Source organism: Etheostoma spectabile, unplaced genomic scaffold (assembly GCF_008692095.1).
Source record: "Etheostoma spectabile isolate EspeVRDwgs_2016 unplaced genomic scaffold, UIUC_Espe_1.0 scaffold00569390, whole genome shotgun sequence".
In the NCBI taxonomy this organism is placed as follows: Eukaryota; Metazoa; Chordata; class Actinopteri; order Perciformes; family Percidae; genus Etheostoma; species Etheostoma spectabile.
Genome location: NW_022605103.1, coordinates 320,131 through 392,219, shown reverse-complemented (window position 1 = coordinate 392,219; position 72,089 = coordinate 320,131). Strand labels below are relative to the sequence as shown.

The 72,089-nt window shown below is 39.0% G+C and overlaps 1 protein-coding gene across 1 annotated transcript; it reads right to left on the bottom strand.

Moving 5' to 3' along the window:
- Positions 1 to 35,847: 35,847 nt before the first annotated feature.
- meis2b (Meis homeobox 2b) lies at positions 35,848 to 70,694 on the bottom strand. The gene is made up of 12 exons (XM_032510285.1): positions 70,209 to 70,694; positions 69,540 to 69,772; positions 68,992 to 69,133; positions 68,815 to 68,865; positions 68,517 to 68,567; positions 68,228 to 68,374; positions 64,349 to 64,463; positions 44,352 to 44,491; positions 39,365 to 39,441; positions 36,999 to 37,057; positions 36,596 to 36,685; positions 35,848 to 35,929 (listed from the first exon to the last, which is right to left on the bottom strand). The coding sequence occupies exons 1-12, from the start codon at positions 70,218 to 70,220 to the stop codon at positions 35,871 to 35,873; spliced, it is 1,176 nt and encodes a 391-aa protein (XP_032366176.1). The 5' UTR covers positions 70,221 to 70,694; the 3' UTR covers positions 35,848 to 35,870.
- Between the last annotated feature and the right edge of the window lie 1,395 nt (positions 70,695 to 72,089).

Here is a 72,089-nt window from a genome sequence, read left to right as displayed (position 1 = left end):
AAATTGTTAACCACATTTAATGCTGGGTGTACAGAAACAAACCACAGTCAAAGTAAACTGTTTTTCATAGTTTCAGTTTGGTAACAAGCAGGGTAAAAATAAAACTTTATAATCTAGGGTGACCATATTTTGATTTCCAAAAAAGAAGACATTTGGCCTGGCCTCGAAACAGAAATTCAGACAGGCTTCTCAGCGGTTAATGAACATGCTTTGTTATGCCTCAAGGGTATATAAATAACTTATGTAATACAATAAAATATGTAACAAAATAATAGCTCTTTTCAAATAAATAAATATGAAATAATGTTCTAATTATGACTCTTGTGTCAGCTTCAAAATCCAGCTTCAACTAAATATCTCTTAAAACCCTTTTAATGTAAAAAAGATAAGGTTTGTCAGTTTCCACGTGCTTTGAGATCTCCAGCTCCTTTATCAGACACTGAAACAAAAATGCTAGCTTTGCACATGGTGCATTCCGCCTCCCCAACTCCACTTTCCCTACTTCGAAAGTTTTTTTTGCAGTTCAACTGTGAAGCTGCACATACGCTTCGGCTCCGCTGTCTGATCCGCTCCCTGTATGTGCTCCGCTGTCTCCTCCATAGACCGTCGCAGAGCCACACACAAGGCAGCCTCTCGGGAATTACGTCACGCCACAAAGTACCGTAGTGTTGTGTGCAAAGCACCAGTCAATTTAAGTACATGCCCAATGGTCCCATAAATCCCATGTCCCATGTCCAGTTAAAAGAATACGTTTGGTCACCCTATTATAATCACAATGTAATAACTCGAACGTTAGCCTGCCATTAGATGGCCCCTGAATCGCTTCACCTTTTTTTTATTTTATTTTTTATATGATTTACCATTAGTTGGCAGATTAGCTAATGCTATAGCTACGAATTTACCTTCACATTTTGATTTGATAGCAAATCTTCAGCTTTACGTTCCCAGCTGAGGTTTCTGTTTCATTTAAGCCAAAAAATAAGACGTCCAGACGCTAATTACAAGATGCTTCAGAATGACCCGTGATCAATTGCAGATGAAGCAATCTTTTACATAAGTCATGGCGACATATGTGTGCTTACTGTGTAGCCTGTATACACCACTTCCAAATGAAGTAGAGGATTATGCTGCTTGCACAAGAAAAATCGTGCAAGCCCCAGTACCAGAGTATGACAATCACCATTGTCGTACTGTGGGTGATTCTTTAACTATGGTACTTTTCTTGTCCCTGGATGAAATAATAAAAACTCAAAAATACACTTTATTGTCACACTTACTTTGCCCTAGAGGGAACTTGTGTCATAAATGTATCATTGCAATCATTCTTTTTTATTACATAATATGAAGCTTTTGATGCATATTCACTTAATTCAAAATTAAATATTTAAATAATGCAGATTTCAAGAACAAATTATAAAATACTGTCTATTTCAATTATACATATTATATATTGCAATATATATTCACATTTTCCTATATTTTTCCATACGTTTCTTCTCCCCTGGGTTCACCATCATTTCCACCACACTGTCCAAAATAGAATTGTGGGATCATTGTTTTAGGGTGGTATAGGTTAGTAACCATAGCAACAGAAACTCCACAGTGGAACACATGGCTGGATGAAATGGTTACCTGTACAGGGGGTAATGAAAAGAAGAAAAATCAAGGTAAATATGAGTTTGATGGTTGTCATTTTCAAACAGCTCATAGATGTAAAAAGAACTGGATACATTTAAATTAATAATGTGTAATTTGTGTATATTTCATGCCAACTGTAAAACAAATATTAGCAAGCTAACATAGAATGAGATTTTGTGAGAGAAAGGAATGCCATTTCCACCACGTTGTTCAATGTGGTGGTAAAGGGCGGCTGTGGCTCAGTGGTAGAGCGGTTGCCTGCCAATCGGAAGGTTGGTGGTTCGATCCCCGCCCCTGCAGTCATTGTCGAAGTGTCCTTGGGCAAGACACTGAACCCTAGTTGCCCCCGGTGCTGCGCATCGGAGTGTGTATGTGTGTGAATGTTTATCTGATGAGCAGGTGGCAGCCCCGGCCACAGTGTATGAATGTGTGTGAATGGTGAATGTTCCTTGTAGATGTAAAAGCGCTTTGAGCAGTTGTTAAGACTGGAAAAGCGCTATATAAATACAGCACATTTACATTTTAAAGACAAGACAGGTTGTGATGGAAATGACATTGTTTGTGCTAAACAGCAAATTATTTGAGCTATAATACTAAAACTTTAATGTTAAAAAAACAATTAATGTAGTAACGAAGTATTTAATTTATTCTTACAATATTGTAGATAATACAATAACTAGATAGATTTTTATTGATCCCAAAAAATTGGGGAAATTCCAGTGTTGCAGCAGCAAAATATCAGACTATAATAGAATATACATGAAATAAAAGGATAGAATATAAGAATAATTTAAAATAAACACATTGGGAATAAAAATGTACAAATATTTAACTATCATTGATACAGCTGTAGATTAACCTATTGTGCAAGGTGCACTTAGTGCTGTTGTGATGTCTGTGAGTCTTATCTACCACTCAGTGATGAAGTGTTAAAGTTGTATTGCCTGTGGTAGGATTGATTTCTTGTAGCTGCCCGTGATCAGTGACCTCATATCCACTAAAGCTTAAAAAGTGTCTGTGTTTGCAGCCAACACTGTTAGACTTTGCTGTAATTTCTACAGTTACTTACCACAAATGGCCCAGTAAAATACCATAATTTTCTTTTCCGGTTAATTACTGTAATAAACATTGCATTATGGGTATTGACATTTCATTTACAGTGCTTTACTGTATATTTTGAATTTGCGGTACACTGTTAAACTCTACTGTATTTCTACAGTTACTTACCACAAAATGCCCAGTAAAATATCGTAATTTTCTTTTCCGGTTCATTACTGTAATATGCATTGCATTATGGGTAGTAACATTTGATTTACAGTGATTTACTGTATTTTTTGAATATGCGGTAGTCTGTTGTAAAACAACAGCAGTAGTGATACTGTAGTTAAATAAGACAGACTTCAATAAAATATTTAGTTAATGTTAAAGAAGCATAGAAATTAAATGGAAAAATAAAATATCTATACAATTAAATTATTTCATTTTATAAAGATATTTTACATTTATATTTACATTTATTATGCTTTTAGCTGCGAAGGTAATTTAAATTTTGTGATATGACCTCACGACTTCAAAAGAATAGCGGGTAGATACTTCAAAGGTGTTGAAAGAAGTAGCGGCTCGAGACATCAAAGGAGTACCGCTTTGGTCCGTGCGCACTTGAGTCCGGTCACACACTCTACTCAGAGAGAGCTGGAGCAGCTTAAGGTAAGATCAATCTTTGCTAATTCTGTGACATTAAAATCTCTGCTGATAGCCTTCGCAAGCGGCGATGTTAGCTTACCGACCTGTGTCATAGCTGGGCTAGAGCAAGCTGTTAACTAGCTTCCCCCCGAAGGAAAACCAGACGCGCTCCAACCTAACATTTTCCCATGGTGAGGATTAGCTAGCTCTAATTACGACGTTCGGTAAAGCTAACACTACTCGTTTTACATTCGCTGTTCGGCACATCTTTTTTATTTGTCACACCATTGTCTGAAATACAATGTAACCCATATTCTGGGAGTTTAAGGTCGGTTCTGCTAGCTTATGAGCTTGCTGTTGCCGTATTTTGGCTAACATTACCTCCGGTTAATGCTAACGTTAAACTCCCAATTCTGTTGGTTGGTTTGTCAGTGTTTTAGAATGATTAAGCACAACTTATTACAGCTATATAGTTTTTTTAGCTAAAAAAAGACGTGTGGTAAATTTAATTCATCGTTAACCACATTAAGCTCTAGTTTTGGTGGCAAATTCAGTGCCTCCAGCATTTATGGAGAGTAGTTTTTTGCCTTAGCTTCAGGGTTTGGCCACTTAAAACCATCGTGATGTCCAGCAAAGATTTGCCTCAGTGCCTTACTTTGCAGTAGTATTATTGCTTTCTACCATGGTTTATGGTGGAAAAGAAAAGTATGTATTTTCCAAGCCCCTTGAACTGAAATTTGACAGATTGTTAAGCAAATTATTTAAGGACTCTTTATAATGACATAGTGATGAACTTTTAATACATCACATAACATTCTGTGTTATTCTAACAATATAAGAGTTACCTACATTATACTGGTTACCTGCATACTAATGCATGCATTTTTTTATCTTGTTGTAATTGTATTTATAACCCCATGCATGCACTTTAAAAATAATTTTTCATCATTTCAAATGTAGAACAACAACCAGTGACTGGAACAACTGAGAGAGATGGGAGGAAGAAGAAAGCTGGAAGAAGGCTTGACCCCATGACCCACAGGAGCACATGATCCCTTTCAACAATCTATCCTCATACAACAAAAGTATGTACAGGTATACGTTTTGCAACCTGTGTACTCAAGAATTAGAAATATTCTGTAGACATGTGAAAAAACATCACTAACGGCAAACTATAGGTTTTCTTGTGGAAATGAGCAATGTCCCACTTCCTTTAAACAGGAACCACAAACACATACGTGTGTGTGTGTGTGTGTGTGTGTGTGAATAAAGGGCTGTATTTAAAGATGACTGCTCTTGATTATGAAAATCTTAAACCTGTTTTTCTTTTAAGATTCTTCTTAAGGATCAATCCAGATGAGGGCACCAAGTGCACTGCTACTGTGGGTACAAGCTACAAGACGGGAAGAGTCGTCCAAAGAAAGGTGACGAGCATCAGCTCCAGAGTCACCACCTTCCTCCAACGGCTCACCGAATTTGAGTGGATGACATCAAACTAGGTAAGCATTTTCTTGTGTGATGTAAAATAGTTAACATCAGAAAAATGATTACACAGTACGATGAAGTGGTGCGGCTACGTACCCTTCCTGCTCCAACAATGACACAACTAAATCATCTTGTATTTACCACTTGTGTAAGCAGAGGTCACAGTTATGCAGCAAAAGCTACAAAGTGTTGTTTTAATTTTAGTTAAAGTTTTCTTATGTTTTTTTTGTATAAGTGACTGATAAGAATAACAATCTTTGAAGTTGGTCCAGTACTGAGCGAGAACACTGTGACCTGCAGCTTTCAAACCGGGTTCTAATGTAATCATATAGGGCAAATGTGCGTCGTCAATTTCGTCCACTAAAAGTTCTGTTTTTGCCACTGATGGTGTCAACATATTATTTTAAGTTTCTGACACCCTTTGGAAAGAATCCTAACAGAGATTAACCTTTTACTTAAAGAGGAAGATCCTTAGTTAGATCAGTTTTGTGAAACGGCTCCAAAATCATCATCACCAAACCCATCGACAGACAGCAAAAGAAAGTAGAAAGAACCTTTGAATTATCTGGGGACTTCACTACTGGTGACTTATTTTGTATACTGTCATATTCTGTTTATGCACAAGTTTTAAGTTTGTTAACAGTTTAGATGAGAAAAACTCATGATCATTTCTCTGCTTCTCATACAGTCCAGTATGGACCACCTCACCAGAGCATCTCTGGATTGGAGGCTCCATCTTGGCCTCTCTGTCCGCCTTCCAGAAGATGTGGATCAGCAAGCAACAGTACTATGGGTCCGGCCTCCACAAATCCTTCTAAGCAGACTGTTCCTCCTTCCAAAGCCCAACAACTTCAGCTTTGTGGTAACAACCACACCACATTTTGTATACATTTGCAAATACAGGTTATTTAGTTTTCTTCGGGATTTAAAATGTTCAATTCGTTTTGAGAGTCAATTCAAATGGTAACTACATTGTTCAGACTTGTATTCGCCTCTGAATGCTGCCCAGTGTTTTGGCGTATATTTAGACATCGTTTTAGTATCACTTGTATGTCAACTTTCTGTTCTTTTGCACTTTCAGAGTAAAAAAATATCTTGTTCCTGATGTTTTTACCTGAAAATAAAAATGTATTACTTTTGTACATGGGCTAAAGTCAATTATTTGGAATTTATTAAATTCAATAGAATTTATGTAAAATATTTAAAATTGTTTGTACAGCCAATGCCAAATAGTGTAAAACATTGTGAACCACAATTACAATAAAACTATAATACAGCAAGACAATTTCAGTATTATTTAGCAAATTGTAATTATAATATGATTACTGTAAGGGTATTATACAGTAAAACTAAGTTACAGTAAGGGTACTTTTTCTACTGTAAAACTAAGGTACAGTAAAGGTATTATATTACTGTAAAACTAAGGTACAGTAAGGGTATTTTTACTACTGTAAAACTAAGGTACAGTAAGAGTATTATACTGTAAAACTAAGTTACAGTAAGGGTATTCTAATACTGTAAAACTAAGTTACAGTAAGGGTATTATACTGTAAAAAACATTTACGGTTATGATACTGTAATCGGGTAGTTACAGTAACTTACTGGCAACATGTTGCCAGTAACTTACTGTAATCGGGGAGTTACAGTAACTTACTGGTAACGTGTTGCCAGTAAGTTACTGTAAGGGTTTTTATACTGTAAAAAGCAATTACAGTTATGATACTGTAATCGCGTAGTTACAGTAACTTACTGGCAACACGTTGCCAGTAAGTTACCGCAAAAATACAATAAAAAGTCTAACAGTGAAGAACTGTTAGGGGCTAGTTCTGACCCAGAATGCAGAGATCTCACACAGTAAAGCAGTATTTAAAGGTTTTAATAAACAAAGTGTACTTAGAGAAACAATGTAGGTTGTGTTAGGGCACGGGAACTTGTGGCTGGTACGAGTTCTGAAGTGAGCCAACAGGGGAAGATCCAAGTAGTTACATGACTTGAGGCAGACAGGCAGGCATGAGTACACAGCAGGTTTCCCAGAGGTGAAGGATTTGGTTGGATGGTGAGACTGGAAGCATGTAAGCACAGCGGAGGAAGCAGCAGGTCTATGGGGTGACAGGACAAAGACATAAGGCAAGCATGAGCACAAAAACACATGGACAAAACTAGAGTGCAACTAAAACTCAGATCCAAGTTACCACATGAGTAGTGGATAACAAACTAGCGCTGAAGAGGTGATCAGCCCGGGTTGAAGTATTGCTGGATTGAATCTGGTAGATGAGCTGCAGCTGTGAAGAATGGCTGTGCAGGGATGAATCGGCCACGCCTCTTGACCTACATTCCTCTGAACACACCTCCAGCTCTCCAGGTAGAAAAACACAGACACCATATAGACAAACAGGGAAAAAACACCCAACTCAGGGAGGAGAGAGAGCTAACCATAACAATAACGGTCGGTAAACAGTAATGTTGCTGGCTCCAATGCTGCTGCCCCAGCAGATGGCAGTGGAGAACATAGTGCTGGCGACAACAGACTGGTTGAACATCTCCAACATTCTGCTGAACACGTTGAAGGATCTCAGTATTATTAGGAAATAGAAGCTGCTCATCCCCTTCTTGTGCTTTTGATTTTCCAATTCAGATTTTTGTTGTTGACACCCAGGTATCTGTACTCCCCAACCATGTCCACATCTCCTCCCAGGATGCAAAGAGGCTGCGGAGCCGTTGCCTTCCTCCTGAAGTTAATTACCATCTCTCTGGTCTCTCTCTCATATTTAGCAGCAGGTGATTCTTACCAGTCCACTCCACAAAGTCATCCACCAGCGCTCTGTACTCTCCATCCTGTCCATCCCTTGTACACCCAAAAACTACAGAGTCATCAGAAAACTTCTGTAGGTCACATTACTCTGAGTTGTACTGGAAGTCTGTGGTGCATAAGGTGAACAGAAAAGAAGACAGCACAGTCCCCTGTGGGGCCCCGTAGTACTCATCACCACATCAGACAGAACACGATCCAGACGGACAAATTGTGGTCTGTCTGTCAGTAACCAAGGAGACTGTGGACGCACTGACATCCACCATCTGCAGCTTCTCACCTAGTAGCAGTAGCTGGATGGTGATTAATGCACTGGAGAAATGAAAAAAATATAAGAATATTATTCTCATAGATAAGTAAGTTTTACATGATGTATTAGCTCTTTCTTTAAGATGGCAAGCAATACCACAGCAAAGAGGTCACGATAATACAGAGAAAGAATATAATTAGATCCATTTAAATATGCAGAAGGAACAGAAGGACAGAGAAAGACACCTGAATAAAAAGTAACAAGTTGTTGTGACAGAAATGCCAAAAAGAGAACAACGAAAACATTAGCAGACAGTGGCAAATTTCTCTACAAAGCAGACGAAGGAAATTGAAAGTGGTCTCAGCAGTGAATAGTTTCATGGCACGTACAACACCACCACAATCACCAGACAAAATGAGTGTTAATGCAGAAGACATCCCTTAAAAAACCTTAGCTGTGTGAGTCTACACCAAAGACAACTCCATTGAGGCAAAGAGGGAAAAAAGGTTGCAAAGGTGTACAGAGATCTTAATGACATTAAAGAAAAGCTTGAGAAATACAAAAAAAGAAGTAAGTGACTTAGGTGTGTTGTCCTCAGTTAGAGGGAAGCCCGAATCTCTCCCTGTTTCTCCCTCAATAGGTTCCGTGCGGGTGTAAATGCTGCTTGCAGTAAACCACGGTCTTCGATAGATCCCGAAATATTCGGCTTCAGTCTTCTCCGTATGGCAGATTCCTATTCCCTGTAGCTTTCTGTGGGGATTCTTTGTGTCTGTGGCAATAGTTTAGCCTCACTATAACATGTCTTGGCGGGCCATCATCATCCTGGCGCTTCCTCAGAGCTCTCGGCCTATTACCGGGGTTTCGGCCAAATACAGCACTACTTTAAGCAGCTGTGCCACAAAGTCTTTAGTAGTTTTCCCTCTTTCATTTCCCTCAAGCACCCCGGCACTTCAGAGATTCTGTCTCTTCGATCGTCCCTCCAAATCCACACCTTTATGAGACAGTTGCTGTACTTGCTCTACTCTTTGTAACGTGAGGGTTCGATATGTGGTGGTGGATGACTCTTGATGGGAGTAAACAGCGAGATGGATATGGATAACTTTCTCAGTCGCGTACTTTTACTGAACAACTGAATAACATTCACACTTTCTTGTTTTCCCGTCTTCCACATGACTAAACTAACCAATCAGAAGAAAGGCCTTAAACTGAGGTAAATGTGAGGAAATCAAAGAGGTAGATTCAACAGAATATTCTAACTATTAAATATTTAAACATGTAAATATGTAACTAATAATTTTGTAACATAAATATGTAAATGATTAACTGACTAAACATTGTAAATACATTTCTAGTAAATAAACTCAAATATAAAATACATTAAATTCTGAGCCTTACAACTTTACAAATATAAATTAACTCCACTTCTAAACCTTACATTTCCTCCCCCTCCCACAAAATGAAACTTCCCCGTTTCCCATCAAAGACATAGGAAAACAAGAAACTGTAAACAATAAAGTGACTGTCACTTCAGAACATAGTCCTCAAGGAATCTGGGAGGCCTAACTGAACGTTTCCCAAAGCGGAGCGAAGAACCAGCAACTTGAGGAGTGGCAGAGGGGACAGCGTCAGCCCGGGGTACAGGGCCAAAGGGGGGGGGGCAGACCCAGACTGAGACAGGGGGGAGTGGGATTGGGGCTGTGGCGGGGGTTGTGAATGGCCAGTAGGAGGGGTTAATGAGGGAATACTGTACTCTAATATTTCAAAGGGGCCTTTCCAGTGAGGAGCAAGTTTCTGTTTTGTTGTAGTGGGATCATTTAACCAGACAAGGTTTCCAGGAGCATAGGAAGTGTGCTCAACATTCTTGTCATACTGTCGTTTCTGCTGATTGTGGGCATGATCTCTGTTCCATGCAGCAGAACTGAAAGCAAACTGAAGTTTCTTCATCAATTGGGCAACATATTCAGCAGAAGAAAACGTAGTAGATGAAGATGGTGTATTGTTAGGTAACAGCATGTTGGCAGGCATCCTGGCTTCATGACCATGTGTGAGGAAGAATAGTGTGAAACCTGTTGTAGAGTGTGGGTTGGTATTGTAAGCCAAAGCAACTTGGCTGAGGCAGTTGTCCCAGTCACCAGGATGTTGAAGAAGTGTCTTGGCTAACTGATCAATAAGTGTCCTGTTAAATCTCTCAATTATACCATCACTCTGAGGATTATATGGGCTTGAACGTGTTTTCTGCACACCCAGCAGTTCACACAGATGTTTCACCAGGTCAGACTCAAACTGACGTCCCTGATCAGTGTGAAGGATCTCCGGGACACCATGTTCACAGATGAAGTGTTCAAACAGACATTTTGCAACTGTTGGAGCGCTAATCTGGAATGGTAGAGGTTGACATACTTGGAGAAATAATCTTGGACAACAAGCACATACCTGTTTCCACAACTTGTGATGGGGAGCTCAAGTATGTCAGCCGCAACCTTTTGGAATGGCTCAGTAGCAACAATTGTTCTCATTGGCGCTCTCTGATGAGGTGAGGGACTCCGTCTTGCGTCACATAGGGTACATTGCTTGCACCACATCTTGTATGTCACGTGACATAAAGGGCCAATAGCACAGTTGCTGAGCACGTTTTAGGACTTTGTCAGCAGATAAATGACCAGTTACTGGATTTCCATGCAGCATCTGCAGAACAGTGTCTTTCAAACCATGAGGGACAATCATTTGATGGAGCACTGATTTTGTGGATGGGTTGAAAACTGTACGGCAGAGTACACCATTATGAAAGGTCAGTCTGTGGAACTCGTGCCAAAGTGCCATCTCAGCAAGTGTGCATTTTTTCATGCGCCAGTATGGTGGTTTCTGTCCTTTAACTTTCCAGCTGATGACCTCTGACAGTATGGAGTCTTGCTGTTGTTCCTGTTTGAAGTCATCTTCAGGGAGCTGAAACACAAATGTGGCGGAGACAGACTCTGAAACACACTGCGAGGAGGCTGGAGGAGGCTTTGGTCCAGTCAGGTTACAGCAAACCGGCTGAGTATCAGTACTGCAGAGACTGTGATGTACAGAACTGACAGGACTAGACAGGCTTATAGGGCTTTGACTAGAATGTCTCTTTTCAGGGCTTGTATCACCAGGAGCACTGGAGAAGGTGCTCTGCTCGGTTGGTCGGATGTCAGCAGCGCGACGTGACATTGCATCTGCATTGAGGTGACTGTGGCCATCCTTGTGAATTACAGTCCATTCAAAAGGATCAAGTTCAAGCGTGCACAACAACCAGTTTGGTCATTATCAATAGGTATTTTCCTGAGACCCAGGAGACCTTTGTGGTCAGTGACGATAACAAAGGGCTGTTTGTAAAGGTAGTGGCGGAACTGTCGCACGGCCCAGACAATGGCCCAGAGTTCTCTGTCATACGTTGACCATTTTCTTTCTGCTTTTGTAAGGACATGACTGGAATCAGCAATCACTTTTTCTTGATTCCCTTGTCTCTGAGCAAGCCCAGCACCAATAGCAGAGCCTGAAGTATCTGTATAGAAGGAGAATGGCACAGTGAAGTTAGGGAATGCAACAACTGGAGGGTTTGTGATTGCGTGTTTTAGGTAAGTGAATGCATCCTGACATTGAAAGGTCCATTGAAAAAGTGCATTCTTCTCTGTGAGTGCGTGTAGGGGGACGCTGTGATGTGCAAAGCTCCTGATGAACTTGCGGTAATATGAACAAAGTCCAAGAAATGCTCTTACTTCTGAAGCTGACTGTGGAACAGGCCAGTCTTGAACACTTTTCACATTTCGTGGGTCGGGCTGAATGCGGTCTTTGGATACAACATGGCCCAGAAACTGTACCTGATCTCTGGCAAAACAGCATTTTGAGGGATTCAGCTTCAGGCCACTCGACTGGAATCTGGAGAGAATTTCTTCCAGGTGCTGGAGATGTTCACTGAAAGAGCGGCTGTAGATGAGGACATCATCCAAATACACTAGGCAGGTTTTCCATGGGAGGCCTCGAAGCACCATTTCCATCAAGCGCTGGCATGTGGCTGGAGCATTGGTGGGACCCATTGGAATCACTTTAAAGAGGTACAGGCCACCACCTGTTGTGAATGCTGTCTTTTCACGATCTCCCTCATCCAGCTCAACTTGCCAATAGCCATGTTGCAGGTCCATTGGGGAAAACCAGGCAGAGCCCGACAAAGCATCCAGTGCGTCGTCAATTTTTGGAAGTGGGTGGGAATCCTTGATTGTCACTGCATTGAGTATTCTGTAGTCCAGGCAGAAACGCCATGTGCTATTTTTCCTGCGCACCGAAACAACTGGCGCAGCCCAGGGACTGTAGCTTTCTTCAATGACATCTGCTTCTAACAGGCTTTCAACTTGAGTCTGTATTTCAGCTCTCTGTTCTGGGGTCACCCTGTAGGCTCTCTGTTTAATTGGTGTTGCATCACCAGTGCGGATTTGATGCCTGATGATGTTCGTGCGACCTCTGTCCTCTGAGTGTTTACTGAATACTGCTGAGTATTTCTGAAGTAGTGATCTCAGAGATTGAACTTGGGAAGGTGACAGGTCGTTGTCATTTATCGGGACAGGTGGAGCCAAATCATGTACGAGGGAGACTGCACAACATGACTCTTCACCTGATACGATGTCAACAGATGAAGCCGAATGAAATTCACCCAGGTGTTGACCTGAATGCAGCTCAATATCATCTCTGAAGGGATTTAAGAACACAGAAGAAAACAGTCGTGCCATTTTGAACCTCACTGAGAGAATGTGCCACGATGATGTCACATTATGTGTTGGGCATGAGAACACCATAGTAGTCAGTTTGCATGGGAGAAGCAGGTGTGGCTGCTGACACACAGGCTGTAATGAGGGTTTCACTAATAGCTGGAACCTTAGTGGGCGCTAGCACAGACACATAACAGCAGGTGGCCACTTGTTGGAGGAAAACCTTTCAGGTTTGGAGTCCACACGCTGAGCCAGGTTACTGTGTTTTTCACGTAACAGGTGTCCTTCACTTTGTTAGCTATTGACAGTAAGAGTCAGCAGCTCAACTGCATGCAGAAGCTTGTCATCAGTAGGTTTAGAACAAACCATAGCTACCTGCTCCAAAGATTGAGTGTGTGGAGACCCTACAGTCGTTTGTTGGAGCGCTGCATGTGCTCTCTCACAGCGGCTGGCAATACGCAGGGCTCCCTCAAGATCCTCAGCACCCATCTCATGGACTTTTGACTGAAGATGTGGGTCCAAGCCAGCAACAAAGCGGCAAAATTTAGTGTTTAGTGTAGCGCTAGTGCATTGCTGTCAAAGCTCGATCCATTCAGAAAGACCTGGCAGACACTGGAGTTGTGGTACACCATTTCACTATAAAGAGATACTTGTGGTCGTGGTCTAAATGGAAGCGTCATCAGAAGAAAACCTCTTCTACGTCCTCAACACAAAAAACAGCATTTGAAGTTTGCAAATGAACATATAGACAAGCCTGATGCATTGTGGAAACAAGTTCTGTGGACCGATGAGGTTAAAATAGAACGTTTTGGCTGGAATGAGCAAAGGTACGTTTGGAGAAGAAAGGGCAAGATTTAATGAAAAGAACCTATGTCTAACTGTTGAACCTGGGGGGAATCAATCATGCATTGGGGTTGAATTGCAGCCAGTGGCACAGGGAACATTTTCCGAGTAGAAGAAAAATTGATTCAATAAAATTTCAGAAATATTTTGGAAGCTAACTTGGTGCCATCTGTGAAAAAGCTAAAGTTAAAGAGAGGATGGCTTCTTCAAATGGATAATGATCCTAAACACACCTCAAAATCCACGGTGGATTATATCAAGAGGTGTAAACTGAAGTTTTTGCCATGGCCTTCACAATCTCCTGACCTCAACAGGAAAAAAATGTATGGATAGACCTTAAAAGAGAAGTGCGTGACAGACAGCCCAGAAATCTCAAAGAACTGGAAGACTTTTGTAAGAATGAGTGAAGATCCCTTAAACAAGAATTAAAAGGCTATAAGGTTTTACCAGCTGTGATACTTGCCAAAGGGGGCAGTACAAGGTGTTAACTCTGCATTTTTTGTTTTCTGTTATTTTGAAAGTGTAAATGATGGAAATAAAATCTAACGTTTTGTGCGTAGATATTATACGAATGTCTAATCTGTCATTTGATGCCTTTTGGAGATTTTTCCATCTTTTCTTGGCTTCTTTATGCACATTAATACAAATTTTTACCTGGGGTGCCCAAACTTTTGAGCCCCACTGTATGTTTCAGTGTCTAATAAAGGTGCTGAAGAGCTCACATGGACACCAAACAACCTTATCTTATTACATTGAAAAGGTTTTAAGAGATATTTAGTTGAAGCTGGATTTTGAAGCTGACACATTTCATATTTATTTATTTGAAAAGAGCTATTATTTTGTTACAGGTTGTTACATATTTGATGCTAGTTATTTTGATGCCATTGAGGCATAATGCCTATTCTGTAACCCTGAGAAGCCTGTCTGAATTTGTGTTTTGAGGCCAGGCCGAGTGTCCTCTTTTTTGGAAATCAAAATATGGTCACCTTACTTTAAATACAACTAAACAAGCGTTGATGACTTCTTCTTCTGTTAAACAGATTATATGCTGTACCGCAAGTCCACACTGACTCAAAAACTTGCGTACACGTGTTTGGACCAGACGTTATCGCAGCCTATGCTCACGTTCACAAATTGATAAATGCCGTGCTTTGCGTAGGAATCGGCATACGACCATCTTACGCCTGTTTTAGGTTGCACGCACGTTTCATAAATGAAGGCCAATGTTTCTACGTCCAAATCAAAAAAAAAAGTCATGGTTTAAGAACCTTTTGAGTGGAATAACGTTGCTAGCTTTTCGGAACCGGCAGACGGGTCTTCCTGCTTGGCCGTTTCATTACCTCTAGTGTTTAGCACGCCTACCCGAGTGTTGTCAGCAACAGCCCCATTGCCCCCCACCTTGTCTGCATCTTTGGCCAGACCTTCAGTTTTGCCCATTCTAACAGACAAGCTAATGTTAGCTTGATAGTAGCACAATGCAAGTTGTTTTGTTTGATTGATTTACACCCAAGCTTGGATGTTTAGGCCAGAGCTTGCTCACTATGTCCATGGATTCATAATAAAACAACATTTTGCGCCGTTATTATTGTCCAATAAATAATTTAAGACCCTTGTAAATGAAATGTAATTCCTTTTAAACAAAATATTATACTTTGTAAACAGAATTTAGGAATTTTAAGGCCTTATTTTGACTGGCAGGGACTTAGTAGTCTTGGGGTAGGGGAGACAATTAGACACAGGTGACACAAATTAGGTGGGCAGGTGATCACACAGGCAGGAAGGCAGACAAAGATGGGAAGACAATTGTATGTAACAGAGATAGACGGACAGTGAGTTTTAAAAAATAAAACAGGAAGTGTAAACTGAATGTAAATAAAACAAAACATGACCTAATCATGGGAGCTGGATTTGACATACCCATAGAGTACTTCATCCTTTTACAAAACCCATCATGTGAATGGATGCATTCAGTAGCGTAAAATGCTTCCACCAGTAGCTGCTGCAGTAGAGGGCCAATCACATGTTGCATTTAATCCAAGAACGCTTGCAGTGATTTACTGCACACAAAACCACATAAATCATGAATCATAAAGCCATTTTTCTTTCTAGATCTTGGTACAAAGGTATTGTTTGACTTCAGTTCTAAAAGTAATAGATACTATCAGGTTACTATCTTAAAATGGTCTAAATGCCATGGTCTAAAGTCATCTGTCCAAAGGATTACGGTGGAAAATTAGCCAACTGGCTAACACACTGGCACATTTAATTTAATTAATATGTGTTGTCTGTATATGCCTAATGTGCATTGTGCACATTTTAGCAAGCTGACAATACCATTTTGTTCAAAACAACACAGTGTCAACACACAGAAACAACATAAATAAAGACAGCTTTGTATTTGATTATCCTTACTTTTTAAATTTTTGATGGAGTAAGATTTACTCAGTTTACTCCTGTTTACAGTATTCTGCTAAGCTAGGCTTAACGTGTCTAGGACATCTCACTTACTAAACCTGAGAATGAGATTGATCATGTTATCTAAATCTCTTTAACCATACTTCTGCCAGAAACGTCTTTTAACATGTTGTTAACAGATATGTAACAACACTTTCAATATTGTTTACACCCAAAGAACCTACAGCAACAGTCATGCACACATTTTTAGCACTAGTTGGAATTATTCGGAATGAAAGAGGAAAAGCTCTGCTCCCCGACCTGCACTAAACAGGACTGCATGTAACATTTCCATTGTCTGTGTTTTCTATGTGCTATGTGTTCTAAATGTGAACCCTGGGTTGTTGTTTTTTTCCCAGTCCAATCTAATGAGCATCATCTCTGTCTAGGCATGCTGGCTGAGGCTCTTAAATCTCCTTTGTGTGACTGGACAGGTGTCTAACTGAATGATGAATGACCCTGTTTTTCCCCACATAATTGGTTCCTCGCTGTTTGGCCTTAGACTGGCTACATGTCTGCTGGGCAGCCACCTCCATGTGTCAATCACCAACCTGCTGCTGCCTGGCTGGACCACTGATAGCAATGCTAATGCAGAGTCCTCGGACCCAATTGGCTGAACCTTTACTGGCCCAAGCTAATCCATTATAGCTGTAACAGGTATAATCTCCCCCAAAATACTAGGTTTCCAGTGTGCTAAATGTTATTTGACTGTTCCTGTCACGTTGGTGCTGAGGTGATGGATGAGCTTGGCCCCGACCTCCTCATTCATCACCTGCTGACTCGAGTTTGTGTGCTGTTTCAATAATTTAATGATTTCTGTGATATTTGATTAGTTTCATTAATGTCTTGTCCTCCCAACTTCATATTCCTGCTGGAACTTTAAAATCGTTTTTTAGTGAAAGTCTATTCTTTCCTCATCTATACAAATATAAGACTCATACATTGTGGAAAAATGTGTGCTAAAATATCACTGGCCACTCACAGTGAGATGAGATGATGTCATGGCTTTGATGAGAGAGCTTGATCCATCAGGAGACAAAGATTTGTAAGAGTTTACAGCTCTCGTGGACCAAACCATGTTGATTGTTATGACAGATTAAAACCACATGGTTTGGCCATTAGTGGCTGTATAGATGGCTATTCCCACAAAGTACTGTGGTTGGTGTGTGGAGCAAGCAGCAATTATCCTGGGGTCATTGCTCAACACTATCTGCATTGTGTCTCAGAATGTTGTATCATACCAATGCAGCTTCGCACAGACTGTGGTACAGAAAATGGCACTATGGTGGCAATCAAGTGTGCCTTAAGATCAAAGCACACTGATGGTTTTGCTGGGGCTGCCCGTCATATGTATGGCTCCTCAACCACAAACCAACGGATTAAAAGCTGGTGGTCATACTTCCGAAAACATTTTAAAGTTTTTTTTACACCTCTGGTATATATGTTAATGGAATTTAAGTAGTTTTGATTACTTCTGAAAATAATTGCGTGTCACTGGACTCAACAAAAACAAAATGTACAATTCTGTAAATCATAACTGCATGCCACAAACACTTTTCATGCGTATATCACAAAAGTACAACTTTTGACTTTTTATTTTTTATTTTTTAGAAAGGTATGTTATAATTGTTTTTGATAACTGAGAACATCTGTGATATTTCTGTAGGCAGTATTAATTGTCATATCAACAAAGTCTTATGGAACTTGCTGTCAACTACATACCGTAAGAATAACCAAATAGAGAAGCATGAATTTAAAGCATATGCACTGTAGTCTTTAATATTCTCTTTAAACAGTACAATTTTATAGCCTTAATTAATAATGAATCAATATGACCTATGTAGCTTTAATAGCTTTTGCATAACACTTAGTACCTTGTGTGAAAATACCATAACATCAAATCTTTATTAATTAACCATCACCAAAGTTTATGTTGTGTTTTAATACCTTTATTTCATTCTGGAATAATCAGACATGGAGGAGTTAAAGACCCAGAATTTAAAGTCCAAAATTTGATCTCTGTTGGTTAACATGAAATGTCTGTGTAAATAACCATTAGCCAAATGAGCATGCCATCACTTAGAGAGGTGGTAATAAATAAACTCTACAGGTGATCTCAATAAATACCATTACGTTATCTTATTTTTGTTTTCATTTTATTTATTTTTTTACGGCCATCCCACAACAGTCAATATACTGAAAACATACAAAAATAATATTGTTGCTTTTACTTCCAAAAACAAAAATTTAAAAATTAACAGACAAGAAAACACTGAGTGCATTGATTTCCTTTCCACTGGTGACATCAGAATCATCCATTAAAATTCAGATAGATCTTACAATTTGGTCTCAAATGTTTTGCACGGCCTTTCGCTATACGTTTTGTTGGTAAATATAAAATATTTATAAAATGTTCGAGTCACACACATCTCATCTTCATTTCAGAAACACGGAAAAGAATCTGACCCGTTCTCGCTACCAATTGCTCAGTGGCTGCACATGGTACTGCTGGGATTGTAATGAAAGTAATGAAAATTGAAAATTTGAATAGGGGGCCCCGGCTTTCAATCAATGTCTTCCAGTGATGCGGCCCCCTGATAACTGAGTTACGCGTCTGAATCACTCAATTCTCATTGGCTACCTTCCAATGTGGCAGGTAGATTGACAGTGTTACCCGCCAATTGCAAAATTCACCCGCATTTGGCAGGTTTGCGGGTGTTAATTTCAGGCCTTGAATGTCTGTGTTCAGGTCTCAATTCTGGATTGACCTCATGAATGACCTGAGGGAGAGACATCTCTTCATTGGCAGTCGGGAGCACACATGCCTTGTCCGGTTTGTGTTCCTAGGTGTGCTACAGAGGGACCTTGATGAATGCATAGATAAGTGGAACATGCATGCCATCAGACCTGTTAACCAGTCTTGCTGTCCATCTAGTAAACCAGATGTCAACAACCTTCACAGGTTGTTGTTTTTTCTTCAATCCAAACTTATTCTTCCTTTTTAATCACATTTTCTTCTAGTTACCGTCAGAAAAGCCATTTGCACGTTGAGTAGCTTTTGGTCCAAATAGTGTTCCCTATAAATGAAGATTCTGTCATTATCTTTTCACCTCATGTCAGACATTACTCTAATAATCTACTATTTTTGGTGTGACAAAAAGTTAATTTATCAACAAACTTTTGTTACAAAATTTGCACAAGTACAATAATAGAGCATGTTGATACTCCTAACACTTCCCACAAGTAGATCATACAGGATGAACACAACTTCCTACTTAAAACCACAACATACATTGCCCAGAATTACAGCCTGCTGGTTGACTGAAAACATAAATGCAAAACTGACCATTGGCTCTATATATATTGAACCTGCTGCAAGATGTTTTTATTATCTTTGCTGAGAGTTCTGATACAATATCTGCAGCAGTCAAATCCTCTGTGCTGCAAAATATGTGGTTTACTATTATTTAAAAATAACAAAGCCACAAAGAACATTTGAGAAAATACTAGGTAGTATTAATTCCTACCGTTGTTCTGCAGTGTGCTCCATGTGTTCTTCTGGCTTAGACTTGCTGTCAATAACAATTGATGCATACACAATTGTGTAGTTTCTGCAGTGAGGGGACGGTTATGTAAATACTTTCAAAAACATAATATACAGTTCAAATTCATATATACCAAAGGATGTCAATCATCTTTCTTTCTTTGAAAAACATTAAGTAAATAACAGACAATGCCACCACGTTTGGCATATTCCTGCACAGTTTGTAAACATTTGACAAAGATGCAAGAAAAAAATATTACATATCCCAAAAAGCGGGAGTGTTTATTTGTCTTCACAGAGGGTGTTAGTTTTTCCCATTGTGATTCAGGATGTACAAATAAACAAATAAAAGAGGCGCCAAAAATTCCAATGCTGGTATAGCTTTAATTTCAGACATAGCATTACTTATTGTCTTGATTCAAGAACCAGTATCACAAAAATGGTCCATAGTCATAATGTTTCCCCAACCACATATTTTAACTTCAATTTCCAGCAATCTATCAATCAACTCTGTAAAGGTTACAACTGTCAACCCAGCTTACCTATAGAAGTTGTCTGACCTTGGAATGATTTAACCTCTTCCTGGACTGGTTTGTCTTCCATACTAGTTCTTTAAGAAATTACAACTAAAGCAACTAAAACAGTACACATCACATGTAGGTTGGCTTGGTGAATGAAAATATTTACAGGCATTTCATGATTTCATTTTCAGACCATAACTACATAAATTTACATTTTCAAGTCTTACCTGATCATCTACTGGTTTTGGGTGTGTGAAAATACCAAGAAAACAAATTAATTAAACTGCTGTACTGTGGATACATTGTGATTGTGCAACAAAATATTAAGGTGTAATGTTCTATTATACCCATGCAAAATGTTATCCATTCTTGGAGTGCTCACTTCATCTGGACCATCCCACATCGGCATACAATTGTCTTTATATAGCACATTTAAAACAACCTCAGTTGGCCAAAATGCTATACAAATAGGTTTCAACATAAACAAATCAGCACAAAATCAGAACAAACAAATACAATAATAAATGAAATGGATGTGTCTATGCTCAGCTAAACGCCGACGAGAACGGTAGGTCTTGACCGAAGCTATAAAAGATTAAATGGAAGGTGGGCAGTGTGTATATTTAGAGGTAGTGCGTCCCATAGATTAGGTAAGGCTACTGCAAAAGCTCGGCCACCTCTATTTTTTTTAGCTTTGATCAGGGAACATCCAGGATGACATTGGCTGATCTCTGAGATTTTGAAGGCTGGTGAACATGAAGCAGTTCAGATAAAAAATCCGGGGCAAAACCATTTAAAGCCTAAAAAACAAATAAAAGAATCTCAAAAGCAATCCTAAAGCAGACAGGCAGCCAGTAAATAGAGTAGTAATAGAGTTATACGATCATGTTTCTTTGTACCAGTGAGAAGACGAGCAGCTGCATTCTGGACTAACACACAAATGACAGATTGGATTAAATGAAAAGATTACCAATTCACTTGATTAAAAGAGAAATGCCATGATATATGCAAACTGACCAAGGTGTCAGAAAGTGGACTGTGTCCATACAACAAATTAACATGGACCACACTGTCATCTTCACTTGAAGGCTGTCCACTGTAACCTATAAAAAACAGTTATTGTTATTGCATTGGAAATACAAGCCAGTTTGAAAGAAAAGAAGCTCTTCCTGATATTTAAATCTGCCACTAGTCACACCAGACCATTTGATGACATAATTCAAACAAGGGAGTGTAAAAAATCCTGGCTGGAATTTATCTTGTACAGAACATCAGAGGTAGATGAAAAAACAGTGATATTTAAATCAAGTGAAGCTTTAAATAAGGTGGAAAATATGTCAGAAGCACTTACAGCTGTTTGCATATGTACATTGTTATTCTATGGTAAGCCTTTCCAATTGCCTCATTGTATTTCTGCACTGTGAAAGGGGTGTCTGTTCCCGGGATGTTTCCAACTTCCTGAGCACCATGCAGGCTACAACAAAACATGTGCACCATCTTCCATATCCCGGTTTAAATCTTTCTGCTTCTTTACAGCAGCCGCCAACAGCTGATAAGATTACCATTGAGGTTGAATATCAAAGGGAAGTGACTTCCCTCTAACAGGTTTAAGGGAATCACCTGTCATCCTCATAACTCCAACATAAATCTGCAGAAAGAGAAGGAAATGGAAAATGTCACTAGATGTGAGCAATATATTTAATTATAATAAAAACAATGTTAAAAATACCATACCTTTACTATTTTCTTTTTCTGTTCCTTCTGACGTGTCTTTGAAAAGAATGTCTTTCTCTCCCTCTCTTTTATTGCCCTAAATTTCATAAAGGACTCTACATCTCTGCTTCCTGCTACAGAAAATGTTAATTACTTTTATTATTAAGTTCACAAGGAGCCTCATTATTAATCTTTCCTGCAAAGCATTTTAGAACACATTTAAAATGCTAGTTATTGAAGTAGACAAGCCACATTGTGCAGAGGTGTACAGTATTTCAATAAAAGAACCAAGTCATCAAACTACTAATTTGTCCAACAACAAATCTATTTACCAGCACTAGGCTGTGCATTAGCATGCACATCTCCTCTGGGACTTTGTTTGCTACATCTTATAGAAATCTGATGTTTTTGCCAAACACAACTAAACCCCAGTACATCTGTGGGGGGAAAAAACAAGGTCAATAGATTGAGTGGCTGGGTTAGCTCAGTAGGCAGAGCAGGTGTACACGTGGAGGTTTGCCCCTCAATGCAGCAGCCGCCGGCCTGCCACCCCTTTGCTGCATGTCATTCCCCCCTCTCTCTCCCCTTTCGTGTCTTCATCTATCCTATAGAAAATAAAGGCCTAAACTTCCCCCCAAAAAAATCTTTAAAGACAAGAGTTTGAAAGGCCGGTGAGGTTATGTCAGAAAGAGTGAATATTTTGTTTATAAAAAAAAAATTGTGTGTGTTTAGTGTCTGCTGAACCTTCTGAACCTTTCATCTGCTCTCCCTCTCTCTTGTTCCGTGGGTTCAATATCAAGCTGTTCCACTTTGCGCTCCCCCTAGAGGCCTGGAAAACTTCCCTTGTGTAATCTGGAGGCAGCGGGTTTTTTAAGTTGCAATTGTTAGGTTGTGGGCAGATGTAGGTTGCGCATGCGTCGCTTTGCGACAAGTAGCCTACAAGATGCTAAGAGACTTCTGCAATGTCAATACAGTAAAAATGGACCTACTTAACAAAGTTTGTTCACTGTTGGTTACAAGTTAGCAATTCAAAACAACAAAGGCCGTCGCTTGAATGGCGTTTTGAGCTAACGTTAGCAATCAAACAATCATAGATAAATAACACGGTTTTGAAATGATTTCAATCTTCTGTTATTGTTTGTAATGAGAAAAGTTTATGATTTTATGGATTTCACAAATTCAGTATGACCCGTTATGCCGTCTGAGCATGCCCGATTTGCATCTGCACTTGACTCACATCGGGCAGTGACAGTAGTCAACAAGGCATCATGTGCCTGTCTGCCCTAATGCCATAATGTCCACACTTGATGTTCATGCTGCACTACAATAGCATTTGTATTATTTATTGCTTTCGAAAAATAATCTTTTTGACTTAATCTTGACTTTAGTTCTACTTAACGTTTTTATGTGTCACTGTAGCTATTACTTTGTTACTTTACACACTTATTGACTCACTCTTTTCTTACTCTGGTTTTACCTTGAATTTGACTGTGAACAATTGCAACTAAACAATTTAAAAGAGGGGATTGATAACGTTTTATGATTCAGATGATAAACAAACAAGATTTAAGCAGTGTCAAATGCAAGACCAAAATTGGTTTCAATAGACAATGTACAGTAAATTTAAGATGGCTTAATCACACAGCTACATTATTTTATTTGGATTTACTATACATAACCAAAATACGTTTAAATGTCTCTGAAACTCAAACACATTCACCAGGAGGTTTAACATTGTTCTGTACTTGCTTATTGTTATGTGGTACATGATGCACTGCACTTAAACAAATACAATATAACGTTAAACTTTAGTAAATAGTTTATTTATTTAATGCTTACATTCTCAATGCTTGGCTAATTACACTATTTGTTTTATTACAGATTACAATGTATTGTCCTTTTTTTCAACCTACATGCTAAAACAGCATTCTGCAGTTCAGTGCAGGCAAGAACATCACATTTTTGCATGAGGCTGCTAAGCCTGGTACAAGTGAAGGCAACGTTTCAAAGATAATATAATTTTTAATTAGTCTTAGATTATCCACATTCTTTACTCTATGAGTGAACAAAGACTGCAACTAACAAATGTTTTCATTATCAATTAATGTGTGAATTATTGCCTGGATGAATGGATTAGTAGTTTGTTTTCTAAAATGTGGATCAGTGTTTCCCAAAGCCAAAGAAGACGTCCTCAAATGTCTTGTTATGTCCACAACTCAAAGATATTCAGCTTACTATCACAGAGGAGAGATGAAACTAGAAAATATTCCAATAAACAATTTTTACTTTTTTTATATAAAAATTGTAATTATTATATATTTTATTAGATTAGTCAATTATCAAAATAGTTTGTGATTGTTAATTATTGACAACTAATCGATTACTCTTTGCAGTCAGGATTAGCAGGATTAGCAGTGATCCATGCATTGTGCTAATGATATTATTTGATTGAATTCAGTTTGAAGCAGGAACTGGAAGCACAGGAAAAAGTGCACTGGCTACATTTCAGAATTTTCGTAGTTTAAAAGAGATCATGTTTCAAAAAGAAAAAAGAACCAATGAAAAACAGCAATGTTAAGGTAACTTTTGTTTTGCTGGTAGTCCATTCTGTCATTTGTTAATGAACCTACTTCTGTGTTTCTTCTTTTCAGAGTTCAGTAGGTGTTATCCGCATAAAGGATTGAGTGCCGAAAGGAATGACATTACCCCTTGAAGTCACGGGGCAGAAGTTGATTTTAGTTGAACATGCTTTTATATTTGGATTTGCTGTGTGTTTAGTATTTGCTGTGTTATCTTTTATTGCATGCTTTTATTTTGAACCATCCTGTGTTTTTAAAATGTTGTTTTTACTTCCGCCTTAGGACATGTGTTAAGGGTTTGCACCTGGGGACCAAAAAAGGGAATTAACTGTCTTTTTATATGAAAGTGACACCATGGAACATACAAGAGAGGACTTAGTCGGCTCAAGAACAAAGCGGATAGAAAAGGACTTTTTTGGTGCAACAACAGGAACTGAGTGAATCGAGAGGACTTGGGCACAACAACTAGAACGGAGTGAGCAAAGAGACGGACACCCCTGCTTGGAAGAGACCTGGAGGACGCACCAAGATAAATGAAGACACCGACCGCTAGCGGCTAAAATTCCCGCATAAGTTGCTTTTCAGACCGGTGTTGTCCTAATAAGTAGCTTGTGGTATACTTAGCTGTGGTGGGGTTTAGGGTCAGTCAAAAGACGTTTGACTGACCCTAAATTCCCATCTACAGGCTCTGCCCGAGGAGAAGAGCAGGCGAGACAAAGCTGGTCCCCGGCGGAGATCCATGGACTGATGTTAACTTCTATTCTGCTGCCCTGTGTTCGATTGATTTTTAATTGGTTGTACTTTGCTTTTTACTGTTTTTAAGGAGGACCTTTTTAGTGTTTTATCCTCCCTTAAAATAAACCCTGTTGTCCCTCAAATCGTTGTAGCCTACTCACTCTTTTAATTCACCACTGATTTTACTGCTCTCCCCCGATATAAGAACCTTCGCCTTTCACCTTTTTACAGGTTTATCTTTTTAGCTTCTCTTCATCTTTTTACCTTTTTATTCTTTTAATCTTAATTTTAACTTGTAGTTTTTAAGAGGTCCTAGGCCTCAGTTTTTAACCTACGTGATGCGATTGGCTCATTTTACCCTATTTTATTTTAAGCCTCGACGGCTCACACAACCAGGGTTGGCAATTTCCCAAAGCAGCCTTCTCTCTGAAACTCTACGAGGATGCAGTTGGGAAGGTTTCCTTAACAATTGTAAGTAATTTTGATATTAATACGTTAATTGGCCCATTGTTCAGAAACATTCAAATATTCCTGTCTAATCTTGTACTTCAAGATTAGGCTTGCTTAGGCTTACATCCTTATTGGAGTGTGTGTGTTAGCAATAGGAAAAAACTTTAATAACCATTTTCCTTGACGACGTTCGGTATCTACTTCAGTGCCTATGCTTTGCTGTGATGCAGAGTATCTCCAATATGGCAACTTCCCGTCTGATGACGTGTTGTAAAAACCCTCTATAATGAACAGTTCCAGAGTTGTTGTGGATGGTGTTTATTATATTTGCTTTCTACTTTTAGAAAGTCAAAGTGACAAACCTGGAGGACAAATCGCAACAGTTAGCAAGGAACCATGTTTCACTTATTTCTCAAACATTTCCTCCTGCTCATCCGCCGGCTCCATTTGTCAACAACCATAGACATTAAAATGTCAACAAAACGCTAACTTCTGTTGTCACTCACTTCCGTTGCTTATGTATTTGTGTTGTAGCTTTTGTGTTTGTGTTGTGGCTTTTGTATTTGTGTTGTAGCTTTTGTATTTGTGTTGTGGCGGTTGTATTTGTGTTTTAGCTTTTTGTGTGTGTTGTGGTTTATGTATTTGGGTTGTCGCTTTTGTATTTGTGTTGTGGCTTTTGTATTTGTGTTTTAGCTTCTGTATTTGTGTTGAATTGTCTCAGCCACCGTACTAACCACCAACCATGAGTCACAAAAATGAACATTCTGATTACAGTTTTTTTTTTCAATTGCTAACAAGCATTTACCTTTATTTAACATACTTTTTCTTTTCAGAACTCTTAACAATAAAACTACCTCACACATTAGCCAAATAGTACATTTTCCTGCTCAAAACCACATTTTGTTCATTAAATACCAACTCTACATATCAAAATGCAAAATGGAAACTAATCCTATCAAAACGAGACAAATGATTAAAATTCAAATAATTTGGTCAAAAGACTAGAATGCCTCCCCCCCCCCCCCCCCCCACGAGGAACACATAGCACAATGACTTTCTGAAAACTAATAGTTGATGACATACACTACATAAACAACAATTCTTTTTCACTTAATTTCACGTCAGTTTTTCACGTCATTTAGGGAAAACTGAATCTATATTGTTTGGAACAATGTAGTTAAAGAAAGCCTCAGGTTTTAATGTCCTAGCTGGAGATACTGTAATTACTGCCAAGGAATCAATCAGTTACCTTTGATGTACGTATGTTAGATTGCCATTTACCTGGAGTAGATCATGCCCAAAAGGTAATAACCATAGTAAATTAGAGAGTCTGCTTCATGGCCAGAATATCAAAGTTTTTGGATGAAAAAACAAAGCTTATGCATGTGGCTCATGGTACAACTGTGTCATAGGGAACCTGAAACATAGGCTTCAGACGTCTCAAAATAAATTAATAAGGCTTATTTAGACCTCCCCATAAGAACTCATCTAGAATATTCCCACTTTGAAAGGGTGGGATGGTTGAAGGTTGAGGATCAAGTGTCTCAGATGCAGCTGGATATGGTACATAAAATTGTTTACGGAGATGTTCCCAATATTTTTGAAATTATTTTACAGTAATAGAATAAATTAAGTTCACAGGTACTCCACTAGGGGTAGCTCAACCAATTTTGTACCCACCAGATCTAGACTAATCTGGGCAAACAGTCTTTTCTTTATGCTGGAACTACCCTTTGGAACCGGTTACCTGGTAGGCTACGCTCAAGACAGTCAGAAGAATAAGCTTAGGGAATAGGTTTTAAACAGGGTTTGAAAGTATGGCTAAGGTGCCAATCATAGTTATTACCTATTTGTATTTATTTTTTGTATAACTTGGATGAATTTGTTTAATGTATGATGAATGATTGATGCATGATCTGCTGCCATTTGTCCTCTTTGCCCTATAGGGACCACAATGGAAATAAGTCTTTGGGCAATATTGTGTCATTCCTGAATATTTATGTATTTCAATGTATGACTCAAAGTTCTGTTTCATATTTTATATTTAAGGGGTCAAATAAAAGCAAGCAATCCCTAAAACAGACATCATTGACTTGGAATAAATTTGATTTGTTACCTGTCGCTGGGGGAGAACTTCGGTGTAGTAAAGCTTAACTTTATGTAGAATTGATGGTAGCTCCCTACCCTTTGTGAAGGAAGCACCACCTCATGGTAAAATGGTGTGGTTACAGTGTAAAATGTAGATGGCTTCATCTGTAAGTGATTGATCTTTTGATCCAATAGTATCACAATCATTTTTTTTAATATTCTGGTCATCTGTGTCTGTGTGGCCCTCCCATGTGTGTACAGAATATATGCAATAGTGATTCTGCTGTTAGCTATCTATTCACATCCTCTTTAATATTTCTATAATATATTTTTTCAGAGGTTCTCATTGACTTCTAGTAGCCTTCAGTTTTTTTTACAATATTCCTACTGTAGTTTTCAGAATATAAAATGGTGCAATATTTATCTATTTTTCCAGGGGTTTATCATTCTGCAGCAACTTGGCTCTTTTTGAATGCTCAGAGGACTGTTTAATCCTTCCTTTTCACATTCAAACAGCTTTATTGATGGGCATGGTTCTGGCAAAAAAAATAATTATTAAGGCCTAAAAAACATCAAATCCACCATGTTACAGAAATTGGCTACATAGACCTTTTTCAGTAAAACTGTGGACTATATTAAAAATATCAGCATAAATGGAACGAATCCTCAAGCCCCCTTTTGCAATATCTGGACCCAATTTGATTATACTTGAAATTATGCACTGTTTTCATTATGCCAGTCTTTGTTTGGTTTTTGTATGCATACTATTGGACATTTATGGGTTGTGGTTTTCTAGACCGGGCGTTAAGCGCAATTGGGCAAACTGTGTGTGTGTGTGTGTGTGTGTGTGTGTGTGTACAAGTGCGCAGGGGAGTATGCTTCTTTGTTTTTTTTATATTTTGGGTGTTGAGTTTTCTACTTTTTTGTGATTGTCAAAAAAAGTCAATAAAAACAATAATATAAAATGCTATTTTCCTCTTCTCGTTGTGTTAGGAGGCAATTCTGTGTGAAAAGCAGAGTTTGTGCATCATGTGATGCAGCTTTCTGCGGGAGCTATGACCCATATTTCAAATGGATAGGCGCTTGTTTCCGGCAGCCTTCAAAACGCATTTATATTAAGCACAGTCGGCAGGGCTGAATGAATTAGGCCTGTTAACGGCGCTCATATGCGCTGCAAGAGAAGATACAGAGAACATTTCAATTTGTATCTGTCGTAATGCTTTTCTTCATATGAGCGACGCAAGATTATAGCCTACAATTTTGGTATTCGTTTCTTATATATCTGTTTCTTATATTTTTTACTCAGGGAATATGGGTAGGAGAAAACTATTTTTATTTTTTATTTTTATTTATAGATTTTACAAGCTAAAGAGCCAGAGTGAAATAGGAGTTGCAACGCAAAGAGGCACGGTACACACCCAGGCCCGCATGTCCGACTTAGCTGGCCCCTAAACATTATGTGCTTTTATCAAGAAGTCTATTAAAAGCAACAAGTAATTAAAAAAGGGATAGTAAAACTCACTTTTTAGATTTAACAAAATATGACCAGTAGGCTATAATAATAATAATAATAATAATAATAATAATAATAATAATAATAATGATAATAATGATAACAAAACAAAGCCCTAAAATAATATAGGCCTAAACAATTGATTTGACAGTGTATAAAGCGAAATCCTGTGGATTGTATGGAGGGATGAAACGCTTTATAATTTCAGTTTCGATTGTTGAAGATTAAAAATAATTTAATCAATATTTATAAAGGCGCATTACGGTCATCTCCCTCTCTAACAGTCTGTCTGAGGATCGTTACAGGCTGACAGTGACAAATGAAAAGGTGCTGCGATGTCTTCGACATTTACATAAATTCTAGGTGTTGAATTTTTATTTTCCCCTGTGATGCAAATGTAGATAAGATAGGCCTAACTTGGAACCGACAGTAAAAAAAACATCAGTGTTTCATTGACAACGAAGGTTGTTTTTTTTCTTCTAGGAAACAATGTTTTTCATTTTACATTTATCTACATATTGTTGTCTTCCTGTTAGAGACATATTCACAAATATGCATCCAACCATCCCAGCAGTAGCCGTATAGACTATCTATAGAAACAACAGCATGAAGAAAAAGCTGCCCGCCGCTGCAGCCTCCGACTTCTATACATTTTCTTAAACTTTGCAGCCAGGCCATCCATCATTCCTGTCACCATCAATCGAATAACGCGAGACAACTGCAATCCCGTCTCATATCGAACCAGTGTTTGCTACGTGACCTGCACCACCAGCTAATGTTGTTGCTTAAACCATTTTCTCCAACGCCTACACTGACCTTTCTCGATCGGATTTTAAAGTGAGCACGCAGGAAAATAGCATAACGGAAATAATCAGGATGGCACATCTGCACTTCACATTAAATCACATTGCTCAATCCTTTTTCTTTATCTTCCTCATTTAAGTTTCTTTATTTGATTTGAGTGCAGACCTACCAGTGTTTTGGTGCTAACAACTATTCAAAACATTGTAAAAAAAATAAAAAAATAAAAAAAAGGGTTTCAGTTCCAATTTATAAGAACATAAGTAAAGGAAAGAGATGCAGTGCATTGAAAACAGAAACAAAAATGTGCAGTTTTTCTTTTTTTCCTTTTTTAAAGTTTGATTAAAGTTGGGATTTTTAAAAAAGGTACAAGCTCACTCCTCTAGTGATCACAAGCACAAACATAAATAGAAACATCCAAATAAAGAGCACACATATAGTACAACAATTAAAGTCCTCATATTAAAAAACAATTTCACAGTGTTTTTTTTGTTTTGTTTTCCTGTAAAGAGAGGTTGTGTGTGTGTGTGTGTGTTTTTTGTACAATTTTATTTGCGAGGGTAAAGCTTTACTTGTAAATGGGAAAAAGGTAAAAAGTTGTCTTTCCCATGTTGTAGAAAAATAAATACATAATTTAAACAAAACGGACGAGATGTGTAAAACTGCTTCTCTTCACTATGAAGCCCTTCATCCTTATATTTTCCATGCAGCCATAAAACTCCCAAGTCTCTGTTCCATTTATTGTTAAAGTTTTGAGTGGCATGGTGCTTCCATGCAATCCTCTACACGTGCACACCTTGCAGGTTCGGGCAAAGTGAGATGGGAGTGGGAGTTCTCAAGTGGATATATGATCAGGTGGGTTTGACGTGGTGGCAGCTAAGGTTGCTCCACAGCCAGATGGAAGAAGATCCCTGAGCTCACCATGGAGGCCTAGACACATGCAGGACAATAATAGGACACATTAGTCTATAACTACAGGACAGAAAACAGAGGGTTAGGACACACCAATCCAGACATTTAGCAGATTCATTACAAATTCATTCATAGGACATGTATCACCCCCGTAAAAATGCCCCACATGAAAATAATTAACAGCCCCTTATGCACTTTCTGTCCAATAAAAGCACAAGGTACATATCTTCGCATGATCTGTGAGCCTTCTCCTGTTGGTCAGTTCTGGAACGGTATTGCATCCAAAATTTCCGCCTTGTTTAACGTCACTGTGCCTGTTACTGTCAATGTCTTGATTCAGCCTTTCAGCACTCTGGGACTCTGAAACGTGCTATATTTATTGGACTTACAGCTGCAAAGAAAATGATTGCAACTTGTTGGAACCACCTCACAACCTGTCTATCTGCATGTGGACCCTTTCCTACTTGGATTTAGTGTATATTAAAAGACTCTGGACACTTGGTGGAACATCGCTGACTCTGTGAGGACTCTTTTTAGCGGTCATTGTTTTTATGTTTTTTAAATTTAAGATTTTCTTTTGGGCCTTTATTTTTGAAAGGGGAGAGAGGAGAATTACATGTAGCAAAGGGCTGCTGATCGGAGTTGAACTCATAGCCGCTGTGTCAAAATGGACAACAGCTCTACCAACTGAGCTATATCGGCACCACGTTGTGGTTATCTTTAGCCAATAAAAGGTGACTGTCAGCCGGGTACAGAGTTCCGCGAGAGCACAGGCTTTTTATACCTGAATCATAGCAGCATCCAGCAACTCCGCTGCGCTGTGGAGTAATGTCTAGCGAGACTAGCCTATAGCTAACATTGTGGGACATGGGGTTTAGCGTTCGCAACCTGGCCACCCCAGTGAACTTCACTGCTGGGGAGGAAGGGCCCAGGGGGGCTAGAATGACAATTGTGATTTCTATTGGATCAAAGTAATGTCACTTGGTTGGCTGTTCTGCCAATTTCCCCAGCCCTTGTCACATGACCAATTAATGTTGCTATGATGACAATCCAAAATTCTGATACCATGGAACCAGCACTGGACTGGCAGACTGAGCCTAGAGATATATGTATTGTAGTTAGATATACAATTTGTTTAAAATGAAAACAAGTGGAATGAATGAGTAATGTGATATTTTATTTGATGTTTTATTTAGCAGAATTACATGGTGTTGTTCTATCCTATCCAATATTTCCAATATTTCTTAACAGATTTCTATGCTGTATTCTGCTAAATTAACCACCATTATTGATTATTGGTCTCCTTATTGGTCCCCAGTGTGGCACCCCACTTTAAAAATTCTTGAATGCCCCTGGAGGGGCCGGAGAAATTACTCTCCAGTATTTGAATTGGACAGCAGTAGCTATTTTAAATGCTAGCTGTCAGTACATATTGGACCTTTAACCACGTATTTAAAACCGTGACCATGTCACAATGTGCTGGAAAATACATTTCCCTCAAACCAAAATTGAGATTTTTGTATGGGAATATCATTTTCATTGGAAAGGGTTATCATTTGTGGATGGACTTTGCTCAGTTGTCAAGGAGATACTTTAGTCAATTGTCACCATCTGACTGGCTGAAAGAGTGGAACATGTTATGTAATAATTCCTTCATCTGGTAATCATGGGATGCAGTTGAGAGTTAGCAGTATATAATAAAGCAAATGGTAGAGTAAGCAGAGAGGAGAGTAAAATAGTGCAAATTCAGTCATGTATTCCTGATGGTTAAATGTTATGGCTTGGGCTTAATCGTGCATGGAAAACCCTCATATTATTTAAAAAATGGCTTTCTTTCTTCCTGCCGTCCTAGGGAGATTTACTGCCGAATTCAGCATACGCTAATCACAATTCAGCATACGCTGCCACAGATCAAATTAGGGTAAGCAAAAACATCAGGCTCTACTAAGCTATTACTGTAAGTAATTAATGATCATTAAATAAGAAATAATTAGAATAAATACTCTCCAAAATCTATCAGCTGCATTTATTCAGGTTGAGAGCGTGATCTCTCTATGCAGATCTAAATGTATTTATTTATTTAGTTTTAATATGAAGCATCAAAATCTGCTCTTTGAACTTTATTAACAAAGCCAGGGGGATGTTCAGAACGGGAAGAGGGGGCTTTGTTGGTGAACATTGGCCCCAGTAAAAAAATTGAAGCAAATGCAGCGCCTATTTACATATAAAGAGCTCTATTAATCAAGGTAAGTGTCATTATAGCGTGGCTCATTGAGCAGTGGAGAGTGGGTGTTAAATAAAAATCTCTGTGCTCGGGTGCCTCTGGCGAGCTATACATCTTGATTTGAGAACTGTCAGCAGTGGTGGGGAGCTGATAGAGGCTTGAGGAGGAGGTAGGGGAGGGGTAATAGTACCTCGATTCTTAATCAGATTGCCAGGGGAGAAGAGATGGAGGAAAAGAAAAATGGATAGAGCGGGTAGAAAAGAGGGTAGAGCAATACAGAGGAAAAGAGGAAGTGGTAAGAAGATTGATTGATGGAGAGGAGTGTGTTTTCCACACAGTGTTTTTTATTTTATTAGGGTCCGAGCATGAAGGTGCGAGGAACCTATTGTTTTTGTATGGATTCCTATTTCCTGAGTCCTTTGTCGCATTTTTGAGGGGTTAGCAATGCACGAAAACTCACAAACATTTTGTTATGTCGTTATGTAGTGATTGGGCTCGGGTGTCCAAAACAAGCTCCATGATTCAGAAAAAATGAGAAGTTAATATTCCAAATTTGACGGAACATAGGTCTCATCTTGAAATCCATGCAGCATTTTTTTTAAATTTGTCCACCTGACAGTAAGTTGGCCATCTTTGTTTTCGTTGCGAAATTTTCCATTTTACGAACAGGTGATTTAAGACTTCATAGCGCCCCCTAATGTGTAAAAGGCCTTAATTTGGACATCATGATCATCATATCTTGACAACATTTATTCTGATTGCCACAAAACTCAACACATTTGTTCCTCATAAGCCATTTAGCATATGTGCCAATGTTGGAGTCAATCGGCCATTAGATGGCACTGTTTAAACTTTTTAAAATTAATTAGCCATTAACCTTTTTCTAACAACTCCTAGAGCATTAATCTGATCTGGATGAAATGTTGAACGTAAACTCGGTCAACCCTAATGACAAAAATTTATCAAATTAATTTTGATAGTTAAAAAAATCTCCAAGTTATAAAGTTACTTTGTGAAGGTGGCAGTCAAACAGGAAGAGTTGCAATTCTAGGCGACAGTTATTCTGAATAAGAGGAAACTGGGCTCCGCTGAGGCCGTGGGCAACATTTGAAGTAAATTGCCCTGGCGTCCCGCCGGTACACCAAAGTGATGGGAGGGACAAGGGCCCGTTCAACATTGCTTGCAGCTTTAATGAATTTTTTTCATTCTATAGGCTAAGATGCACATAGGCTGTTATCTAGGGTTGTCATGACATCAAATTCTTGCTACACAATTACAAATAATTGATGATGACAATATCATTGAAATATCTGTGTACAAAAATAATAAAGTAAATAGTCCTATTCATCTTTGTTTTTTTCTTTGCCATTTTATAATAACAATAATAATAATAGATTTTATTTGTAATGCACTTTACATTTGAAGCAAGTCTCAAAGTGCTACAGTTATCATACAGTAAAAGCAAGGTAAAAACATCAATATAAAATAAAAACAGAGAGTGCAACGACAGCGAGTTAGTTTAAACTAACTCGAAGATTTCTTCTAAAAGGAATGTTTTTAGTCCTTTTTTAAAAGTCTCAATAGTTTGAGGTGCCCTCACATGGTCAGGGAGGGCATTCCAGATCTGACGAGCGGCAGAACAGAAAGCCCAATCACCAATGGTTCTGAGCTTAGTCTTGGGGAGAAAGAGGTGGTTTGAGTTGGTCGAACGGGGCTTCAGGTTGTAGTAGAAGGGGTGAGTAGTTCTTTCAGATAGGGGGGAGGGGTATTTCCATAGATGCACTGGTAGCTGAGAAGGGAGACCTTAAATTCAATCTCGGCGAAAACGGGAAGCCAGTGAAGTGAAGGGAGAATGGGTGTGATGTGGTCGTATTTTCGCATTCTCATCAGGATCCTTCTAGCACTATTCTGAACATACTGCAGTCTCTGCAGGCTTTTGTTTGGGATCCCGATGAGAAGTGCGTTACAGTTAGCCTTTATTCAATAGGACAGCTTAGACATGAAAGGGGAGAAGGAGGAGGAATGACATGCAGCAAAGGGTCGCAGAACTGAGTTTTTGTCTCTCTTGACTATTTATTTAAAATTGTTAAAAACACCACTGTCATAGACACCTGGTTGGCTCACCTGGTAGAACAGGCGCCCATCTACACAGGCCCAGTCTTAGATGCAACGGCTCAGGGTTTGGGTCCTACCTGTGGCCATTTGCTGCATGTCTTCCCCCTATCTCTCTCCCCCTTTTCCTGTCTAAAGTGGTCCTGTCTATTAAAGGCTTAAATGCCCAAAATATTATCACTGTCATGAAAAATGTCTGTTGGGAAGACAATAAATCCATTAAAACACAAAAGAAAAACTCAGTGATTGCTTAACCAGGTTAACTGATGAGATCTGATCAGATCAGGGTGAGATCCCTACAAACAAAGTTCATACAATTGCCATAAGCACCTCTGATTCCATCTCCATCTGATTCAGAAAGCAAATCATTCTAGGCCTTTTTTTTTTATTCCCGATGGAAATAAGGTCAAAACCATTAAGACTAAACCGAAGTTCTAATAAACCGGAGTTATCCTTTAAGAATTAAATGCAAAGAAGTTTACAGGCTATGTTGCCTTAAAATAAATTCCCGGACGACAAAAGCAAACATTGATATTGTGAATAGATAACTATGACTATATGTATTTCATTAACATAAAAGTCCCTCCAGCAAACATCAGGCCGCAATTAAATTTTCCAGTCTAGATTGGATTGGTGAAGAATGGGAAGAATAGATTAGAACTATGAGTGAAAGGAACAGGGGAGAAAATGGGGGAATGAAGAAATAGTTTTTTGCAACAAATGAAGACATACACCGACTGGACTACTTACTTTACCAGTGTTTTTCAGGCTTGCTTCAGTGAAGTGGATTTACATGTAGTGCCAATTCCCATCCATGCCCATGTTCATGCCCATGCTACCCATTGGCCCTGGAATGAGGAGTAACAACAAAACCAATTAAAACTGCAAGCACTCAGACTCAGAGGGAATTCTCTGCTGAGTTCAATGACCCCTCACACAAGACTCTACCTTAAATGGTTCAAATGTTATGAAAGGGGCCTTTCCCCCAAGACTATAGACCATGACACATTAGCCAAAGCATAACTTAGTAATCACACCAACATGCTTCTTAAAACAACAAACCTTTCATGGCTACATTTTACTATTACTACCTTCCTATTGCATATAATATTTGTTTCTTCTTTAATAATATAATATAATATTGAACTGAAGATGAACTCAGCTAATAAGGTTATTTTTTCCTCGTGAGAAATGATCTGAATGTTGTCAACTTGTTAAATGCTTTATAAACCATTTAATTTATGTCTTGTTGTACTTGCTGGATTTGCACCAAACAATGATCAACCTTTGAAATGACCAATCACAAACTGTTGCCTTATGCTGATGCTGTACAGAAACAGACATACATAACAATATATAAATCCTTCATGGCACATTACTGTTTGAAAAAAAGTGCTTAAAAGAGCGCTTTAGCTTTCCTCTCTTTTAATTGTTCAAAACAGCTGACCACAACCAGAAAATTATTATACAGATTTTGCCATTGATGGTTCAATAAAGAATGGGAGATGGCTCACCTCCAGGCCGGAGACCCATGTGCTGCTGCCCATCAAGAACAAATCCTCCCATTGGCTGGCCATCCGGACTGTAAGCTGTTCCCTGACTCACTGTGAGAGCAGAAGCAAGATTGTCAAAGTGAGCAACCCAAATTTTACAATTGTTTTGCAATTAACCCAAACGTGCGGCACACAAAGCCACCTCAACATTCTTCACGTCATTCATGCAAGACTCAAAAAACCTTAGGACTGGCTCCTCTGACATATAATCTTTCTCACTTTTCATTGCGTCTTTAGCTGCAACAAGTGATATTAGGCAGATACGGTATAAGGCAGTACAGTTTGCATTTAGTTTCATCTGATCATTCAATAGGAAGAAAGGAACTATTGAATCCACTGAACACTAAATGAACTGCAGTTTTACCTGCTCTGTTGGACTGGTCAATCATAGGCTGGACTATTCTTCTCCTTGCATTGATAAACCTGGAAAAAAGAGCAATATCATATATTATTTGATAAACCAGCGAAAGAGTGAATGAAAAAACAAATTTAGCTTCCACACCTGTTAAAATCAATATTATTTTTAATAGTTAGCATTCCTGACCTTGGAATATGTGATAAAATATAAACTCAAGGGTTAATTTTTTTTTTTTCGGTCTGTTGACAGTATTCTGCAGCCATTTTAGTTCACTAAAGAATGTGAAATAATCTTAGTAAGCTTTTTCCTGCCTTTTAAGATTTTGAAGTCTGTTGTGCAGATATACATATTTTTTTGTCCCAATGACCTGTCCTCTGACCTGGTCTACTTGTAATTCTTTCAGCCGCTTTCGAAGAACTCGACCACTGTGTGTCTCCAGTGTCTAAAAGAATGATCTAGTTTATTCTTACTGACATAATCTGAGGCAAGAAAGTCCTATTTTATTGATTTTGGTTTATCCCTGTAGCCTTAGGCTGTGATGACTAAGCTAACTACTTTGCCAATGTTTTGCCATTATTACATCCACCAAACAGACAGCCCAATATCTGGTGCAATATTATTATAATAATAATAATAATAATAATACTTTAGTAGTCCTGCAAGGGGAAATTCAAATTTACACTCTGTTGTTATTACACACATTACACACAGACCTGAATTACACACACATGCTCAGTACCTATAAATGCACTAATGAAGAGATGTCAGAGTGAGGGGGCTGCCCATGGAAAGGTGCCCCGAGAAGTTGGGGGTTTGGTATCTTGCTCAAGAGCACCTTGGCAGTGCCCAGGAGGTGAACTGGCACCTCTCCAGCTATCAGTCCACCACCATACTTTGCAATATATTTATTGTACACTGTCCCTGTTTTAAATTAACCAATAAAGAAATGTCGCAAGTCACCCCTGACGACTCGACTGGAGGCAAACGTCAGGAAATATTGTGGGGCGTGAGCTTCATCGTCTGTAGTATATTGCCTATGCAAATTACAATTTACATTGATTGCGTTATAAGACAAAACGTGTCTACGTTGATTATAGCGCCCCGTTATGGCCAATTTTCCCTAAAATTGCTAAAGAGCCTTAAATCAGCATGATGAATAAGCCTTACAAGTTTCACGTTGATAGCCATTACTGCAGCAGAGAAATTGCAATTGCAAATGTTATTAGCAAATTAACAAAACGGATCTACATTGATTATAGCGCCCCCTAAATGTCGATCTTCATCAAGTTTTATACAGAGCCTCAGAGTGAAATGTCAAACAATAATACCAAGTCTTGCTATGATACCTATTAATTTGGCTGAGATATGCTAAAGTTTGTGTTTTGTGGCTAGCTACAAACATTTGTTTGGTTTTAAATTATGCATAGTTTAACATAGCTAAATTCTTTTGATATATTTTTTCAGGTAGGTCCGGAGATGCTACATACCAAGTTTATGCAGATTGGTATCACGGTCTAGGAGGAGTTCAAAAAGGTAAGTTCAAGATAAATCACGATATTTCTTGCCTACAAGTCTAGTCAGAAATGTGCGTGGCCTATTTCAGGAGAATCATCTGAATTCAGGGAACATGATGAATGTATAGGAGTTATAGCGAAATAATGGCCTATCCTCACCAAATTTAGTACAGAGCAGGTGATAGGAATACCAAGTTTTGCATTGATAGCAATTAATTTGTTCATATTCAAGTTCATGTTTGGTAGCTAGCTACAAAAATTTTAATTGCGCATAGTTTAACATTTTAACATTTTAGTCAGGTTCATGTGGAGATGCTACATACCAGGTTTCATGCATATTGGTCAGAATATTTTCACTTAGGCACCGGCCCATCAGACACCACCTACCAAGAGCCTGGGCCTGTCCGAGGTTTCTTCCTAAAATTGAGTTTTTCCTCGCCACTGTTGCTTGCTCTGGAGGGAACTACTAGACTGTTGGGTCCTTGGAAATTATGTGGTCTAGACCTACTTTACCTGTAAAGTGTCTCAAGATAACGCTTGTTATGAATTTATACTATAAATCAAATAAAATTGAATAGAATTAATCATGCTGTCTAATCAGCATCTTGATATGCCACACCTGTGAGGTGGATGGATTATCTCGGCGAAGGAGAAGTGCTCACTAACACAGATTTAGACAGATTTGTGAACAATGTTTGAAATAAGCCTTTTGTATACATAGAAAAAGTCTTAGATCTTTGAGTTCAGCTCATGAAAAATAGGGTCAAAAACAAAAGTGTTGTGTTTGTAATTTTTCTCAAAGAGACAGTGCGTGTACACGTGGTGAGGACAGTCAAATCTGGCATTAGAGTGACTTACCAGTTGTTCACTTGAAGAATGGTGAGGCCTGTGTCTTGTGCTAGCTGCTTTTTCTGTTCCTCTGAGGGATACGGGTGCTGTGAGTAACAAAAAGATAGAACATTCAATTAATAAATGTCAAGGCTCGAGACAAAAACAGCTGGCTTTCATTTAGGGGTGTATAGGTCCAATTTGCCTTAAAGTGCAAGCTCTTGTACTATAAGGTAAAATTCCCACTGAGGAAGTGTAATCATATTTTGTGCCGGCTCTCCCACTCCTGAACGTGAGTGCACAAGTTGGCTCTGGAAAAACAAAGGCTGACCACAATTTGGCCCCCTAAACACTTCATGCCAAAAGCACGTGCCATTGTGTGACAGTATTTAACATTATTTCACATTGTTTGACGACCGATCGGGTGGGATATAAAGAGGGACAATGGTGGCTTTTGTTTGGGGCCTCAATAAGGTTAGGTCCCCTGTCCCCCCCCAACCCCTCCCCGTCTTGCTCCATCTCCTTGTCCTTGATCCCTTCACTGGTTCTGTGTGTGTTAGAGTGTGTGTGTATGTGCGTGTGTGTGTGTGTGAGACAGTAAGATGAGGACGGCAGATGGTAGACAGAGGTGATCCTTGTACCCCTTGAGCAGGGTCGCAGGACAGTCCCCATTCTGCTGCTGTCAGCCGCCTCCTGTGGTCATCAGTGAAGGATGAGCTTCTAAGCACTTCATTTTTAAACTGCCTTTCAGGCTAAGTGCACACACACACACGCACACATGCACATATATAACAATAGTGACACCAGGTGCAAAAATGCACATACAAATGTTGATTTGGATACACACACACATAAACTAGTCAAGTGACAGATTACTCTACACTTTGCCCTCAAATCAAAGCTGTATACCACAGACAGACAAAAGAAAAATAAATCCCTCCTGCCCATCTCTCTACAGTCTCCATTTCACATGAGACCAAAGCCCATGACATGATCTTCACCAGAGGGAGTCTCGTTTTGATTCAGCAAATGATCACTCACAGAAAACCATGTATTGATCCCTCTTTTATAACAGGCTACAAAATCATCAACCAAAAGATCAAGTAAAACTGCAAACAGCATTTGACAGGCCCTCGCTCCTCCGCACGTGTTGGGGTTATTGGTTGACGCCGCTCCTTGCGGGAGTGCAGACGCCGCTCATTGCAAGAGTGCATTTGCGCGGCACTCAGACACTGCAAACCGTCCCCAATGAAAAGGGAACACTCTGCTGTTCACTGATACCTCACACAAGACTCTACGTCATACTGGCTCACTATCACCTGTAGACCACACATGATGTTTGTCATATGAAGCTGATTTCCTTTTGCCAGCAGGGGGTGCTATGACCAAAAGTCAATTTTTGCCTGTCGATGTCCTCAGGCCTGTACTCTTGAGAAATTTCGGCCAATTTGGACAACGTCAACAGAAGTAACAACAACTTCTTCGTTCATTGATAAATGCTCAAAATGGCCACCACGCCCACACTGTTGGACAAAAACTCAAGCTTTTAATACCTTTTCTTCAAATTTTAAGTCGATCAGATGAAATCTCTTGGAGGAGTTTGTTAAAGTATAGCACCTTGACTTTAAGGCCTACTTCCTGTTGCCTCTAGACTTTGAGCCAATATCGGCCTGTAGATGTCCTCATGGTTGGACTCTAATGAATCCTAAAAAGTATCGAGCCAATTGGTTAATGTACACTCAAGTTACACCCACTTCCTGTTTCAATGGCGAAATGCACAAAATGACCGTCATAGGTTGTTTTATCACACAGACCAATGCCCAATGCCCAAAATCTCCATAATTTCAAACTTTCAATTAAAAATGACAGACTTCCTGTTGTGTTAAGGGTATGACTCTTGTTAGCTTTTTTGTACGTCTTGACATGCACATATGCACAAATCATTTCATATGTACGTTTACCACGTTTCGTTAGTTTACGTTAAACGTACTGCAGGGGTTCTAATTTTTTTTTTTTTGTAGAAAATGGCTTGCCAGCGCCGGCAAGCCATTTTTGTGCGCCATTTCCAAAACTCTTAAAATATGTAAATTGTCACCAGGCTTGATTTTGGTGAGTTTTTGAGTTTGTTAAGCCACTTAAAAAGGCAAGAAAAAAGGCAGGGAAAAAGTAAGAAAGAAGGAACAATAATTCCTTTAATTTCAATAGCGCTCAGACCATAATAATCTAATAAAAAAAAACACTTAAAAAGTGCACAAATTACTAGAGCTCACTCAAGGAGCAAAGCTATACATTGAATTTCCCAAAGCATAAGCTATTTCTAAGCCTTTCACTCCGGCCAGCCGAACTTGAGTCACTTTACAGTTGTGTTGATATTTCAAACCTGGTTTTATGGTTTTGTTTTCATGTATGCTACTGTATACACTGTAACACTGTACGTATAATCTTTATAGATAGTATACACAGTATACATTTATATACATAGTAAAACAATTAAAATCAATCAGAATTTGATTTATTGCAAAGTAGGTTTTCTCGTACAAGGAATTCACTTTGATATTTTGGTGCATTGATAAGAAATGCCTTACAAGATATCTTATAAACAATCACTGCAGGCTCTGGATGAGAATTTACCTGTGTTTGTGTGTGTGTGTGTGTGTGTGTGTGTGTGTGTGTGTGTGTGTGTGTGTGTGTGTCTGTGTGTGTGTGTGTGTGTAATTAATCACTAGAAAATGAGGGTTGACTCAGCACCCAAAACCATGAAAATCTGGAATTGTTCAAACAAAGTTTTTTAAGTGTGTTATGAGTTTTTCTGCCTGAGGGAGGTTTCAGTCACTTTGTATGTTGGGGGATTATCTCCAAACTGCTGAGAGGCCCTTTGTTGCATCCAGTTTTCCAAAAGCAAGAGAAAAGTACAGGCTGGCTGTCTTCTGGGAATCTAGTAAGGTCAGAAGAAGTCTAGTCAGTAACTCACAATTACCAATCTATTTTTTTCATTTCAATTTCAGGCATTTTATTAAGGATTGATTATAGCCTGGTTTATTAGTGTTAAATTACCGTAGTGATTACAATTCAAAATTCCTTGTTGTTTTATTGAGATGATATTTGATCTCTCGCCCCTCTCCTCTCTCTTCCTATCGCTTCCTGCAGGTGTTTCTGGCTGTGGAGCTGTGGAGTCTGGATCTGTGGTTAGAGTCACCTGCTGCCTCCATGTTCCTGCTCAACACCCTCTGCTACAATTCTCCATGTCTCTTTCTCTGTCTCTCTCTCTCTCTCACCCCCAACCGGTTGAGGCAGATGACCGCCCACCCTGAGCCATGGTTCTGCTCGAGGTTTCTGCGTCTTAAAAGGACATTTTTCCTTGCCTCTGTCACCTAGTGATTGGTGGAAATTGTTGGGTTTCTGTAAATAACATCACAGAGTATGGTGTAGACCTGCTCTTTTATGAAAAGTGCAATGAAGTAACTGTTGTTGTGATTTGGCGTTATAAAAAAAAAAGGAATTTAATTGAATTGAATAGTGTATATGCAACAGGTTATTGTGAATGTTGGTTGCTCTATTTTGCATGTATAGAGATTTACACAAAAAACATGTTTATAATTGCATTTGGTAAGATTATGATTTCATATCAAATTAATGCAAAGGCTTACTTAATGAATTTTGTGCTAAAGCGATTGAGAAAAACTGTAACACTAATAGAATTACATTGAAAACACAAGTGCCCTGATGATATGATAAGTTTAATTCCATATATTCAGACTTTCATACCATATACCCAGACTTTAGTTCAATATCCTCAAATTTTATTTAATATATGTAGACTTTCATTCAATATTCTCCACTTTCGTTCCAATTCAATATTTTCAAGTTTAAGATAGTACCAGTCAATGTTGGAATAAACCATTTAACTATGCAGACTACTTACTTTTATGGGAGAAGCACAAATAACCAGGAAAAATTATCAAAACAAAAACTCTGCTATCCGGGCAAGCAAAAAAACTTTAAAAAGCTTTTATATCGTCTTGGTTAGATTAATGCAATTTATTATATTCAGAGTGAAGCCAAATAACAATCTCACGCCTTCAGTTAGTACAAAACAAAGTTGCTTGTTTTTTAAAAAATACTTAAAGACAAGATCATATTACTACTCTTGCAGCCTATTCTGGTCAGCTTTAAGTTTTAGGGTTAATCTAAAGTATTTACTGATTATTTTTACAGCACTTCATGGTCACAGATGCCAGAACAGTTACGACCAAGCTAATGGTCCAATAATGAATAATATAATGAATTAAAACCTTTCACAGCTGCTTTCTCTATAGCTTCCACAGAAGGGGATCTTTTAAGGGTCTTCCAAATGGACAACAAAAGCAGGAGGCTACAGCTAGTTGTGGACAGAACCCCCCCCCCAACAGCCTACCAACCGCGGGCCTCACACTGCAACATCTGACAAAACATAATCCCGCTCTTTTCACACCCTCAACGACTGATGAATGCTTGATCGCTTGGGTGTTGCAATAGGCCTTTCAGAGGCCAAAGTCCCCTTGCACACTTTTCATAGACACATCCTACCATTGCAAACACTTGTGCTTAACAAATTAGGCCTGAAACGGAATGGGGAACAGAGAGGAGATAACTCAATTATCCTTCTTTTTCATCCGGAAAATCTAAAGGTGAGCTTTGTCAAGGAAGGGATTACTCCAACTACAGGACCTGTATGGGCCTTTCACAAACTAAACAACTGAGACACAGCGCTGTGGAGTAAGGTTTGGCTACGCCCCAGACACATTTTGGGATATGAGAAGAAAAATAACACTCTGGGCTGTCTGCATTTCTGTAAACCAATCACAATTGTCTTGCGGCACTATGCTCCGGAAGCAGCAACGGTGGCTCTACAAAATTGTCTCAGGAAGAAACTTGTTTTAGGGGAACATTTGCTCCCTTTGAAATCTATTAAAAGCCATAGCTAGATGTTGCTTGTACAGAAAAGCAATTTAACAGGATCAAGGGTAGATTCCCTTACCGTTAGGTGCTGGAAGAGCCATGCTCTCATTATATTTGTTGCTACTTTCGGGAAAATGCCTCGTTTCTTCTGCCTTTTCTTGTCTTGGTCATCCTCGTCGCCTGTGCCTGGTGATGCCAGGCTGTTGTCGAGGGCATCTCCTGCAATCAGAGACAAGAGGAGTGACATTATGAGTAAGCATTAGCGTGGCCCTCATTCTCTTCCGTGAAAATGTGGTGCTAAAGGGCAGACAGAGGAAGAATTTTTTCCTCTGTGGCACAGCAGCACAAGATTCTTACTTTCACCTCGCTTGACTCCCTGGCCGTTGGATAATGAAGAGGAGTTTGTAGTGTGGGAGCTCAATAAAACCAAGAACTATTAATTCAATCTGAGCCACGCGTTTGACATGCGGTAATGACTGCAGGAGCTGTGTGCCTGAAATAAAATAATGAGCATTAAAACTGCTGTCGGACTCAGTGCTATGTACTGATATTTATGTGTGACCACTGTTTGAAGTAAGACTAAACGTTTGTTATAACTAAAGAGAGGATAACAAAACAAAAGCCTAGCCTGTGAATGAAGTATGAACCCAATAACATCAAACCATGTGCTGTTTGAAGTAGGAAACATGCTGTTATTTTGGGGTACTGAGGCAAAATGTAGGGGGTGTGAATGGGTGGGTGTCTTTATGTTCATTGATTGACTGACCCCCTCCAACTAAGAACAGCAGTGTTGGATTTAATATCAGGCTATGGATCCTACCATTACCAGCATCCCTGTTTGATTCCAGCAGGAAGCTGCCATGGATCATGGCAGGAAGCTTCCTTTTAGCCCCTGATAGCTACCTCACTCCATTTGCAACAACAAGGAGCAATCTGCAACCTCTCCCTCTTTGCCATTAATTGTGCATCACGCAAGATGATTTACTTTTAACAGTGGTGGTTATTTTTCTTGCCCTTGAGGCAGAGAAGCCTTGAAAGCTTGCCTGGAGGGCATGTGAATAATGCATCTGAGTGACTCCTCCCCCGAGGCTTGACAGGAACCCTACTTTTCTTAAGATTTGCCCTAGCATGTCTTTTTGTTTTTAGAGATGCATCAATCAAATGTGCCTATATGAGCCATATTCATGCATAAATATTTCAGCTAATGAATATTGACATTAAAAAGGATGTGCTCTAGGGTTGTAGGCTCGGGGGGTTGTGGGATTTTTGATGGATGGTGTCCAGCTCTGCATCACAGACAGAGTACAGGGTTCACACTGCCTTTGTTCATTACTTTTCACTTTGTTTAGTCTTACCCCTCTCTTCAGCCTGTCAATTAAATCACTTCTTTCTAGGCAAATGTTCCCTCAGATGGTGGAAAGTTTGAGATCAAGTATAGGCATGTCATCTTCCTTCAAAGCACAATGACAACTCAGTCTAATTATAAGTCCATAGTAATCTAGCAAAATTAACATTAACAATTTAAAAGAAAAGAAAACTGATAAGACTTGTGCATCTCTATTGCTGAAAGAAAAAGGGCAAGTCTATTTAATATAAAATGAGGAATCAAAGAGCAGCTTTAATAATAAACAAAGACTTGAGTATTTTAAATCATCAGATTATGAAGCTACAGTTCACGTTGTAAAAAAAAAAAATCCAAAAAAGTTAGAGAGGAAAAAAAAAGGAAAAGAGGTCTCACTCTGCCTAATTATATCTAAGTAAGGCACACTGGTCTCCCCCTCAAACCCCATCCTTGACACCCCACCCTAGTCCACCTCCTCTGCTCTCCTCATCCCTCTTTCTTCTGCTCCAGAGAGGGGAAAGCCGCAGGGCAGATCTTCTGCTACACTAATCGTTAGTGACTGTTCCCCGGCAACTCGGCCAATCTAACCAGTGTGTGACGGTGCAGTCTCAAAGTCATACACCCGTGCAAGTCTCCCATGCCCCCCTCCCCCCACCCCTGCCCCCTCTTGTCTCTTTCTTTGCCTGCCAGTATCTGCACAGTAGATGAGAGAGGGTAGATGGAGGGGTGGGCAATACCGCAGGGATGGCTGGAATATTGCCCTGGAGCTAAGAAGAAACCCATAAACAAACAAACACACACACACACACACACACACACACACACACACACACACACACACACACACATCCACAAAACAGCCCCCTAAGATATAAAGAGTCTTCTTTTCTATCCCCTTCTACCTCTGCTATTCAATTACGCTCAACGCTGTTCAGCCTGTATTGTTATAGACTTAAACCTATGTAAACTATTTAGGCCATTCCAACTCAGCCTTAATTGCTTATTTTTCATTTATAGTATGCTCCTTCTTGCATTCACACACGGCTGAAATCTCCATCTTACTTTGCAACAGTTGCCTAAGGTGGTAGTATAACACTGGAAGATAGACCTTCCCTCTCACTTAAAGAGATTTGTGGCCCAATCATTTTGTATGTATACAGTCTCCTTCATTACTGTTGTATTATTTTAATTTAATTTAGATATGATTAAATACTTATTGATGTATTCTGTATTCTAATTATTAATTTCCCCAATACTGTTGATGCCCATGCACTACATGTGTGTACATGTGCGTAATCTTTGATTGGGGAATTGGAAAATGTATATTTTTCAAATTTATTTTTATTTTCTCTCACATCTCCTCCTCCATAGCCTCTGCTTTCTATAGGTCCGGGGCTGTTATTGCTGTTGATGTTGTCTGTGAATGACGTTTCCATAAGACAGCACAGAGAAGCTAGCAGAACTGATAGCAGCTTTTTCAGCAGCTGGTTTTGAAGCAAAACCAATGCCTGTCTAATGAGTTGAGCAGGGCCTGATCCATCATCAGTGACACTTTGGGGCTCTTCCCCTTATTAGACATGATACACATCTCTAAATGGAGTAGTCTGGAAGGTTTCCAAGACAAGAAAAATCCTGCATGTGGGAAAGTGACTACGACGATTAGAAGCTGTTATTGGGAAAAGCACTCTTTAAAACGGTTTGAAGATGATCATTTGCAGTTGTGGTTTATCAAATTAAACATGAAGTGCACCTGACTCAAGTAGGCTACAGTCTAGTAAAAATGTAATTTGGGCAAACCTGTGAAAACACAGCAGGCTTGTCAGCTTTTAACGCAATAACAATGTCAATATTTTACCTAAGAAGCCGTCTGTTTTATGTTTAAAAGATTGGTTCGTAAAACAACAATTAAAAAATATAGATTTTCTCACTTAAAGGTGGAGTCAGCCATTCTGGATAAAGATTGTTGATTTTTGAACTCGACACCTAAACAAATACATCCCTCCTGTAAGTCCTCCTTCAGTAGCTTTGCCCCCCAAAGTCATGAATTGCATTGCCAAGGGAACTCCAAACAACACTAACAACTAAGCTAGATGACCAAAGCAGAAATATGGCAATATTTAGAGTTCGTTGCCAAAGGGTTAGTAAGCCTCAATAACTTTACACGGAGATACATGACATACGTATATATATATATATATATATATATATATATATATATATATATATATATATATATATATATATATATATATATATACATATATACATATATGTATACCCAGTTTGCAAGGTAATATTGTTATTCGCATTTCATTACTATCATGATGTAGCTTTGTTTGTCGTGAGTGAGCATGTGGAAGAGACACTTACAATTTAACAGACTCCAGAAAAAAGCATTTTGGACAATAAACAACAAAGATCAGGAATCTACCAAACTCATCAAACATTGTATAAACATTGTTAATATTGTATTTCATTTTCAAGATGTTGACCAATTAACTTCAACTTCACTGTAGTGCATATTTGTGGAATTTATGATCTAATCTGCATGGTGTTCACAGTGAAATAAATCAGTACTTATTAAATGTGTTGTCACATTAAGCCAAACACTGGTTTAGTGATTGGATATATATAGTAACTTATAATGCAAACAATGCCATTGAATGGATATAAATATATATAGCCATACTGCACGGCATTACTGCATTAACTGCAATGCTGTATACAGGTTCTACAGTAAGTATTTGTTAGTACAATAATGCTATAAAAACTACTGAATTTTTTCCTAGTGATTACATTTCATGTAATCACTCATTAAATATAATAATAATAATAATAATAATAATAATAATAATAAATACATAACTACATAAATAAAAAATAAAAATAAATAAATAATAATAATAATAATAATAAAAACTATATAAAATTAAATTAAAAATAAAAATAAATTAAATGATATTAATGTACATTCTCAGAGCTATGCATCAAAATTACCTCAAACATACATACAAAACAAGTACAAGTAGTAACAATAAGAGGTTTCTCATACTTCAGGCAGTACTTTAAGATTCTCAAAATATGTCACAATGGGTTGCCATTTTAAGTCAAATTTCTGGACTGAACCTTTTAATGTAAATTTGATTTTTTCTAGTTTAAGAAAAAATAAAACATCCCTTAACCATGCGGCCATTGCTGGTGGAGTAGCGGATGTCCAAACCAATAAGATCCTACGACGGGCAAGTGATGTAAAGGCAACAATGTCCGATTGGACCAGAGTTAAATTTAAGCTCTTATTTGAAATACCAAATATTGCAATCAACGGGCAGGGCTTAATTTAAATTTTTATGACTTCTGATAAAGTTTGGAAAACAGATGACAAAAATTAATTTAGACGGGGGCACAACCAAAAGGTGTGTGTTAAATCAGCTGGAGAGAGGGAACATCTATTACAACTCCCGTCCGTTCCCGGATATATATCTGCTAACCTAGCCCTACTGAAATGAGCCCTATGCACTACTTTAAACTGAATGAGCTCCAAGCGTGCACAGGATGAAGATGAGTTAATCCTTTGCAGTGCATCCTCCCAAAGTATGTCCGACAACTCAGCCAACAACTCCCCATCCCACCGGATCTTAATTTTTGAAAGGTCATGGTTTTCCAGAGACAGTAATTGAGAATATAACCTTGATATCAGTCCTTTTTTTGGATAGAGGAGGGTAATTTTCTTACGTTTTTCTTACCCTTAACAGTCTTTACGAACCTTTCCAGTCTGGTTTTGGCCCCTCCCATAGTACTGTAACTGCCCTAATAAAAAACACCAATGACCTCCCCGTAGCTGCTGATTCCGGACTCATCTCTATCATCATCCTCCTCGATCTTAGTGCGGCCTTTGATACCATTTCTCACTCCATTCTCCTCAATAGACTATCTTCTCTCTGCATCTCTCACACCCCTCCTGACTGGTTACCCTCATATCACTCCGACCGCACTCTGTTTATACAACTCAAATCTTTCACATCCCACCCTTCGCCTGTTACTACTGGCGTCCCTTAAGGTTCAGTTCTTGGTCCCCTCCTTTTCATCACCTACCTACTTCCCCTTGGCAATATTTTCCGCAATCAACATTCATTTGTTCATTGTTACGCAGACGACACCCAGCTCTATTTATCCAGCAAACCCACCTCCTCGCTCCCCCCCTTGTCCCTTAATAACTGCTTACTTGAAATTAAAGACTGGTTCACCTCAAACTTCCTTAAACTATACAGTGATAAAACCAAACTCCTCCTCGTAGCCACCAAATCCACCCTATCCAAAATCAATAGTTTCACTCTACCAATTGACAACTCCTTGGTCTCCCCTTCCCCTCAGGTCAAGAGTCTGGGCGTAATCCTCGACTCCTCCCTTTCCTTTCAGTCACACATAAATAATATCTGCCGGTCTGCATACTTCCACCTACGCAACATTAACCACCTCCGTCCCTCCCTTACCACTCACACTGCCTCCATCCTTATCCACAGACTTATCACCTCCCGCCTTGACTACAGTAACTCCCTTCTTTTTGGCCTTCCTCAAAAATCTCTCCATAAACTTCAACTTCTTCAGAACTCAGCAGCTCATGTCATCACCAGAACCCCCTCTTTTCATCATATAACCCCTGTCCTTCAGCAGCTCCATTGGCTTCCAGTTCAATTCAGAATACAATTTTTTTTTTTTTTATAATAACTGTTTATACTTTTCTGTTCCCTGTATCTGTCTTTTATTGTCTGTAAAGTGGCCTTGAGTGCTTAGAAAGGCGCTGTTAAATAAAATGTATTATTATTATTATTATTATTTTTATTTCTTCCCACCGGGAAAGAAGGTAACAGTGCTTTGACACAGTGACGGATCTGGAGATATCTAAAAAAAAGGAAAGCGTAATGTTTATTCTAAGATATTTGAAACCAGAATGTGTTAAGTGGAATTGGACTGCTTCTTGTTTAATATGCATTGCCAAGTCGTCAATGGGGAAGCATTTGCTTTTCTGATAATTGAGTTTGTAGCCAGAAAAAGACCCAAAATTGTTCAATAGTGAAACAATTACTGGGGCGCCAGTTTCTGGATTGCTTACATAAATCAAGAGATCGTCTACATACAGATAGACGTGATGTTCCTTGTTCCCACGCTTAACCCCCCGCAATAACGACAACGACTTCAATGCGATCAAAAGAGGCTCAATTACCACTGCGTGTCCCATGTGACAGAGGGAAACATTTAGAATGAGACTGATTAGTTTGAATACATGCTTGCGGGGACAAATACAGCAGACGAATCCCTGCCAAAAACCTGTCACCGAACCCAAACTTCTCCAATACGCCAAACAAGTATTTCCACTCCACCCGATCAAAGGCCTTTTCCGCGTCTAGAGAGATTACAGCTTTGGCAGTCAATGAGGGATCATGTTAGTAAGTCGGCAAATATTTAAAAAAGAGTGGCAACCCTTTATAAAACCAGTCTGGTCTTAAGAGATTACTTTAGGGAGAACGGATTCTAAACGATATGCCATCACCTTGGCTAAAAGTTTTACATCAACGTTTAGGAGGGAGATAGGATGGTAAGAGCCACAGTCAGTAGGGTCTTTGTCCTTTTTGAGGAGTAGTGTAATTTTAGCTTGTGTGAGAGGGTTGGGGGCAAAATACCATTTCCCAATGATTTGTTAAATACTTCTAGCATAATAGGCGCAAGTTTATCTTTAAATTTCTTTAAAAATTCTGGGGGGTAACCGTCAGGTCCTGGAGATTTACCAGTTTGCATGTCTCCAATGGCTGTAATAACAATGACTGTGTAAGCGGTTGGTCACCCTTCCCCGTCTCCTGGCTCAATAGTATGTAACTCTAAACTATCTAAGAAACTGTTCATATTTGTAACATCTGATGGGAATTCAGACATGTAAAGTGTAGAGTAAAATGTTGCAAAAGTATTGATTTCCTTTGGGTTGGTGACAATATTTTGACCTGATCTCTCACTTGGCTGTATGAGCCGTGAAGCAGCCTGACATTTCAGCTGGTGAGCCAGCAATCAACGAGCTTTTTCACCGTACTCATAGTAAATGAGTAAATGGTCCGCAGTAGTAAGTATTCAGCCTGGTTGGTGGTTAGAAGATTTAGCTTAGACTGTAAAGCTATCCGTTCTTTATATAATTCTGGGGAGGGACTTTCAGAGTATTTGCGGTCTAAGTTAAAAACTGAATTTGTCAAGTTTTGTATTTGTTTGCGGCGTTCCTTATTGTCATGTGCTACATAGGAGATAATTTGTCCTCTGAAGTACGCTTTTAAGGTTTCCCAAAGTAGAGAATATGATATACCTTCCTTTTTGTTTACTTCAAGAAAAGTATCTATATGAGTAGCCACATGTTCACAAAAATTCTCATTCGAAAGCAGCAGGGAATTGAGTCTCCAGAAGGATTGCTCTCTAACGTTCAGAGTGAAAGAAAGTGGTGAATGATCTGAAATGATGATGGCCAAGTATTCAACCGATACCACTGCGAGGATGAAAGAGCTATCTATAAAAAAGTAATCTATCCTTGAGAAATAATGGTGGACATGAGAAAAAAAAGAGAATTTTTTTGGAGTTCCATTTTGTCTCATAAAGTCTGAAAAGACCCTTGACATTGTAGAAGGTGAAACAGATTTAGGGCTAGATTTATCGAGCAATGGGTCAATTGTACAATTAAGATCTCCTGCAAGGATCAGTCTATGTGTATCTAAATAAGGGAGAGATGATAGGAGCTTTTTGGCAAATTCAGTATCATCCCAGTTAGGGGCATAAACATTCACCAAAAGAACGGTTGTTTGGGGTAGGAGGCCCAAGACAATGACATATTGACCATTGGGGTCTGCAATTATTGTATTTGGTGAGAACTGAATTTGTTTATTAATCAAAATTGCCACCCCTCGAGATCTGTAATTAAGTTTGGAATGGGAAATATTATTAACCCATGCTTTACGGAGTCTGGTGTGGTCTTCTAACCTTAAATGTGTCTCCTGCATTAACAAAACATCAGTATCAAATCGTTTAAGATGGAAAAAAATCCTAGAACGTTTCACAGGACCATTCATCCCCTTAACATTCCAGGACACAAACCTAACTGCAGCTCCTCCTACTGGGCCTGTACAACCTATTACTTATCATAGGAGATATTCAAAATATGTAAGATTAGCTTGAACCACCTTACGGAAGTGCATTTATGGTGGCAAGTGATGTCAACACACGCTGTGTGCGGTTGTGTAGAGGTAAGATAAAATAGTAACAATAATGAACTAAAAATAAAGTTTGACATAGCGGTGTGCATCCTTAGAAAATAAGATGTTAAATACAATGTTCCCCAGTTCTGATGACACTCAAGTTGGATTAAAAAAAAAAAAAACACACCAAAAACAAAACAAAAAAGGAGAAATAATCCCATTGAACACCCCACACCTAGATCTTCTTCCCCAAACAAAGAAAACCGCAGGACTTCCCAGACAAAAAGCTTCCAAGACATCCAGCGTTTTCTATAACGCCTATCCTACCCTGAGAGTAGCTCCTCTCTCATTAAGTGATTTGTGTTACACCTATATACAATTATTTATGGCTCACCTTGAGAAAAAAGAAAAAAATATGTAAAGTAAATCAGAGTAGCTGGCCTAATTTAAGTAAACTGTATCCAGCTCTCTTGGGACAGATATTGTCACTCAGTTTGCCTTACTAAAATTGGCCAGTCTGTGAAATGGAGTTATGTGTGAAAGTCATATTAACTAAAACGACCATGCCATGTTAAGAATAAATGTGTAAAAAAAACAAAAAAACATGGCTGTTGTATATTTGAATCACAGAGGCCACTGTGTTGTTATTGTACCATAAACATGAATGAAAAACACAGTGTGAGCTTGTAGTTTACTTAAAAAAAAAAAAAGATCTTGCTATTTTCCCCTATATATTCCCCAAGCAGACAAGTAGTCCCATGGAATCAAAGTGTCTAAGCCGAAAGCTAGGCTTATTTTCACCTTCTCATAGATAGTCTGTGCTCCGGCATCATTTACTCTCCCCAGTGAAGCTCGTACAACTCTCTGGCCTTCTCCGGAGTCTCGAAGAATAACGTCTGTTCGTCGTGAAGGACGCAGAGCCGGGCGCGATAGATAAGAGTGAAGCTGACGCTCTTCTTGTACAGAAGGGATTTCACTTCTTTGAAGGCTGCTTGTTTCTTGCCGAGTTCCGCGCTGACATCCTCATGGAAAAATACCCCATGCCCCCTGAGGAACAGCTGCTCTCGTTTCCTCGTTATTATGCGGTATTTGTTCTGGAAGAAGTGGAAGAGAACAAAGGAATATTCTCGGGCGTTTAGAGCTAGCGCCGGACTCGGCGGTCGGCTTCATCCCACTCGGTGCGCACGGGAGATAATGAGGGGATACAGGAAGAAATCTTTGCCCAGGACTTCCTCAAAAAATTCAGTCATAAACTTAACTGTGTCCGGCCCCTCCAGATGCTCCGGGATACCGACAACTCGCAGATTGCTTTTAGAGCTTAGTGCTGCATTTGATACCATTGACCATCATATCTTATTACAGAGACTGGAACATTTAATTGTCATTAAAGGAACTGCTCTAAGCTGCTTTAAGTCTTATTTATCAGATCGATCTCAGTTTGTACATGTTAACGATGAATCCTCCGTGCACTCCAAAGTTAGTCATGGAGTCCCACAATGATCTGTGCTCGGTCCAATCCTGTTCACTTTATATATGCTTCCTTTAGGTAATATTATCAGGAAACACTCCATAAACTTTCATTGTTATGCAGATGATACTCAATTATATCTATCAATCAAGCCGGATGAAACTTGGGGTTATCTTTGATCAGGACATGTCGTTTAATTCTCACATAAAGCAAATTTCAAGGATTGCCTTTTTTCACCTACGTAATATTGCAAAAATCAGGAATATCCTGTCCTGTTACTTCTAGGCTGGATTAATGCAATTCTCTATTATCAGGGTGCTCAAAAAAGTCCATAAATGATCTTTGGCTGATCCAGAATGCTGCAGCACGTGTTCTGACAGGAACCAGGAAAAGAGATCACATCTCTTCTGTTTTAACTTCTCTGCATTGGCTTCCTGTAAAATCCAGAATAGAATCTTCTCACCTACAAAGCTCTTCATGGTCAGGCACCATCTTATCTTAATGAGCTCATAGTACCTTACTACCCCACCAGAGCACTGCGCTCCCAGAATGCAGGGTTACTTGTGGTTCCTAGAGTCTCTAAAAGTAGAATGGGAGCCAGAGCGTTCAGCTATCAGGCTCCTCTACTGTGGAACCAGGTTGCAGTTTGGGTTCAGGAGGCAGACACCGTCTCCACATTTAGGAGTAGGCTTAAGACTTTCCTCTTTGATAAAGCTTATAGTTAGGGCTGGCTCAGGAGAGTCCTGAACCATCCCTTAGTTACGCTGCTATAGGCCTAGACTGCTGGGAGACTTCCCATTGTGCACTGAGCCCCTCTCTCTTCCTCCTTCTCTCCATCTGTATGCAACCTCATTCCATTAATGCATGTTACTAACTCAACTTCTTCCCTTTCCCGGAGTCTTGTGCTCTCTCGCCCACCGGAGTCTTGCGCTCTCTCGCCCCTCCCCTCTCTCCTCTAATTGATTCCTGCAGGTGTTTCTGGCTCTGGATCTGTGGTTGGAGTCACCTGCTGCCTCCATGTTCCTGCTCAACATCCTTTGCTGCAATTCTCCATGTCTATCTCTGTCTGTCTGTCTGTCTGTGTCTCTCTCTGCCTCTCTATGTCTCTCTCTCTCTCTCTCTCTCTCTCTCTCTCACCCCCACGGTTGAAGCAGATGACCGCCCACCCTGAGCCATGGTTCTGCTCGAGGTTTCTGCCTCTTAAAGGAAGTTTTTCCTTGCCTATGTGGCCTAGTGCTTGCTCTTGGTGAGAACTGTTGGATTTCTGTAAATAACATCACAGAGTACGGTCTAGACCTGGGGCCTGTTGCACAAAAGTAGAATTAAGATATCCAGGATAAGTGAAAAAGCGCAGCTTGACTTAGCCAGGATGAACAGGTAGAGCTATGTCAAGCCAGGTGTAGATAGCTGGGATAAGTGCACGTTCACAGCTTTCTCAAATAGACCACGGTATCGATCACAGATTTACTGATGCAGAGATGAGAAGACGCATGCGCCAAATGTTTCACCCAATGAGCAGCATCTCCTAATGGAAAGTAACGAGGAGGGAAGAATATGCAAAAAGGGAAATACGGCTCTTATCAAACGGAGAAAAAAAGCCCAACATAGCGGACCCGACTGAATGTGTGGGGGTTTAAAAATATAGCCTTTGCCTCAAAAGAGAGCAGAGGGAACTAATGTTCCTCGGGAAATGGACCCTACGGACTTTAGGCTTAATTTCAAACCCTTATTCACAACGTGAGAACATGTTTTACAACCATGCACAAATCTCTATAAGATATTCCTAATTCTTCGTACAATTAATGTTCATACTTAATTAATAATTAATGTTTCTGATTGTTCTCAGAAAGGGACAACTAGAAAAAAAAGTAAGTGACTTCAATACAGGCTGTGAGCATATGTAAAACAATATTCATGTTTTTTTATTCTTCTGACAATTGACCGCACCAAAATAAAAAGATTAAGAAGCATTGTGGTGGTTCCGTTGTGATGAATGTAAACTACACTACATATGTGCTGTATATAGGCCACGTTATTGGTCCAGGGATGGGAGACTTATTGAGAAGGTTATGAAACCAATGTAAGCTATAATAAAAAAAACATTAGGCCCACTTATTGAGGAGTAACACAATAAACCTACCCTTTATTAGAGAAGGACAAGCAACAAGAAGATGAAATCATGAATTTATTGGTCTCTGACCAGTCTGCCATTATTATCATCTGGGAATATCGCTACATTAATATCGTCACACTTAATCTTCGGAGCGCGTCCTGTATAAACCTGAAGCTGAGACCACGGACATTGCGCTGCTCATCTCTACTTTTACAGAGAGAGTGGACACTGACGCGAATCGCAGGTCTGCCGGCGGGCAGCGGCCACAGGTCAGCTGCGTCCATAGGGCACTGGCCGCACACCAGGCAGCCTCGAGACAGTACCGTCCCACCGGGAAAAGGCCCACTCCGCATCAGGGTGCCAGTGCAACCATTTCTAACATCTAAACAACTGTAGTAGGGTTTAAATCCAACTCGCGACAACAATAGTGACAAGTAGGCTAATGCATGTTCATAAAAATAAAGCAGAACACATGCAGAAGACAACGGAATAACTGTTAAACACGTTTATTTCGGATAAGAGCCGCAGCTGATTTGACACATGAGGATTAATCTTAGCCTGGCTTTTAGCCTGCTCTGGACCAGGCTAGCTGCAAAGAATAAATCTCCATGGTTACTTGACTGGGCTTAATTCAATCTGGTTTCGTGCAACCGAGTCCAAGCTAAATTCATCCAGGATAACTTGAATATCCCGGCTTAATCCCTTATCCTAGTTTCATGCAACAGGCCCCAGCTCTTTATGGAAAGTGCAATGAGATAACTGTTGTTGTGATATAGCGCTATATAAATAAAATTGAAATTGAATAGATTGGACCTACGGGTGCGATTTTCCAAATACTCCACTTTGTTTTTCAGCTTCTCGTTCTCAGCTAGGAGTGCGGTGCATGATGCTTCGATAGCCTCTATCCTGTCGCTGTGGTCATTTAGCCCTTCCTCTATGTCATGGATACGTTCTTCGTGGGAAGAGACCAGGGATGCCCAGGGATGCCCAAATTGGTGCCAGTGCCTCGCCAAGTGTTTTTTTTCAGGAGGGAGTCTGTTTACTGTGCGAGGTCGGACAGAAGCACAGAGTGAAGCTTAGCAAGATCAGCCGGTAACTCCGAGCTTGGGCTAGCTTGTGTAGCGATGTTGTCTTCACGTGTGGCAACTTCATCCATCTCGATCGCTTTTTGCCCTCGATCACGTCTCTTTGGACTCATTTAGTTGTGAAAAGTTATGTCTTAACGTGCACGTAACTAACTCCAGGTGCGCCAAACTTTATGTCGAGAAAATGAGGTAGAAAGTAAAAAGTAACTAGGGAGCCACTTCTCACACGTCTGCTTGCTACATGCTCAAACCGGAAGTCATCTTTTACCTTTTTTAAAGGGTTCTTCAAGCTTTTAGCTTTCTACATTTACCAGAAAGCAGCAGCAGGAGGGTCAATAACAAAACAAAAGATGTTGCCTACACACATGGGGGGGGTGCAAAATATTTTCTATTCAACCTAATCTCTAACCCACTTATGGAAAAGTGAAGAGATGGCATTAAGTCTGGATTGATTTCAGATGTCAAACTTACAGAAGCATATTGCTGTAATGCAAGAAAAAGGTATCAGTATTACATTATATACATTGACATGAAAACTTTGCTGTTATAACAACATGTTTTTCACGTTATAACAAGGGCTCCCCCCCCCCCCCCGAGTGTTTATGATAAAGCGCTATATGAATGTAATGAATTAATTAATTACTGTTGTTTCCAAATAAACAAAAGAACATGACAAATTATGCAGGATGTAGGTCAGATATTTCATCTATCAATCCCTCTCACTGGTGGGAGTTATGGAGCATGCTATGCAGCGGTTAAATTACGATGGCAATGATGCTCACGTAACACTTGTTACCAAAAGTACTATGTTATTATATGCACTTTGCATGTTAACATTGGAAGTTTACCATAGGACATGAATCACTTGACTTCTTCTTCATCGATTTTAACTGACTTTTCTGCTCAGGCTGTTCACATAAACCATTTTTCACATATAGCTATGAAAAGTAAAGCACTGTAATTTGTATTTTTTTTTGCTATATGCTCCACAATGACTGTATAAAAACACTGTGAACCGCAAATGGAGTAGGTTGGATTGATGTTGTTGAAGGAGATGAAAAATTTGTGAAAATTCTGAGTTGTAATAAATAAAATAATGGGACAGAGCATTCACTAAAAATAAGCTCTAAAGACAATGTCCCCAGGCAAACCTATTTTGAATAATAATAATAATAATAATAATAATAGAGCTTACCAAAAACAAAATTAAAGACAAAAAAAAGAAAAAGAATATGAAAACATAAGCAAGCCGACGGTGCGGCGTGGGTAAATTGACAATAGAGCACACAGTCATATTACATACATTACATTGCCTGAAACCTTAAGTAATCACCCCTTCTTTCATTCTAGTAAGTATTATTATGAAGCTTGAGCTGTATAAAATATACTCCTCTCAATATACACACTCTTAAAGTGTGTATTAAAGTGAGCTTGTTTAGCAATTACATTGAAATGATTGCTTTAGAAAATTACCCTTTTAAAGTGTACAGAATTTTAAATCTCTCTTATCATTTAATGAAGCAATAGGTCACAGTGTGACTCTTCTAAAGTGTTCGATTCTACATAACCTATACATTGTGTACTGAAAAGCCTGTTGTAGTCATACTTAATGTTCGCTCACATGTTTTGTCCAAAGCCAGTGTAAACAAACAATTAATTTATTCCGTCTCTCAGGCCATTAAAATACAAGGTGATTGATAGCAAGGAAACGAGAATCAAGGATGAACTGCCTTTGTTATAAAGATATTTTGTTTCCTTATTCTGTGATTTAAGAATGTATATAAATGTGTAATGTAAAGAATGTGTAAGAATGTGTATGTAAACATGTAAACAAGAGGAGAGACATTGATCTTTTAAACTCTGACAAAGTGTTCTTATCCTGTCCGTCAGGAAGAAGGGCATTTTTTCACTGGGGAAACATCCGGGCTACACATCTCACCTAGGTAACAAAACTCTAAACAAGGTAATTAGGGCCCGAGAAAACTGGGCATTAAAAATGAAGGAATTATTATTATTCTTTATGAATAAAGAATTTATCAACATTCATTCAACACGTAATTAAAGAAGACTTGAAACTAGCGACTTAGTCCATACATTTAAAAGAACAATATTTACTCAGAAAATAAAGAAAGTGAGAAATATTGTCTTTCTTTCTCAGACTTCTTTTTTGCGCCAATGGGGTCACCCCCTGCTGAGCATTGGGAAGAATGCTGGTTTAAGGCACTTTAACATTGGCTTCACCTTTCAGAACTGGTAGTCCGTCTATTTCTTTTATACATTCTATAACCATACCACAAATGTCCGTTATGAAATTAAAACTCAGTAATGTGCAAGTATATTGTAAATGTAAATGTGCTGTATTTATATAGTGCTTTTCTAGTCTTAACGACTCCTCAAAGCGCTTTTTACATCATACAGGATACATTCACCATTCACACACATTCATACACTGTGGCCGAGGCTGCCGTACAAGGTGCCACCTGCTCATCAGATATACACTCATACACATTCACACTCCGATGCACAGCACCGGGGGCAACTCGGGGTTCAGTGTCTTGCCCAAGGACACTTCGTCAACATTGTACAGACCTGGCAAATAATTTAACAGATTGCTGTGACTCATTTACAAATACTGTCACAGTGTTTCTCTCCCCAGTCTGCCAACTGAGAAACTGCATCTGGACTGCTCACATGTGCATCCTGGTGATTGTTTGGCACACTGCACATATTACTGAATAAATTATTCCACCTCCGATTCTACTGCCACAGCACTACTGCGGTAATACCACAGTAATCAGTTATATAACAGTTACAGTGTAGATACTTCTAGAGGTACATAAAAAAAGAAACTCTTTGCAATTCAGGTGAATCGACCCCCAAATAGTAAAATATGCAAAAGTTTCGGAAAACACAAAATATTTGTTATCAAATAAACAATTATTTGTTTTCTGTGAGAGCAAACATTTAGCATTTATCTCTTTCCCTTCTCTCTCTTTGCATGACAGATGCTAAAAAGAGAGTAGCCCACGGTCACAGTGAAGCTGTGATGTCATTGGCATGTCAACACCACTACCTTACCACATTCCTGACTTCAGACTCCAGGCTCTTGATGTGACAAAAATATACAACCTGTTCCTCACACTCATTTTCTCAACACAAGTGTGCAGGATATTTCTGCATCACTCCCACTGCCTTTTATTTTATCTTGGTCTTTGTGATGGATATTTCAAGCTTCCCCTTGTCCTCCCCCTTCCAAACATGCTTTGGAGACCTCAGCCCTTTTTGCTGTGGCTAACAGCATTCCCCCTGGGGGTTGAGCTAAAGAGAGCCCCTGCATATCACACAGCTTACAAGGCAACAACCAAAACCTGAGGAGCTTCCAGAGGAGGAGGAAGCCATGACACAAACCACCAGCCACATATTGTATGGATCATCTACCTGTGGTTAGCAAGGGCTGGATCCCACATCACAACCACTTTAGTGACAGCAAATTTTAAAAGGTTTTATCAGACCATGGAAGCATTACTAATGACATCCCACTATCATGAGGACCACACAATCACGTAATTTGTTCTATTGGATTTTCATTCAATTTTAAATTTTAAATTTTCCTAATCATTCTGAAGTTTTGAAAACCTCATCATCATCTTTGTCATTTGTAATTTCTCTATCTAGCTATGTTTTTTGTTGCACTCAGTCACAATATTATAATCGTTGAGTCAGTTTAAATAGGGTTCTGTCTATAACCCAACCTAGGGGATACTTCCAAAAGATTTCAAATTGAATAATTCTGTTGTGTTTGGGATAAATTCATATAAACAAATTGTAATACATTAATAAATTAATAACATTTGTAGAAAAAGCTACGTTTTTTTTTTTTCATTTTGCTCAAGGTAACAGATTTCGTTTTGCCGCTGTTAAAATCATTACTATAGACAATGCCTGCATCACTTTGTCAAAAAACAGAAACCTGAGTTTTTGAAAAGAATGTGTCCCTAAATATTTACTGCGGAGACTGTCCCTGTTACTCCTACAATGTTTGGTTACTTTTATCCAGGAAAAAGAACTTTAGCTTAGTGAAAGACTGTGATCTTGGTTAAACATAAAACAAACACACCTATTGGCACCAGATCAGCTGATTTTTCCATTTTAACACATTTTCCCTCAGAAAAGATGTCTCTTTCGCCATGTAAATCTATAGAAAAAAGTATATTTGGGCTCCATGGCATTACATGGCGGATATGGAAGTTGCAAGTCCACTTTTTGGTTGCTATGTCCAATTAAAAATTGTCTTGTATTTTCATACATTCTAAGCACAGCGTTGTTTTAAATTGCAAAATAAACTCCACATTGCCAGTGAGCATTATCCAGGAAGCAATTATGTCTGTTCCAAAATGTTATGGCAAGCAAATTAGAACGGTATATTTTTATGTTGTAGCAGACAGGGTTCAATTGTGATACTTCCTGAAGTTTAAAATTTCAACAATGAGGAAACTTTGTCAAATTGCAGGTGATAGTTGGGCAAATGCACACAATTTGAGAGCAGGGGCACAACCTGGCAGGCTGGTGTTAAAAAGCTCAATCATCAATATTTTAATTAGTCTAAAACCACTAATGCAGAATAGTTGCATACTAACATAATCTTAAAAGATACGTGACATTAACGTGATACGCTTTTAACTGTCCTTACTATCCTTTCAGGTTGTGTGTTTGGCATGAGAATAGATTGGAAACAAGGCAGAGAGGCCCAGGCAGAAGCAACAGGTAGCATGCAGCAGATCCTGCAGCAGCAACCACAGCTCTGATCATTCTGCCTTTTTCTTTTCCTTTGTTTCTCATACATAAAGTACTTTGTCCTTACATCCCTACAGGGGGCATTCTGCACTCCCATCCCCTATGCATACTCTCCCAGGTCAAAAGGGCATAGATCTTGGGTTTTTCCCCACTGATGTTTAAAAATAGCTCAGAGAAAAGAAGCTATTTACACTGTGGCCTTTCTTAGCTTGTCTCAACATACAATTTCTGGATACTTAATGGTTGAATTAAGAGTTATAAAACAAATATGTGCTCTGTGTATCTCAGGTGAAGTTGAGAAGCAATTATCATTTTTAAGAATCTTTTTCTGATTGTCTCTTTATCCTGTTAATTTCTCTTGTCTTGCAAAGCATCCTCCTATTGTTCTCAGCAATGGTCTGGTCCTTAATGCCTAATGCGCAGAGGGTGGAAAGTTGCTTTGAATTCCATTCTATTTTTACTGCGCCCAAGGTAGAGAAAAACAAAAACAAGTCATAAAACCCTTATAGCCTCCAATTAGCACATCAGAAATCACATTAAGTGCAGGAGCACCGGGAGACCACAAGAAGGACAAGGGCTGGATGGGATCAAAGGGTGATAGCAGCAGACAACTTGAGTAAACTCAGATGATTAATTTATCAGCACTAACTGACCTGTACTTGAGAAACCACACTGACTGTAAAAGTGAGGAACCACAATTACATGGGAAAATCATCCTTAAATGCCCTTTTGATGATTTTTTTGACTAAATAATTTACTTCTATGTACATTGTGTATTGTATACTTTATTTACTGTCATCAAATTTGTTGTTGTCAAGTTTGTCAATGTGAGTTTGTCTTTTAAAGGTATGATATGTAATATTTCTGCATTAAAATGTCTATGTTATATATCTTGTTGAGTTGTGTACTTACCCCATACCAAATGTTTTTAACAATTATCAAACCCAGAGAAATCTGTAATTTTATTTTAATTACATGAGATGTTTTGTTTAGTTGCCTGTCAGTGGCTTCCTTTCGTTACCCCACTAGTTACTATAACCTTTGTCAAAACACAGGAACCCAGATGATATGTTCGAGAGTAATTGTTAATTATACATGTCACTGAAAGAGTTAGATTGACATGAATAAACGTAACTAAATGTTAACGTGAATAAAACTTAAATGGTGTTTAACAATGAAAACTACAACTCTCATAATTTCACGTGTAATCAAGCCTGTGGCCAGGGGCATGTTCAATCGTTTCCTGGTTTTCCTGGTTTCCTGGTTGAACGACATGTTTTCTTGGAACGGTGTGAAACTGCTTTAAGATACAGTATCTTTTCTCTCGTTTGGTGGGTGTGTCTGTTGTATATTGGTTGGGTCACAGGTGATATCCAATTAGCAGAGATGTGTATGTAAATGTGTGGTAATAAAAAAAGCAGAGTATTTGGCATCCAGTGTTCAACGCACCCCTGTTTCAGTTTTAAAAAATATGTTGCTACATTTTTCCGGGGCTGAACGTGGCCAGAAACCACCAGGCATTTTTTCTATGTGACACACCATTATGTTGCTACAACTCCAAGCTTCAAAGGAAAATATATTAAGGTCATAGCCTTAGTGATAGCTACAGTTTCTGTACTGTCTCTAAATACTTAGAAACTTTCCTACCATGTCGGTAGCTTTTATCCCAAAGCCCACTGGTTCAAACTAAATCTGTGTATGCAATGGCTCACAAATATATAGTATAATTTAAAAAACAACCCTCTTACTAAATCCTAAAGCAGATGTTTTTTAAGCAAACATTACTAAGAAGAACAAAAGAAATTTGTTTGGCAAATTGATGGATAAAAGGGTAATTGTTGGGGTAAATATCTACCAGAGCAGTCTTCACTAAACTGAGATTATCTTTTTTTATCAATGCAATCAAAACAAAGTTATTAGATTAAATAAATACATGGACTTTCTTACAAGAATCCCCCTCAGTCACCAGTGCCTGTGCCTCAGAAAGGCGTAACAAGAAAGTCAAAGCTTTGATTTGAATAAGCACACAGGAGGCCTGTGAGTGCTCTTACCAAGTTCACTGGCGTTATCGCCACTCTGAGAGACATGTCCTCCGCTGGACGGTCCCGGGGTGCCCACAGAGGGCATGGAGTGGGTGTCATCCATGTCTCTCCAGGATGTGGGGTTCTGAAAAGGTAAGGAAGGGGTCGGCAAACCAGGGGACAGGAAATAAGGAAACAGAAGAGAAGATGAGAGGAGAGAGGAAAAACAGATGAGAAAGATCCAGGAGGTCCAGTATGAGGTCCATTAAGCAAATTCCCAAAGACACAAAGACAGCTGTGTAGCATGATTAGCAAAGTAAGGCAGCAACCAAGTTGTAATAAATCTGATCAAGAACAATTACCATTCTGTCCAGAGGAAGATTTAAATATAGTTGCAACAAGACTATCAACAGAAGTTTAAAAGACAGTTTAGTAACCCTGCAGCATGTGGACTCTCCTGTGTCCTAGCTGTTACTCTGACCTGTGTTGGGAGGAAACCCTGTATTTATTGGGCTGATTGGCCTGGCCACTCAGACAGCCACAATCCCAAACCAAACAGCAGATCTCCCTCTTCAGCCTCTCTGCGTCAGCTGTTTGCCGGATGGTGATTAGATGAAGAGCTCGGCAGATGACAACAAGAAGCGCTGGGACAATGGCGCAGTGTGAATAAGGCCTCTCAATGATGGCCCCTCTTTTCTTATCCAGCCACCCAATAATTACAACTACTAAGTACACACAGCTACATAAAGAGGCGCCATGTGTGTCCACGTTTATCAAGCTAATGGAGGTCTTATTTCCAACATCCCATCTGTTAAACCCAATTATAAGGATGGAGGGTAGTGTACAGCCAAAGACCCATGTTTGTATGAGAAATACACAGATGAAGACTCTACCAAACTTTCACACATGCATGTTTGCCTTATACAGTTTCTCTTTTACTTCAATGGTTTTCCAGACCAGCAGCAAATTATGGTAAATACCAACATCAACATGTACACAAACTTTGTTTTTCTCAACATGGCAAATATTGTGAATGAAGGGATGTTTGTTTAACAAAATCAGGTCAAACTGCTTAAAATTGATTATTATAAACCATTTCTGCCAGCTATGGTAACAACGAAGACAATTGCCTACAGACTCATTAATGAGTGAATTACTGTTGCAGAGAAACCAGAGCAGTCCATCTTAAAGAGGATTTAGGACTGTGGAGAAACAGTTATTGTAACTTTTCAGGTACAGTGCATGTAAGTTTAACTCCCACTCTGCATAGTGAGTATTGCCTGATGTTGATACAAACTTTTTACTGAACCAGTGTGAGGGGTGTCAATAAAGCATTCATGAAATATATATGTCACATGATGGTCTAAATGTAATTTTAGATGATGATTTATAATAATTGATAGTGTTTATTGATCCCCAGTGGGGAAATTACAATTTACACTGTTTTGTTAGTAATCACTAGACAGGCTTGAAATACACACACATGCACAAATGGAGAGATGTCTGAGTAAGTGGGCTGTCAGCTGGACCAGTGTCTTAAGCGGTTGGGTGGGTACGGTGCCTTGCTCAGGAGCACCTGGTATTAAGAATATATAACTGGGCTTTTTGTGATGAGGAAATTGTCAAAGTATATTATACCAAATATCAGTACACATTAAAAAACAATTAGTCTCAAAGTCCATCTTGATTGTAATATATATTTATTTTTATTTATTTATTTATGATTTTCAAAAATGATGCCAATAGAGATATGTGTAGCTATGTTCACTGTGCAGTTTCCTTTGGTTATGGAATATCAAAGAATAAAAACATTCTTGAAAAAATTTGTTTAAAATTGGAACTTGATAAAATACAAATCATGCTGATATCCACTTCCTTTTAGAAAATACAATGTAAGATCTCAATAGACAACATTTTTCAACTGGGATTTTTTTTTTTGCAGGGAGCAAAGGGTTATCATCAGGTGCTATATATAAAAAAAGTAAAACTATTTAAAATTATTGTAATGAATTACACATCAACTATGTTCTCCATATTGGTCATTGGTAAAAAATATATATATATATATATATATATATATATATAGATAGATAAACAAATTGTGGTAAACTCAGTGGTAAACTTGCATGTACGTTACACAGCTGTGCATGCCTTTGTACCCAGAGGAAAGAAGTGCATCCATTATGCAGCAGTCGTTAGGAAGGCATTACAGCAGGAGAGTGTCCTGTCACATCAACTGGTGGCCTCACACACAACACACACATTAACACATCAACTGTGTTTTTTGGCTTAATGCAAAATGAATATATTATTAAGAATTACATTCTCAAAAACAAAGATAATTTATGTTCATGATGTTATTGAAGCCAATACTAATATTTTCACAAAAGCCATAGACAATATTTTGAGCTAGTATTAATATTTGAAAATATTAAAGAATGTACTCTTACCAAGGTAAAAATTACTCTAAAAACCATTTCACATAGGATTTATCAAACTTTTATAGCCCATGATTTCCTTGAAATCTATTATACCAAATTAAGCATTTGTTTTCAACCTGTATCAAAAATCTATTTATAAATTCTATAAATCTTCCATAAACCCATCTGAAGCAACAAGGAGGAGTCAATCCATGGGACCCACTGGAACACAAAATTGAAGTACAGATGGAAAAACTAAAGGTCAGTTTACAGTCTACATTTCATGGAGGAACTTTCATCATATCCAAAGGGAATGATAGTTAACTGCTTTCTAAAATCTGAAAAAATCCGTTACGTAACATGTTTTTAGCACACAGCCAATTAATTTGTTGTAGGAAAGTGTCAATAAAGCCATACTAAAACACTGCTGCTGCTACACTGTAACTCTGAAACACTAGAAACATCTGAATTTTCTTTTTTGTAAATAAACACAGGTGCCAAAAATAGGAAGAGACAGTGTAAAGCGCACAGCAGGGGGGCAGCCTGACAAAGAGCCCCTGCACTCTAGTTATAATAATCCTATTGGCTGAGAAATACCAGGCTGAGAGGGACTGAAGCCCAAAACCAACACAGTGCAGCTGCACTTTGTGTTATGAAGATCACCATCTTCATGTCTGACTACCTTCATATATACATCAATTGATACATAAGTAACAAAGTCTCATTTGCAGACAAAATATGATTTAAATAACATATCTCAAAAGCACATTTTGTGATTATTCTTAAAAGAGCAGTTTCTCTCTATGTCTAACAGAAGTCTTCCGCTAGGGCTATGTACAGCACCATTAACAGGACTGATGCCATTAAACAGCAGACAACCGCAGCCTTCGGTTTCATTAATGCTACCAAAAACTCACCAAACCCAAAGACCTTTCATCTGGTTTTATGAGATAATCAGATCTTTTATATATGTTATATGGCTAAAGTAATTCAACTCTAACATCTTTTCAGTTTCACTCAGTAAAATCTTTTTAAATGGCTCCTGTTAAGTAATGCATTGGTCTACAGTAGATATTCTCAAACTGTTTGCCTTATGACCCCTTAAAATAAGCAATGTCTTCCTGCAAGTTACATGTTTAATTTGAGTTCTTCTCTTCTCAGATTGTTTTATCTGAATCGTTTTTATAGAGAAAAGTCCGGAAAAAAATTACAATTTCTTTGTAGCAAAACATGTTTAATCAAAGTTATTGTACCCTCAGATGGGCCCCCAACCCCAGTTTGACAACTAGTGGCTACAGCAAACAGCAGCCATTATCCACTTGTGTGGGGTATCAACAGATGTATGTTAACTTTTCAATAATGGGAGGACTTAACGATGAGAAGCAGGACTCTTCAAGCAACTCTCTGAGTTCTTAAATTAAAATAAAATAATTCTTCTGGTAATCAATTCAAAATCAATTTCTGAATTTAGAGAAGGCAGGTGACTCACATGATCTGCAAGGTTGGTGGAGGACCCGGAGAGGTCGTCGAAGTCCGACTTGCAGATGTCTCGGTCCTCTATGACCAGGTCAATAGGCATTTTGCCTTTTAAACAGCTGATGTACCGATGGCAGAAGTTATCACAGAGCTCATGAACCTGCGAAATCCAGTCTTTCATTTAGATTCTCTGAATTTTGGCTGAACACCAGAATAATAAATAATTAAAATAATCAGTGTTGTTTGAATACAATGTTGGTAAAAGGTGGCATTGAGCCATTAAAATATATGTACTGTATTACCTTTTCTAATTCCAGGAGATGAAATCGTAGGACTTGAATCGCTTGAATCATCTAAACAATACATGATACCAGAACATTACATGGTTTAATAGACAGCCATGGTGCTATAATAATAATGACTGTGTACATTTGCTAATTTACAACATAATTTAATTATTAATTTTTTTTTATTACAAAAAAAGAAGAAATGTGGCATTTGGGGAAGTTGCCCCAGTCTGTGATGTCGCGGTGCGGGCAGAGAAAAACACATTACTGGGAGAAAAAAGGAGAATTAAATGAGAAAGAAATAAGTGCTCACCAAGTTATCTAGCTCTGGGTTGGAAGAAAATAAAGGTTTCTCTGCACGGATCTAAAAAGGGAAAGAAAATGCTTCAGGTGGTGTTTTACTGCTTCTCACATACGTTTCATTGCATCTTATTTAAATTGGCTCCCTTACTTTCAGTGTGTTCAATTCAGTACAAATTTGTGCTTCTACCTGTTTTGCAAATACGGCTATGTCTTCATTGAAGGAGTCAGAGGAGCAAACGTCTCCTCCCGCAACCCCGGGCTCCCTGGGCGTGCAGGTTGCCAGCTCGCACTTCTCAAACACCAGAGCCAACAGTGGAAATAAAGGGTGGCTGCAACACAGGTAAAAACAGGCCCATTTTATTCTATAGCCATTGTTAGGCCTGAACATGAACTATTGCCTATTCAGTAGGATATCAAAGCGGCAGATAACATTTTAAATTAAGCTGGTGAGTTTAGCAAAAGAACACCACCAAATATTTATTTATTAATACTTAATTCAAAGGGAACAGACACGCCACTTCAGTGTTTTTTTTTTAATGTTTCCAATGCAAACAACCTGTTAAAAGATGAATCAATTCTCCTTACTACTGAGCTATTTCGTCTCGTTTCAAGCAGCAGCAAAAAATACTTGTCATGAGCATATTATATTGTTAATAATAAGGTGTTTAAAAAGAAAGACAGTAACACGATTTTTACGGAATTTCTATCATTCTGTTCAACAACTCATATCCATACCCGTAGATTTGGTCCTTGTCTCTCTTTAGTGCATCGCTGACGGCGCTGCCCATACTGCTTGGCATGATGTTGTGCGGCGCATGGGCTCCATAGTGCTGCGTCGGATGCGGAGGCGGCCCGTGGTTCAGGTGGTGGACTTGGGGCAGGGGCCGGGGGGCATGCGGGTCTCCGTACATGGAGGTGGGGACTCCGACTCCGTCCATCGCGCCTCCGTAAAGAGCCAGCTCATCGTACTGGGGTGAAATTTGAAGATAACATGAGGGCATGTGTCGGGAGGACAAGGGATGTAGGGAATTAATAAGCAGAAAACCTGGGACAATTATATTCTTACAATGTGTTGGTTGTATTGAGTAGGACAATTTAGGCATCAGACCAGTTCACTTTATAGTTTAAAATCACGGCTAACTTAATTAGCCAATTAGCTTTGCATAGGAATTCAGATAATTTCGTTTGCATGTAACCTATTTAATAATATCTCGGGCAAAACATTTCCATAATAAAAATTCAATTTAGAAGGAAGAGGAACAAATTCCGCACTCTGCTCTTGCTAGCATCAGCTTTTATTTAGAAAAACTAACGTTTCGGTCCCTCTAAACCTTCATCAAGAGTATCTTTTCTTTTTTTTAAAAAAGGTCAAAATTCAACAATAATGTGTAAAATTAGATTTACCCTTTGCGCCATCTCCGCGCGCAATTTCCAGACGTGTAAAGAAAAGTTTGGTGTTGATGAGTAGGAAAATCGATGACTTTTACATCCAAGAGATAATTATAATCCTGCCCTGTCTTGTGGCATGGGTAAATCAATAATGACTGAAATCAATGCAAAATGATTTAAAAAACAAAAGCATAGATCCTTCCGTTGCCACGAGGGCCAAAATGCGCACTGGCAACTGGCAAACTGTTTTCTTAGTTCTTTAACGGGTGTTAGTGATAATATGTCAGATGTGAGTGTTTGATATGTTGATCCGGTGCATCAGTTGTCCCTATCACAGGAATGCCCTGACGGTCCGCGGCTCAGTCATCTGCACTCAGTGTGTCCTCATGTCCATGTCTCTGCACGACACGCTCACTGTCTGCAGGTCGGCAAGGCAGCTGTTTATAGGACCGCTGCAGAACACAGTGATGACGAAACGTGGAGGAGCAGTGTGGGTGCAACCAGCCTCTGACTACTGAGACGTTTTTTTAAACGTTGTCTTCCGGTGATTATTTTCAAAATAAACCTGGACGACTAAGTCTTAAATGATCCCGCAGGGAAAGGGGATAGTTCACACACACCACACACACACACACACACACACACACACACACACACACACACACACACAGCAATTAGGTATTCTGATGTTATGTATATATCATAAGAATCAGAATACCTAATTGATATCCGCATGGAAATTATTTAGTTGCAGTTGCTCAGTCAGATTCAAGGTAAAATAAGAGTAAGAAAAGAGCAAGTCAATAAGTGTATACAGTAAAAAAATAAGTAACATTTCGACAATAAGACATAAATAAAAATGTTAAATATTTACAGACATAAATACAAATGTTATGTAGAAGTAAATGAGATAAGATTACAAGTCAGATTAGGTTTGAAAGATACTTTTAACACATAGTTCATGTAGCGGATAACTAACATAGAAATGATTGTAAATAATTGTTGAAGAATATTACAATGGGATGTGGGGATGTATGCTTTGAAACCAGTTTTAACCGTGTGACAGTCAGAAGGAGGAGTTATATAATTTGATGGCCACAGGCAGGAATGTCCTCCTGTGGTGCTCTGTGGTGCATTGTGGGTGCTCCTCAGACTGACCAGTGTTTTGTGGAGTGGGTCAGCCTCCTCCTCTCTGACTCTCTGTCTTTAAGAAGTCCAGTTCTATCAACAACATCACTGGCCTTCTGTATTAGTGTGAGTCTGCTGGTGTCTGCCACTCTCAGCCTGCTGCCCCAGCATGTGACAACATACAGGAGAGAACTAGCCACGACAGACTCATGAAACAACCTAAGCATTTTCGGATAGATGTTGAAGGACATTAGGCTCCTCAAAAAATGGAGCCAGGTGTCACCTATGCCTTCCTCCTTCTCAAATCCACTACCAGCTCCTTTGTTTTTGTCACACTGAGCTGCAAATAATTGTCCTTGCATCATGTGAAATCAAAGTTCCCCCACATAACCCTGTTCTCAGCCTCCTCACCATCACTGATACATCCCCCTACCGCAGAGTCATCAGAAAAAGTCTAAAGATGGCAGGACTCTGACTGGTAGTTTAAATCCGTGGTGTAGACAGTGAAAAGGAAGGGAAAGAGGACGGTCCCATGTGGGGCCCCGGTGTTGCAGACTAATCTTTCCTACACACAGTGTTGCAGGCTGAAGTCCTCCCGTCAAGTAGTCAACAATCCAAGACATGAGGGGGGGCTTCCAACTGCATTGCTGTCAGTTTGTCACTGAGAAGAACCAGTGTGATGGTGTCAAAAGCACTGGAAAAATGTAAAGAACCTGAACTTCATTGTGCTTGTCGGTTTATCAGAATCAGAAAAGCTTTACTGCTAAG

What these genes read in the sequence shown, in the direction of transcription:
- meis2b (XM_032510285.1), bottom strand. An exon ending in ATCTCCTGGAATTAGAAAAG is followed by an intron (nt 68,375 to 68,516) that starts GTAATACAGTAC and finishes TGGATTTCGCAG; the next exon opens with GTTCATGAGCTCTGTGATAA. An exon ending in TGACCAGTCCAACAGAGCAG is followed by an intron (nt 36,686 to 36,998) that starts GTAAAACTGCAG and finishes CTGCTCTCACAG; the next exon opens with TGAGTCAGGGAACAGCTTAC.